Raw genomic sequence first — 72,089 nt, 5'->3', positions numbered from 1 at the left:
TAATAATAATACACACACACTTAAATAATTCATTTTATTTCCATAAAAGATAAAAAATGTGAAGTTCCTTAATGTGCCACATGAAGTCACTTCCTAGGTGGGAGTTGCATTTCTATTGGCTCAGCAAGACTCCATTCGTGATTGGGTGTAGCATTTTCCATAGTTCCGTTAACTCCAAACTGGGATAGAAAACTTCACCGAGCTGTTAATGTGACAAAATAGACAATTGATGCAGGACACAATGCTTTTTTTATCCCACAGGTCTGTGCTGTTAGCTGAGCCCTCGGACGTGGGGGTGTTTTGTGGCCATCAACTTGGAGCAGAAAAACACCACTTTACTACCAACAACAAGAACGGGTGCTGCCTGTATCTTCTCTTTCCAACCTGTTCACTATCCCTGCTCCCTGAAAATCTAATCTAACATTTTAGCATTTGTAACATTTTTACTCATGGTACGTAGACTGTGGAGGACCAATTTATAGCATGCTTTTCTGAGAAGCCTAATGCGCTTCATAGATGATATTCTCATCCAGCTTCTCATCAACCTGTGCGTTGCCAAAGGATTTTGAGCAGGTTCTCCAGGGCACAACAGTTGTTCCAAATCGACGTAGCAGCTCGTCCTGCATTGATCGCGAAAGAGGAAAGAAATAAAGGTTAGCACGAAAGGGAAGCCACATTCCAGTAAGATTTGAATAACCCCCAACCACCCTGAAGGTCTGACTCCAAATTATGAGGGGTGGATGGTTTCATTGGCTGAAGTTGGCAGAGTAACCCAAACCCCTTTGACAAAATCATGCAATTTTAATGCATGAACTGGCTATTACACCTGCTCTACGGAACACTTCATAAGACATTTTTAAGATTGTATAATTTTCGATTATAAAGAACTTTATAGAGAGAGAGTTGATACATACCAGGCCCATAAGTTCAAGTGGCTTGTCCCCACACCAGTGACGTTCTAGTAAATTAAAAAAGTTGCGCATGTCTCCACTGGCTTAAAGGCCAAAGGGAGAATAATAAATGGGGTGATCTCTACACTCTGGCATGGCAGCTGAGTAGCACTGTGTCACAGTGGAGTGGGGGGCTGCAAAGGTAAGCGAAAACGGCAGACTAGATGGGAGGAATGGTTCTTATGGAATCAAAGTTTTTAACAACAAGGGTGAGGGACCTGACAATTTTAAGATGCTAGTGCATTTAGCTGTAACATGGCCACTGAGATCAGACCGTTAAGGGAAGGAAGGAATAAAGAAAGGATAGAGGGGGGGGAATGTTACTAAATTGTCAATGCTATGTTAAATAAGGAGGGGAGAATGGGCAAGGGGCAGTCAGTATGGTTTGGTAAAAGTAATGATTGGTGAAACAAGTGGCAAAAGGGGGCGTCTTCCTTAAAACTTCTAGGCGGGGAGGTATTAGAGGACTGAAGCAGATGACGGAATTATTTGGGGGGGTCGCAACACTTACGGAATTAAGCAAAGAGAGAAGCATACAAAAGGGGAATGAAACAGGGAGGCAAAGAAGCAGTTGTATCAAGGGAACAAGAGGAAGAGGAGAGACTATGAGCAGCATGGAGAGAGTACTGTGCAGACAGTGTTGGTACTTAATCAATAAAAATAAACCTACATGTTCATACTCACTCGTTGAAAGGATCACTCAAAGGCTGGTTCCACACTCTGTGGCCACACATAATGGTGGTTTTGCACCCCCTCCAACAAAATAATTACATTTTCAGAAAGAAAAATCATATACAGGATCCATGTGACTGACCAGAACAGACATGGAGAGACTGAGGATGGACACAGACAGAAGGGAAAAAGGGATTGTGGAAATCTCCTGGTAAAGGCATGTGAGATGAAGACGGTGCACTCACACAGCCAGAAATGATCATGGCATGGCAGAAAATGGCACAGCTCCATGGAATCTGCTGGCGCTATATAAATAAATATACCAACAAGGGGGAAAGCAAAAAGATTAGGAGAAAGAACATTTGGCCAAGGAACTAAAAGCAGAGCGGAAACAAACTGTTGAGGGAGACTTCTCAATTTAATAGAAGCAAGCAGGGGAGAGCAGAATGGGTAATACAGTTCTGAGCAGGCCCGGACTGGGACAAAAAATAGGCCCGGGGATGCAGTCTCACTAATCATTCAAGCAATTCATCAACACATGAATTCATTATTTGTCATACGCATTCACACAATTCATCCACACATTTATTCATTCTCATACGCATTCACACTACCCCTTCTATGTTCCCCCTTTTCACTATGTACCCCCTCCTCCACTTCTTAATATGTATCCCCTCTCCCCATTTCTCACTATCTAACCCCCCTCTGCCCCTTCTCACTGCACCCCCCTCCCTCACCCTACTTACCTTGTTGCCGGAGCAAGCAGCAACTGCGACCGGGCCCGCGGCAGGGCCGGATTGACTTGGGGGCTGATGGAGCTGCAGCTCCAGGCCCCTACCTTAAAATAGGCCCAGCAGCATTAACGCAGGGCCCCTTAAGCCCGCCGCAACTGCGACCAGGTCCGCCACTCTAAGGGGCTGGGAAGCCCCCACCAGGGCCGGCCTTAGGGGTCTGCGGCCGCACAGGGCTTAAATTAAAACATCGGGGTTTTTTTTAACTTTATTTAACATCCTCCATGTTAAATAAAGTTAACAAAAACTTTATTTAACATGGAGGATGTTAAATAAAGTCCGGTCCTGACTGGGCCTATTTTAAGGTAGGAGCCGCTGCAGCTCCATCAGCCCCTAAGTCAATCCGGCCCTGCCGAGGCCCGGCCCACCGGGCAAATGCCCGGTTTGCCCAATGGCCAGTCCGGGCCTGGTTCTGAGAGAGGGGAAGTTAATAATAATAATAAAACATTAAAATGCTAAACGAGGCATAGACAAACTGGTAAATCTGTTCCATATGGGAATCTTTGACTAATTTCAAAAACTACAATAAAAGTCGAATAAAATGATATAAAAGTGTTATTCACAATTGCAACATTGTTAATTATTATATGTACCCATGCTCTTCTGGGTCAACACAATCTCCATATTCACATGCTTTCATTTGTTATAAAAAAAAATTATGTGTGTGTGTGTGTTTTAAAGATTTCTTGTCCCCCTAATTGTTTAGGTTCACCAGGAAGTGGGGTGTCAGAGCTTAACATGCAATATTCTCAAGAAATTTGGGGAAGAGTTTTATTCATTTAGCAAAAGTCTTTAGATGTGTCAATTATTCAGAGGTTAACAAGAAGGTTCTTCACCACAATTGCACATTTTGGTGGCCATCCCTCAGCATATAAAAATTAAATATCACAGGTTACTGGGGTTCCTACTTTTTATCTGTTAAAGTAATCATTGCAAGAAACTGAAACAGACTGATCCACCTACTATTGGGGAAGTGTTGGGGGCACTCACATATTTATCAGATGGAGAGGATGGCCAAGTGTATAAACCATACAATGGTTCAAATTTGATCTAACATGGCACTTACGTGCATTTTGGATTTTCTTATGCTTCAAATCTGTACTTTGATTACATTGCCTATGCTATACTGAACAAAACATTGTATAATTTATGTGACATGTTTCATTATCTGGAATATGTACAATGAATATTAACTCATGCTGATCCAACAAGATTCTAACAACAACAAAAAGTTTTAAGCCAAAAAAAAGGGTAAAAAGTGAATTGCAAACCAGAGAATATGGGTAATAGGAGGAAAACAATGAGAAAGGATAGGCTAGAAGAGTAAGAGATACCGGCCTTGGGAAAAAGGGATGAAGACAATGGCAAAAAGAAAAGTAAAGAAGAAAAAAAAGAGAGAGAGAAACGCTGAAACGGCAATTCAAAACCAATAAACTATATGTATCTCTACATGTAAAGAAGCAACACAATTCTCTGAGGAAACTGAGTACTAGATGAGTTACAGTGAAAGGAAATGTTCAACTTACCATTGTAGATAAGAATAATGGAGGCTCAGGATCAGGAAAGACTAGGGAATCTCAATATGTATAAGCTTGGAGAAAATACTTGAAATCCATTTAACAAATCACAGGAGGGATGTTTCTTTCAAAAGAGGAGAAATGGTTAAACAAGGTCATAATCTGAAACTAATGAGTTAGAGGCTTAGATGTAATGTAAAGAAGTTTTACTCCGAGAGTGGTAGAGAAATGGAACAGCCTCCCAGCAGAAGCGGTAGAGACTAATAAAGTGAGGGAATGTTAGCTTCCAAGACACAACATAACAGAAAAGGGATTGAACACGTTAAAGCTATGAAAAGAAGAAGAACTACTCATGATAAGTGAAGGAAAAGACATTAGTATTATTGGAGACAATAGGTTCTGAGACACCTTGTGCCTTCAGTAACAGCAAAGGTGGAGGCAGGAAATAAAACTAAAACACAAAAGAATAGGGCCAATGGCAATACAAAAACAGAGACAGAGGAAATACTGTACAAAGATAAGCCCTGGCCTGGACACATCCCACTGCAATCACAACACCTGGACTTCTCAAAGAAAATGAACATCAAAGGAACTAAGGGCTGCAAGCGAAGCTTAAATCCCCCCTGGGTCTCAATCCCAATGGCTGGTTGGCTGGTGGAGTCACTTGACCAGGTTCAGCCAATCAGACACGTCCAGCTGCAACCACAGCACCTGGATTTCTCAAAGAAAATGGATGAGGACAATACACAAGGGTGTGGGGGGCAATGTGGCATTCATTTACATGGAGGGCTGGCTGAGGGTCATCACATAAATCAATACACAATGTGGGGCTGTCCGGTGGGATAAATATACAATGCAGGGGTAATTTTTAAGTTGATGATTTTGTATGGCCTGTGAATGATGATATAAATATCCAAATGTGGGGAAAATGGCTAATGCTGACAGAGTGACCCAAATCCCTTTGACTAAATCATTCAATTTAACCCCTTCAATCCCCTAAAGACGTACCGGGACGTCCAAAAAACGCCCACTAAGAAACCCCTATGGACGTACCGGTACGTCTAGCCCTTCGTGCAGCATCAGGGACACATCCCTGATGCTGCTTTCTGCTGCCCAATCTCCTGTAACAGCTTCCGGCGCGAAGCCGGAAACCTGTTACAGATAGAAATGCCTGATCGCGCGACGTGACTACTGACGTGACCTGGTAGCTCACGGGAGGACAGGGTATCCCTGCAGGGTCTAATTTCTGTGGCCACCTTTGACAGTGATTGGTGGCCAAATACCTGCATGTAGAATGCCCAAATACCCCTGATAGGATAGCCTGGGTTGTCTGCTTTACAGAAATATATACCTTTGTGGGTGTTTTTGTTTTATTTGTTTAAAATTAGAGTTACAGTCCCATCATACCTAATGTAAAAATTTTATGGCTTTGTATAAAGTAATGTACACCTTATAGTATGTTGGCTTTATGTGCTGGAAAAGTATGAAAATTCTATATAAATTAGGTATTTCTGAAATCAGGACACCTGAATTGATAAATTTGGATGGAATTTTCTGTCACTTTACCTATCTCTATCTTTCCTTGAAAAAACAATATATAGTTTACATGGGTACAATATTCACAGGAAAAGTGAATAATCGCTGAACCGACATAGCGCAAAAATGGCAAAATTGCTCCGGGCTTTGAGGTACCAAAAACCCCTGGGATTGAGTGGGTAAAATCCATGAACTGGGTGGCTTGTGTTTTGGTCTACCTGGTTGCTAACCATAGCTTTTTTCTCCCTCACCAAACAACAAAAAAACACAATGTAAAAGAGAGCAGAGAGAAAGCTCCAGATGGAGCACAAGAGATTTGAACCCAGGACATTGAGGACTCTAGCTTAGCTCTTTAACCATTACTCTACATAGCCATATGGGAACAGCATTTAGCTTGTCTCCCACACAAACACAATTAATAAACGAAAGAAGGGTAGCATGTACACTACAGACACTAGCAAACCTGTCCCCTGCAAACAATCCATTGTTTTTTTACCTCATTGCAATCTTCTAGCTTGCCTTCCTCCCAAACAAACACACCAAATAAATCAATTGGAGTGAATTAAACCCAGAACCTCAAAAACAAAATCCAACATCTCAACCATTGAACCACAGAGAATAGGTATAAGGCCCTACAGAAACAATCCTTTAGTTAACCTGACTCCCAAACAAATGCACTAAATAAAGAAGGGTGGCTTGTAAGGGCAAAGACAAGATGGCTTATGTTTTGGTCTATCTGCTTACTTAAAAACAAAAAAATAAAATAAAAAATAGACACAGAGGAACCCAAGGGAATTGATCCCAGGACCTCAAGACACCAAGTCCAACACCAGCAATGGGAAAAATAATCCTTTAGTTTTTCACCCCAATACAGTCCTTCAGCTGGCCTGACTTCCAAACAAACACACTAAATAAACTAAAGAATGGTGGCTTGTAGGGGTAGAGACAAGATAGTTTAAATTTTTACGTGGTGAGCCATGTAAAAAATAATCCTTAGCGAATCTATGTGCTTACTTAAAAACAAAACAGACACAGTTAAAGCCTAGGGGAATTGAACTCAGGACCTCAAGACATCAAGCACAACACCTTAGCCATTAGGCTACAGACACTGGACATATGGGCAGAGAAAAACAATCCTTTAGTATTTCAACCCAATATGGTCCTTTAGCTGGCCTGACTTCCAAACAAAACACACTAAATAAACTAAAGAATGGTGGTTTGTAGGGGCAGAGGCAAGATGGCTTAAATTTTGGTCTACGTGGTGATCAATGTAAAAAATAAGCCTTAGGGAATCACCTAAACCAATACACTACAGAGAGAGATGCATCCAGTATATCTGATTTGGAGTTGTGGTTAAGGTACTGCACTTCCACCCCGTTGCCCGTTGCATCCTGCTACTGCTGGCTTGTTCCCACACCAGTGACGTCAGGCATAAACTCTCCATGGCAGAAAGGTTGGTAATTGTTAACCATGTTGTGATTACATTGTTGCCCATAAATTCAGCTCCTTATTAATGATTCCTTTAATAATTAATAAATAATAATAGTAAATCTCCCTGATTGGCTGAGCCTAGTCAGCTGACTCCAGCAACCAATCAGCAGCCAACCCAGGATCACCTCTCTCTCTGATTGGTCAGCCCTGGTCAGGTGACACCATCCGCCAATCAGGTGGCTAGGACTGAGGGACAGCCCCTGAATGGCTGAGTCTAGTCAGCTGACTCCAGCAACCAATCAGCAGCCGGCCCAGGTTCATCTCTCTCTCTGATTGGTCAGCTCTAGTCAGGTGACACCATCCACCAATCAGGAGGCTAGGGCTGAGGGCAGCTGCTGATCGGCTGAGTCTAGTCAGCTGACTCCAGCAACCAATCAGCAGCCAGCCCAGGTTCACCTCTATCTGATTGGTCAGCTCTAGTCAGGTGACACCATCCACCAATCAGGAGGCTAGGGCTTAGGGCAGCTGCTGATCGTCTGAGTCTAGTCAGCTGACTCCAGCAACCAATCAGCAGCCAGCCCAGGTTCACCTCTCCCTGATTGGCAGAGGCGTATATAGGGTATGGCAGCCATGGCACGTGCCATGGGCGCCATCTCAAGGGGGGCGCCGGTGAGCGGCTTTTAAATGCTGCTCACCGGCATTTTTTTTTATTTTTGATGCGGAGGAGAGAGAGGGGCGCCTAGCAACCGCTCGGCGCCCCTCATTCTCCTCAACGAGCCCTCTACCCCCATCCCGGTGCCGGCATTTCATGCAGAGCACCGCAATATGCCGGCATATTGCGGCGCTCTGCATGAAATGCCGGCACCAGCGAGTGGCTTTTAAACACTGATCTCCTCCGCATCAGTGTTTAAAAGCCGCTCGCTGGTGCCCGCTGCTTCACTGCTGGGTGCCGAAATATGACGTCATATTACGGCGCTCAGCAGTGAAGCAGCGGGCACCAGCGAGCGGTGCAGGAAGACAGCAACATCGTGCTCCCGTCGCTGGACTTCAAGGTGAGAGGGGGTTAAAAAGTGATAAGGCGGGAGGGAGGGAGGGGGTTAAAAAGTGATAAGGCAGGGAGGGAGGGGGTTAAAAAGTGATAAGGCAGGGAGGGGGTTAAAAAGTGATAAGGCAGGGAGGGAGGGGGTTAAAAAGTGATAAGGGAGGGAGGGGGTTAAAAAGTGATGAGGGAGGGGGTTAAAAAGTGATAAGGCAGGGATGGAGGGGGTTAAAAAGTGATAAGGCAGGGAGGGAGGGGGTTAAAAAGTGATAAGGGAGGGAGGGAGGCAGGGAGGGGGTTAAAAAGTGATAAGGGAGGGAGGGAGTTAAAAAGTGATAAGGAAGGGAGGGGGTTAAAAAGTGATAAGGAAGGAAGGGAGGGGGTGGGTTAAAAAGTGATGAGGGAGGGAGGGGGTTAAAAAGTGATAAGGGAGGGGGGTAGATATAAGTAAAGAGTGTGCATTAATGTGTGGATGCATTGAGTGAATGAGAGAGAGCATGAGTTAATGTGTGGATGAGTTGTCTGAATGAGGGAGAGCATGAGTTAATGTGTGGATGCATTGAGTGAATGAGGGAGAGCATGAGTTAATGTGTGGATGAGTTCTCTGAATTAAAGTGTGAATTAGTGAGTGACTGTAAAAGTGTTTGTGTATCATAGATGTATAATTGTGGAAGGGCAGAGATGGCACTAGCAGGAGGTTTGAGCCTTGGGGACCGAGATGGCACAGGCAGGGTGTATATGGGACAAAGATGGCACTGGCCGGACTGTTTGGGGACAAAGTTGACTTGTGGTGGGCTATTTGGGGACAAAGATGGCAAATCTTATGTGTGTAATCTGGGTGCTGGTCAGGTTCTATGTGGGCAGTGTGGACGCCAGGGCTGGCTTGGCGGTGTGCAACCTGTGATCTATGCCTGTAATTTAGGGGGTTTTAAATATACCTTTAATGCCGTGTTTTTATGTGAATTCCAATTGATCTTTACCTGCAAAGCTGGGTTTTTGTGTTATTCTGTAGATCCATATCTGCTATGCTATGTTTCCATACATTATTTATGTGTACCTGCAAATACAGGGTTAATATGTCTTATTCAGTTGATCTATACCTGCGATGCTACGTTTCATATATTATTATTGTATACCTGCAAATACAGGACTTGTATGTCTGATTCTGTTTATTTGATATATACCTTCAGTGCTGAGATCACAAGTGAATTTCAATTGATCTGGGTTTGCGTGTTGATCTATACCCGCTATCGGCAGCAGGGACTAATATATATATATATATATATATATATATATATATATATATATATATATATATATATAGGCAGCAGGGGCTAGTAAATTGGTTTTTATTTGGACAGGGGCGCAATTTCAGTGCTTGCCATAGGCGCTATTTTCAGTAGATACGCCTCTGCTGATTGGTCAGCCCTGGTCAGGTGATGCCACCCACCAATCAGGAGGCTAGGGCTGAGGGGCAGCAAATGATTGGCTGAGCCTAGTCAGCTGACTCCAGCAACCAATCAGCAGCCAGCCCTGGTTCACCTCTCTCTGATTGGGCAGCCCTTGTCAGGTGACCCTTCTGTCACAGACTTGCTTCTGATATTAAGGTTGTCTGTTATAGTAACAATTCACAAATATCCAGGATTATTTTGCCCAGAGCTGCAAATTCACTCGAATTAAACCTCTTTGTTTGCTTTTGTACAACAGTCCACAAATCCTCACACTGGAGGTGGGAAAGCAGAAGGCCTCACCAAGCTGGTGCACTAACCAAATGAGCATCTTCTATAGCCTCCTGTAAAGGTGCAGGTGCTAGAACTTCCTACAATCTGCAGTGACAACTACAAAACCAAAGGAATATAAAAAATAATAAAACACACACTTAAATAATTCATTTTATTTCCATAAAAGATTAAAAATGTGAGAAGTTCCTTAATGTACCACGTCAAGTCACTTCCTAGGTGGGGGTTGCGTCTCTATTGGCTCGGCAAGACTCCATTTGTGATTGGGTGTAGCATTTTCCATACTTCAATTACCTCCAAACTGGGATAGGAAACTCCACTGAGCTGTAAATGTGACAAAATAGACAAGGCAATTCATGCAGGACACACTGATTGTCATATCCCACATGTCTGTACTGTTAGCTGAGCCCTCGGACTGTAAATCACTTGGGGGTGTTTTGTGGCCATCAGCTTGGACTAGAAAAACACCACTTTCCTACCAACAACAAGAACGCGTACTGCCTGTATCTTCTCCTTCCAACCATTTCACTATCCCTGCGCCCTGGAAATCAAATCTAGCATTTTAGCATTTGTAGCATTTTTACTCATGGTACGTAGACTGTGGAGGACCAATTTATAACATGCTTTTCTGACAAGCATAATGCGCTTCATAGATGCTTTTCTCACCCAGCTCCTCGTCAATCTATGCGTTGCCAAACGATTTCGAGCAGGTTCTCCAGGGCACTACAGTCATTCCAAATAGACGTAGCAGCTCATCCTACATTGACCGCGAAACAGGAAAAAGAAATAAAGGTTAGCATGAAAGGGAAGCCACATTCCAGTAAGAATACCCCCAACCACCCTGAAGGCCTAATTCCAAGTTATGAGTGGTGCATGGTTTCATTGGCTGATGCTGGCAGAGTGACCCAAATCCCTTTGACGAAATCATGCATGAATTCATGAACTGGCTACTACATCTGCACGACTGAACACTTAATAAGACATTTTTAATATTGTATAATTACAGATTATAAAGAACATAATAGATAATAATAGATGGGGTGATCTCTACACTCTGGCATGGCAGCTAAGTAATACAGTGGGGTGGGGGGCTGCAAAGGTAAGAGAAAGTGAGGCAGGTGAAGTGGGTGGCACCTGGGATTGACTGACTTGGTGGGGAGTAGAGGGAGAAAAAAAGACACAAGGCTGGGATGACATAAAAGCAGGGTGGTTTGTAAGGGCAGCTCAATTAACAAAAATAAACCTACACGTATACCCTCAATCATTGGCTGGTTCCACACAACCCGTAACTATCCCCAATACAGTCCTGTATCTCTTACTTGGAGTTGTGGTTAAGGTGTTGGACTTCCACCCGGTTGTCCGTAAGTTCAAATTCTGGCCACTGCTGGCTTGTTGCCACACCAGTAAGGTCAAGCGTAAGCTCTCCTTCGCAAAAGTGGTGGTAATTGATAACCATGTTGCAATTACCTTGGTGCCCATAAATTCAAGCAAAAATAAAGTAAAAAAAATAGTTGCTTATAAAGAATAATAAAGTGGCATGCAATTTGATTGAATATGATGAAGGCCTCTTTCTGGTGCTAGGGCTCAGGGACAGCTGCTGACTCCAGCAACCAATTAGCAGCTGGCCCAGTTTCACCTCGCTCTCATTGGTCAGTCCTGGTCAGGCTCCCCATATATGCCACTGTGCCCCCTGATATGCCTTATACCCCCTGATATGCCACTCTGCACCCCCCCAGACGTGCTCCAGACTCCTTGGTGTTTAGTAGGGGCAACCTGTGAACGTCTGTGCGATGTGTGTAGACGAACATCTGTTGGTGGCCTGCACTTTTGCTGGAGCTTCTATGACTGAGAATCGGAAGGTCATGTCACGCCGGTGCTCCATCATAAAAGCCGCAGTGGAAGTAACGGAGGTTGTCTGCCAGCATCACAGATGCTGTGTGTGTTGTATGAGGACTTCTCAAGCAGAGTCTTGCTACAGTCTGAAGCAGGGGAGACCACACTTCTCCTCCTCTTCAGAGTCAAGTACACGTGACCCCTGCTTTGATTGCCCCCCAGCCAAATATACAGCGCCCCAGCCACATCATTTTATTATACTATTATAATAATTATACTATTATACTTACCACCAGAAGTGTGGTTGGGCAAGTGGCACAAACTTGGTTGTAGGGCTGCAACTAACGATTATTTTAATAATCGATTAGTTGGCCGATTATTTTTTCGATTAATCGATTAATCGGATAAAAAAAAAACAATATGCAAATTTTTTGTTTATTTAAAATTTAATGAACTGGATGTTAAAAAACAACTTAAAATTTACATTAACATTCTTATTTTGTTATGATGTAATAAAAAAACAATATGTTCAAAGTACAAAAACCCAAACACAATATTTATGAAACAAAATAACCCCAAACATTCTGAAAAGAGGTGGACTATTACTGTTCAAGAAACTTTGCCCCAGCCCTGGCACTTTGCACCCAGCACTTTGCACCCGGCACTTTGCACCCGGCACTTTGCACCCGGCACTTTGCACCCAGCACTTTGCACCCAGCCCTGGCACTTTGCACCCAGCACTTTGCCCCACCCCTGGCACTTTGCACCCAGCACTTTGCACCCGGCACTTTGCACCCAGCCCTGGCACTTTGCACCCAGCACTTTGCACCCAGCCCTGGCACTTTGCACCCAGCCCTGGCACTTTGCACCCAGCCCTGGCACTTTGCACCCAGCACCCGGCACTTTGCACCCAGCACCCGGCACTTTGCACCCAGCACCCGGCACTTTGCACCCAGAACTTTGCACCCTGGCACTTTGCACCCAGCCCTGGCACTTTGCACCCAGCCCTGGCACTTTGCACCCAGCCCTGGCACTTTGCACCCAGCACTTTGCACTGTGCCCCTGCACCCAGTCTCCAACTCTGCCCTGCACCCAGCCCTGCCCCCACATTCTGCCCTGCCCCCACACTCTGCCCTGCCCCCACACTCACACCCTGCACCCACTCTGCCCTGCCCCCACACTCACACCCTGCACCCACTCTGCCCTGCCCCCACACTCACACCCTGCACCCACTCTGCCCTGCACCCACACTCACACCCTGCACCCACTCTGCCCTGCACCCACACTCACACCCTGCACCCACTCTGCCCTGCACCCAGTCTCCAACTCTGCCCTGCACCCAGTCTCCTGCCCTGCCCCCACACTCACACCCTGCCCTGCATCCCCACCCCCACTCTGCCCTGCACTCAGTCTCCTACCCTGGCCTGCCCCCCCACCCCACCCCCACCCCCGCGAACCGCTCTGTGCGAACGGAGCCACTCGCACACAGCGAACCGCTCTGTGCGAACGGAGCCACTCGCACAGAGCGAACCGCTCTGTGCGAACGGAGCCACACACAACTAAAAGAAGGCGGAGAGTGCAGCGGAAGCGGGGAACGCTCGCGGAGGTAAGTAAAAGGAGCCGAGTGCTCCAACAACGAATCGATCACTCGATTAATCGATAACGGAAATCGTCGACAACGATTTCCGTTATCGATTATTATCGATTTTATCGATTCTTTGTTTCAGCCCTACTTGGTTGACCAGTCACCCCCAGCAAGCAAATAAGGCTGGTCCATCTGTCCATGCTGCTAAGGAGCACTTGGGGGGGGTGTCTAGCAAATTGTTGGCGCTATACAAATAAAAGATTATAAAAAGTATAATGGCTCTTTAATTAACTTACTTTATGTCTGCTTTCTCTATGCATATAAAAATGCACATACAAGGATTTGGGTGTTATCCCTTGTGTTCCAATATAGATAATATATGGTTTTATTCTCCCTTTGACGCCATGCTGGGTAATTTACTGTATTTCAACAAAAAAGCAAATTTATCCCGTAACGACCATCACAGAGGATGACCGGGTTTCAGAAAACACTTCCTTTTTGTTCACAGCAGGAAGGAAGGCAAAAGTAAGAAATAACTGTAAAATAAGTGATTTACAGCTCAAAGATGACTCAAAGAAAACAAACGGCAGGCAGGTGTTGTAGGATGTAGGCTATTTATTTTGAACAAATTGTTACAGCACAAGTACTTGTTGATATTGAACTTTTGTTTCAAAATCACAACATTTAACAGGGAAAACCTTGCATGTGCTATGTAATACATTTGGTGACAGATGAACTTGTGAACCATCACATTAATGGAATGTTATATGTCATAGGAATCATGCTTTTTAGTTTAAGGTAAATGCTTATTTTGTTAACAGAAATCTAATCATCTCTAAAAGTTTCAATTAGGGCTGCTAGTGAGTACAATTCTTTACAATGCAAATTCTGTCTGAGATTTGCCTCTTCGAAGAGCTACTAAGGTAAAAATTATACCTGGGCAGGTTCAGGAACCATATGGCATAAAAGGTTTGATGTTTTTTATACTTTTGTTTTCAGAAGAAGAAAGTTATATTACAAATATCGGGGCTCATTTTGTGACTTTGTTACAAACATAACTGCAAACTTTCCTGGTTTCATGCAGAGTCCTGCTTCTCTAGGTTTCTGGGTTAGTTTATTTTTGCCCAGGGCAGAGGAGCGGCCTATGGCCATGCTCATTCCATATGTTACCTATTTCTGGCCCACGCTCCCTGCCCATTCCCTCCCACTAAAGGCTATCTGGAGCTTGTCCAGCTCTTAGATTTGGCTAGTTCTCCCTTTGCATGTGGCTAGCCCCAACTGTATGAGAAGCCACACACTCCCATAAGAGGGAGAGCTCTGGGTAGCCTAAAGAAGTTTCTAGGTTCCATAGCGTATCTTAAGATGGTTGGTATAGGACTCAACTCAGCTCTGGCCTGTTCATGCCACTGGCGCACTACAGTGCTAAACAGGGTACCATGCCAGATACATTAAACTAAAAAGGCCACAGTATCCTACAAAGTATTTCCCCATACAAAATGTAGTAGGAATATATGTTTTAAAACGTGTAATGTTTATTACTGAAGGCTTTTTTAAAGCTTCAGACTAGTAACCATGTCATGCCTGATTCTTAAATTCATGTAAAGCAGCTTTTCTCTAGTGTGGCCACCAGGGGCGGGCTGGGCCAGGGGGCAGGGGGGCAATTGCCCCCCAGGCCGCCCGAAATCTAATCTAAACGGCCGCTGGGTGCTGATGCCGCCGGCCGGCACTACTTTAATACTTTTTTTTTAAATTGAATATAGCCGGATCGGCTATTAAATGAAAAAAAAATAGTATTAAAGCAGCACCGGCAGGCGGCATCAGCACCCAGCGGCCGTATGCGATGGCCGCCAAGTGATGGGAGCAACGTGAGGCTTGAAAGCTCCGCCCCCTCGCACTCACCTTTCACCCCTCACGCTGCTCCCATCACTATGCGGCCATCAGATTGTTGGAAATCGAATCTAAACGGCCGCTGGGTGCTGATACTGCCGGCCGGCGCTACTTTAATACTTTATTTATTTATTTTTAATATGGCAAGCTGATCCGGCATATTAAATAAATTAAAAAAGGATTAAAGTAGCTCCAGCCGGTGGCATCAGCACCCAGTGGCCGTTTAGATACGTTTTCCAGCAGTCTGATGGCCGCACAGTGATGGGAGCAGCGTGAGGGGTGAAAGGTGAGTGCGAGGGGGCGGAGCCACTTCACTTGACTTGCCCCCCAGGCCTTAGGCTGCCAGCCCTCCCCTGGTGGCCAATATGTCTGAACGTGACTACAATCCAGTCACCAGTAGCCACCATAACCATTTTTCACATCAGACAACAGCATTAGAATGTGGCTTATTTTTAATCCAAGGGAAATCCACCTACAGAGAGGTACAGGCTTACTGTACAGTAGCTGCATAGATATTCTCTTTAGTTCCCCTGACCTTTGTTGTTTAGGCCCGAGGCTCTCTGCTTACCAGAATGTACTGAGCTAACTTTACAGTGTTTGGGCAAGAATAATTTTGAATATGACCCAGATACCACAACCCGTGGTTTACTCATTTTCCAATTATATTTGTATTTCAAAAACCTCCTGCGTGCATGTTTTCATAATAATAGTCTAGTAGCAGTTAATAGTCTCATCTTAAACTGTCAGCATGAGGGCAGCAGTTTTACCTTTCATTGTTTCCTCCTATCTATCCTCCTTTCTTTCTATCTATCTATCTATCTATCATCTATCTATCTAAAAAGTATGTTTACTTTTCCAGGTCTAATTATTAATACAAGTTTGTGGCAAAATTCACTAAATTCACAGTGTCACCTGTTATACATTCATTGGTTATGCCAGAGAACAGGGTAGATTATAAAAAATAAAAAGTAACTTCGTGGTGGGCAGAAAGCACCCTTGAATAGTTTACGGGTAGCCTGTGTGTGTGGATTTTGTATTGTTGTATTATTGTGTATGCTACATTACTGTTTACTTTTTATCTCTTAAGTAAGTATGACAAGCTGTATTACCTTCCATAACCTGGGATTCCATATACAACATTGCACTGTTCCATATTGCCTGGATTTATCCAGAACAAATGGATGCAATGTTTCATAAAACTGTCATATTGTCGATGACATTCTGTTGAAGGCAAATTTCATACTTAAGTCCTAATACAATTATGATACTTTTGTTCCAATGGTAGCTGTTGAGCTAGTGTCAAACCACTGTCCTCAAAGAGCATTGGGTAGGCATAGCCTGGCTGAGAATTGTGGGAGTTGTTGTTCAACAATATTTATATTGATTGAGCTTTAAAGTCTGTGTATCTAATCAGTACCACGTCACAAAAGGAATGTAATGAATACTTAAAAACGACTAAGACTAATTGATGTGTGGGAAGTAACTAATTGAAATGTAAATCAAAAGTGAAGCAGATGATTTCTTAAGCTTGTTAGAAGTATTAAAATGCAAAAAAACCCAAGTAAGATTATAAGAAAAGCCATGCAGTAACATTTTCTTTTAATTGATAGGTGCTGCTGGCATAGACAGAATGTCTTTTTGCTGCCCCAAGGCATGTTATTTCTGGCACCCAAATGCATATGCAGCTTGCACTGTGATTAAGGACAGGTTGAGACTTCACAATGGGTATGATAGTGTAGCGACTGTGTATGTGTGTGTGTGTGTGTGTGGGGGGGGTATGTTAGTGTGTCTACTTAAGTTAGTTTGCATGTTTGTTAGTGTGTGTCTGTGTTTGGAGATGTTAGTGTGTGTCTGGGTATGTTAGTGTGTGTTACAGTGTGTGTGTGTCTGAGTATACTAGTGTTTGTGTCTGGGTATTTTAGTATGGGTGTCTGCTTATGTGTGTGTCTAGGTGTGTTAGTGTGTGTGTAGGTATGTGGGTGTGTTTGTGTGTATTAGTGTGGGTGCCTGTGTGTTAGTGTGTGCGCCCAGTTGCATTAGTGTCGTATGTTAATGTGTCTGGGTAAGTATGTGTTACTGTGATGTTCTATGTGTTAGTATGTGTCTGCTTATGTGTGTGTGGGGGTATGTTAGTGTGTGCAAATGTATGTGCCTGGGTATGTTAGTGTGTGTGGGAATGTTAGTGTGTGTAACTGTATGTGTTTGGGTATGTTAGTGTGAGTGTCTGGCTGTGTGTGTTAGTGTGTTTTAGTGTTGAGTGCCTTGTTGTGTTTGAGTGTCTAAGTGGGTGTATTAGTATGAGTCTCTGGATGAGTGTGTTAGTATTAGTTTCTGTGTGCGTGTTTGTTAGTATGTATGTGTCCTAGTATAGGTGTCACATAATGGATATGGTCGTGGTGTTGTTGGGTGAGGGGCATGATGCAACACAATGTCTTGGGCCAGCCCTGCATGTAGGTTAGTTCTTCCTTTTTTATAAGTTTGGTTTATTATATGTAAGTGTGTGTATATATATATATATATATATATATATATATTTATATTATGTTTATGTTTGATCTAACCCCAATCTTGGTCCTCTTTACGCTAGATTTGCTATAGATGACCAGAACGTGCAGAGTTGGTGCGTGCGTTGCTGCAATATCAAAGGAATATTTTTGGATTGAATTGAGATTCGTGTATTTAGTGTTATGACTCAAGACACTCACAGGGAAATAGTGCCACCCACAGAGTGTGTTTAAACAAAGAAACAGAATGTATAATGTAGCTCAGTGTTTTGGAAAAAACATTTTTCTTGCTTAATATGTACAGGTTTATTGATTTCATTGCAACATATTTCAAGTTACTATTGCTAGGAACGCCGTACCTTTAATACTGTGAAGGAATTTAATCAGACATGGCATAGGAATATGGCTATCCTGAATCTAAGATTAAGGTTTGAGTCTTTAAAGAAGGTAAAAGTGGGCAAAATAGATGGTTCTTATCTGCTTATTCTTTGTTTTTAAAAGTCAAGTGACCCAGGGTAGAATAAGAATAATGTATGGCATTACAATGATTATAATGCTGCCCAAGGCAAGACCCCTGCTTTATCAGCCCAGTGATCAGGGGAGGGCTGATAGCCTACGGCCTGGGGGCAAGTCTAGTCAAGTGGCCCATTGCGCCACCGAAACTGCCCACCATCCATGTACATCTTTTCCTGATCTTCTAACACATGTTGATGTAATGTGATGGGATTGGGAGTACTTCAGTACACAAAAAAAAAAGTCATCATACACGGGACGCCTGAAGCCACAATTTAACACGACTAATCCTTTTTAATAAAATATGCGGATTGAAATAGATTAAATAACACAAAATCTTCACTTTTCTGCTCACTGATTTCTGGGCCTATAAAGTTTTGTCCTTTAAAGTGACTATAGTTCAATTTATTCCTACGGAAAGTAAAGTGCCAGGAAACAGATGATCAAATACACACCAGGACAGGCTCTGCCGCACCGACACCCAAATACACACACCAGGACAGGCTCTGACTAGTTTGTTTCTTCCATGAGTCTATATGTGTCCTGGAAAACATGGCCAATGTAATCCCCAAAATGTGCCCATACCCTTGTGTATTGCCCGCAGCTAGCCCTACGTTGTATATTTATCCCACTGCCCATCCCATCCTTTATGTGATGCCCCCCCAACACCCTCTCATGAATTAATGCCCACTCCCTTAGCACCCAGATTTCACTCACAGGATCTGCCAGAATGGAAGCATAGGACTTCCCACCTTTGCCCCCAAACAACCTGCCTGTGGTATCCTCAAACAGCCTCCCTGTGCAATGCTTTCTATCACTTACACATCCATGCAATCACACATGTATTTATTCATTAATTTATTATTCACAAACATTAATTCACTCATTCATATATTAATTTCCTCATTTACAGATACTAATCATTTACAGATACGCATTCATTCACTCATTGACAGATACTCATTTATTCCCTCAATCATGCATACCTATTCATACAACCTCCCCCACTCCCTTACCTGAACTGCAGATCAATCTGTGCCACTCGCAGACTTCTGCATGAGCTGCTACATCCCTCTGCGTTCTTCTCTTGTACAACCCGGGAAAGCAGGAACAGAGTGCAGTCATGTGACGTGTCGTAAGGACCCCTTACGATCACGGTTAATGCAGGCTTTTGTCCCGCATTAAAGACAGCCATGGCGGTCGTGCTGCCGCATTGGCCACTCGGCCGGCCGTTTTATTACCATTTAGGGTGGCATGGGGGGCAATTGCCCCCCTGCCCCCGGCCCAGCCCGCCCCTGCCAGTGATGGTCTTCTACCTTAGAACTAGTATATATATTGTGATCCTGCACCCACACAGGGTACCAAACAGCACGGTCCTCTAGGGTATTAACGCCACATCTCAGTTAGGTAATCACCCACGATTTATTTGTAGTCCACGTATGAAGTTATTTACAGGATTACATAGAACACAAATTCCCTACAAACAAAAGCCTAGCTCGTCTGAGCGCTTACTAACATATAACTCCCTCACTACTAAGGGTCTAAACTAAAACAAAACGTAATCCCACCAACCTCTTTGATGGTCTCTTTTGTGCATAGCAAGCTCTGCTGCTTCCAAACAAACTCTCTCTCCCCCTCTGTCCAACAGGTCAGGTTATATTGCAGTCAGTGCAGCTAATTACTTGCAGCTGACCAGTGCATTGGAGTCAGCTTAAACTCCCGGCCTGGAACCCGTGTCAGTCCAGGTGCATGTAAACTGCGGGGTGGAGCACCAGCCTGCCCTATATGTCGTATAAAACCCTGCAAAATCGAGGGGGAATGTATACCCCTTCCACGACAACACCCCGCACCTTGTTACATATCCTCCCCCCCAGCTCAGACCCATCGGGGCGAGCGGCCTTGGACCACAAACAGTGAACTCGGGAGAGGCCATCCACATTACCCTGGGCAGTACCAGCCCTGTGCACCATAGTAAACTGGAATGGCTGGAGACTAAGGAACCACCTGGTAACCCTGGCATTCTTTTCCTTGTTCTGCCTCATCCAGGTTAAAGGTGCATGGTCAGTAATCAGTGTAAACCTTCGACCCAACAGATAATACCTTAAGGACTCTAGTGCCCATTTAATAGCCAGGCATTCTTTCTCAACCACCGAGTACCTCTGTTCATGAGGATTTAACTTCCGACTTAGATACATGACTGGATGTTCCTCTCCATCATGTGCTTGAGAAAGAACCGCGCCCAGGCCAACATCCGACGCATCGGTCTGTACAATGAATTGCTTAGAAAAATCCGGAGCTACCAATACGGGGTCAGAACACAAGGCCTCTTTCAAGACCTGAAAGGCATGTTCTGCTTCTGGGGTCCACTTAACCATAACCGGGCCTTTAGCTTTTGTGAGCTCAGTCAACGGGGCAGTAATGGTGGCAAAGTCAGGGTTTACAATGGTATCCTCCATTACTTGCACATTCTCTCTAGCCGCTGCCAGGGTTGTATCCTCCCATTGGGCAGCTCGGAAATTTCCAGGGTGGACTCCCAGATCCTGAAACTCTACTTGTGCTAAGGGGGCCTCATTATGGGGAGGTTCTACTTCGTTACCCAGGCACACTACTGGTGACTCTTGTTCATCGCCTGGCTCCCAATCAATACTGGAGAAAGGAAAAACATCCATTCCTTCTACCTCATGGGTTTCCTCAGAGCCCGTTACCTGAGGAACTGAGGGTTTTCCTGTTATGTTGCAGAAATGGGGGAAGTCCCTCCCTAATACTACATCGTAGGGCAATAGGGGTACCACCCCTACCTGCCATTTGACCTTTCCTACATCCGTGACAATATCAACCTCTGCCGTGGGGTATGAGTGGGTGTCACCATGTATACACACAATATCAAGAAGTTGCCTGGTATCTACTTTCTCTGGCTGAAGCAGAGCACTTTTTATCAAGGTAACTTCACTCCCAGAATCAAGCAATGCTTGTACACGCTTCCCTTCCACCCTCACTGGTCTTAAATGAGTTGTATCAATCGCAATAGTAACCACACACATTTTTGAACAAGTCAACACAGTCTTGTGTAGGGCCCTGGCTCCTACATCACACTGCATGGGCTCTTCACCCTCTGGACAATTACGCGCAAAATGTCCCAGCTCGTGACATTTGAAGCATCTTATGTGTTCCTCAGTCTGCTCCTGTGGCCGCAATGGGAATTTTGGGTGCCTGTTACCACCATAGTCATACTGTCCCATGCGGGGTACAGGGTTTTGTCCTTTGCTTCCGGTTTTCACGCTTGTCCGGTTGTTAAGGGATCTGGACTTTGGCTGTGCAGAAGTACTATGCAGCTCCTTAACGGTCAAATACCTCTCAACCAGACACATCATCTCCTCTGGATCCTTCGGGTCCCCTTGGCTGACCCATTGTCGCAGTTCTGTAGGCAAATTCCTGAGAAAGCGATCCATGACCACCATCTCCATTATTTTAGTAGCAGCGTTGATCTCGGGTTTCAGCCATTTCTGAGCAAGCCTCAGCAACTCATACATCTGGGCCCGTGTAGGTTTACCCATGTCATAAGCCCACTTATGAAACCTTTGGGCTCTAAGGGCAGGGGTTATGCCTATACGCGTTAGAATTTCTGTTCTGAGTTGTACATAGTCCTGGGCTTGGTCATCAGGTAAATCTTCATAGGCTTTCTGGGGTTCCCCACTTAGACAAGGAGCTAGTAACCCCGCCCACTGGCTTGCTGGCCAGTTTTCTCTGGTAGCAACCCTCTCAAAAGTAGTGAGATAAGCTTCCACATCATCTGCCTCTGACATCTTATGCAGGAAATCAGTTGCTCGAATACGGGGCCCCTTATCCACAGTGGGGCTCCCTGCAGAGGGCGATAGAACTTTCTGCAAAACATTAGCAAGGACAGCTCTGTCCTCATGCTGGGCTTCTCTCAGGTTTTCAACTTGTGCAGCCAGTAAACGATTTGTCTCCTGCTGTACAGCAGTCGCCTGTACCAAAGCCTTCACCAGCTCTTCCATCATAACACCAAGGCAGATGACTAGTATGAAGGTACTGTACTGATTGGGTATCCCACCAATTCACAAACAATCTTCAATATGCAGACTGGCAGAGACTTTGCATACCCACAGACCTTTTATGTGCTGTGCCTGCATTCTCCACCATATTGTGATCCTGCACCCACACAGGGTACCAAACAGCACGGTCCTCTAGGGTATTAACGCCACATCTCAGTTAGGTAATCACCCACGATTTATTTGTAGTCCACGTATGAAGTTATTTACAGGATTACATAGAACACAAATTCCCTACAAACAAAAGCCTAGCTCGTCTGAGCGCTTACTAACATACAACTCCCTCACTACTAAGGGTCTAAACTAAAACAAAACGTAATCCCACCAACCTCTTTGATGGTCTCTTTTGTGCATAGCAAGCTCTGCTGCTTCCAAACAAACTCTCTCTCCCCCTCTGTCCAACAGGTCAGGTTATATTGCAGTCAGTGCAGCTAATTACTTGCAGCTGACCAGTGCATTGGAGTCAGCTTAAACTCCCGGCCTGGAACCCGTGTCAGTCCAGGTGCATGTAAACTGCGGGGTGGAGCACCAGCCTGCCCTATATGTCGTATAAAACCCTGCAAAATCGAGGGGGAATGTATACCCCTTCCACGACAACACCCCGCACCTTGTTACAATATATATATATATATATATATATATATACTACTAGAATATATACCGCAATATATACTGAATGATCCTTCCCATATACCCTTGTGCTCCTGTCTCTTGGTGTGCTCGAGGTGTACATCTACCTCCAATACTTTGTTCTTGCATCTCATTCACCCAAATATTTGTTGCTTCAATATCTGATTCCCAGCTCATTTCCACTTTATAATATGGCTTTGATGTCAAAAGAATCTTAGCAACAGATGGCGTATGGCAGGTGGGACAAGCGATAATAAGAACATAAACAGCATGTATCAAACAGCTACAATACCTTCCACAAGATCATGCTTTCAATGCTTTACACAGTGCCACAACTGCTCTTATCAGGTCTAATAAAATTAAAGTGCATTGCTAACAACAAAGCTATTAATTAGCAAATGCAAATTAGAATGTTTGGTTTTTCCACATTGTGACATGAATGCCACGTTGTATCTCATAACTGTGGGTGTTGTAATTCATTCAGCTGAATAAGCATGAAATACTCAATATGTGGTAATTTACTTACATATGTCTATTTATTAATGAACATAAAACAGCAGAGTTTAAACCTAGCAATTAAAAATCGTCAGTGGGAATCAACGAGCACAATTAGTCACAGGAATGTTATTTTACATTCACATACATATTTTTTTTTTTTGTGGTATCCTTGCTTTTGAAGTTAAAATTCAGCAATCATTTTGCATTACATATTTACCTGAATGTAATAATGTTACATATTATATGATTTTTTTATACTATTTTGTTGATTAAGTTCTTAAAATCATACTTTGATTAAAGAAAAGGCAAGTAAAATTACAAACTAGGATTATTAGTATTCATTTGGTGATTCCTAATTAAGAGCTCATCTTGCTTGTAATGTAGGAGAATTCTAAGCAGCCAGCTCTGAAAAAGCTCTCAAGTTCAAACAGCAAGGGATTTCATTTTAGTCTATGTCTAAATAGGCTTACCAACAATGTACCTTATTTAACATAGATGCGTCATTGAAAGGAAATATGGAATTACATAAATTTCATATAGACAGATCTAAAAACGAGTCCTGGTAGTGAATTTTAATTTTTAACTTTATTTGTAGTTCAGTTTAGTGAGTAAATCTGTTAAAAAAAAATAAAAAAAAGTTGAAGTTTAATTTTGTTTACATTGGGTTCTCGTTCAACAGCCAATCTGGCTAATAGACTGACAAATTCTGGGCCTCTGAATTTCTAGCACAATACCCGCTGACTTGCTCAATTGAGAAGGCAGATTCAGTTTCTTAGCAAATAATTAGGCTATTATACACTGATCTTTTACTACCTAGTTTGACTCCTGTTAAGTTCCACTAGTATATACCTGCAATTAGGCTATTGAAAACTGTTCTGATTTTGATTGCCATACTATTACCATATAATATATATATTAATATATATATATATATATATATACACATATATATTTTAAGAGTCCTATAATATGTAAAGATTTTATTTTGTTAATGTTTCGCTTTAAGCATCCAACATTCATCCAATGGCTCTTCTTTATAAAGCAGTAGCCTATTCTATTCCAAAGTATTGACATTGTGCCGAGAATTTGGGACGAAGCTTGGAATTCTGGAGTAGTAAAATGATCTTTATCCTGTTCCACTGTGGTAAACATCCTCATTAAACATCCATTCATCATGCATACATACAAAGAATGGGAAACCATAATAACCGTTGTTACTTGAGTCTTTTATGGTTTATACATACTTTATTATACATGAAAGAAAAAAGTAAAATAAAGCTCAATAAAATTAAATGGGCAATAAATGTTGTATTTGTGCTTAAGATATATTTTTTGGCCAAAGCCCAAATTAAATTCATACATGCTTAGGTTAAAACAAGCAATTTTGGGCATCGTAAATAGTATTCCTTTTTTGAACATTAATATCAATAATAGAATTAATTAAATATCCACACATTTATTGAAAAACACTTAAATCAGTAAAACACAATTGAATAGTACAATTTTGGTGCATAGTTCATGCTTACTGACATTAATACCCCATAAACAGCTCACATTGTGTAACACTCAACATAGTAACATGGGGAACATACAAAAGTATCAAGAAGTATAAACTATGCTGAAATCACTGGAAAAACAATCAATACTACAATTGTAAAGCAGAACATTTGTAGACACTTAGGTGCTTTTTTTTCATTCCTTTTACTTTTTTTTTATAACCACAACATTCATAGCAGAACAGGTAACCCTACTGCTTGTTGTCCATACCAGTAAGGTGTTCTTATGGGGTGAGAAATCTGATGAAGCTTTTATCATTGGAGATGGAAGACTTCCATGAGCGTTTGAAGGAAAAAAAATTAAATAAAATAAAAAAATTGGGGATGATTGTTTTACACTGGAACAGAACATTTTCATGGGGAGGGCAGTCTTCTTTGATGATGTCATTTCATCAGAATGCTCATGCTTCTGGATCATAATCCTGGTATTCTTCCTACAAGTGCCCAACAGAAAGAGAGCATTTTTCATCGTTATGAAAGAAGCTTTGTCTACATTTCTAGAAACAACTCTGCTGTTATAGAAATGAACTTTATTTGGGGAAAGTCAGATAACTGCATTCAGCAATTTCATATATTGTACATGTATTTACACATTTAAACCCCTAACGTATTTACATATCTACATTATTTATTTGGCATAATTGTAGCAGCAAACAGCTGCGTATCAGTGGTTGTGGACATATTCAACAATTTGTTACATTCATGTTATCATATTATGCCAACAGAGAGGCAATGTCTTGATATAAACAGAGATCTATTTTTTAGATGTGGGTTTATTTTTACACTGCCTGCCTGTCCATCTGCCTTCCTGAAGTGTACAGTTGTAGGAATAAAAAAAGCAAATTTGGTAAAGATGATACCTAATTGAAATGCATCAAATCGAAGGCTTTCAAGACTACTTAGTATAATATGCCTAAGAAAGAGACCTAAGTAGTCTTGAAAGCTTACAATTAAATGCAATTCAGCTAGCCAATAAAGTATCATCTTTAGTGAATGCATGCATCTTTCTTCCAGTCTATCACTCTCTATAAGAAGAAGAACACATTTAAATTAAGTATAAACAAATTATAATACTGTATGTGGCATATCAAGTTGTCTTCGTTGGCTGCTAGAATACCTGGGGTTAGCCATGTTAAATTTAGGCTTAATGAGGATCTTATTGTTACTGTTTATACAGTTTCAAACCCCAATTAAGCTTAATTAAGTTTTTTCTAAATTGTTTAGGTACTATCTTTGGTGTTGGTGTAGCAACAGAAACTGAAAAATATCTCTTTGTGTTCTTGTCTCCCATGACTGTTGCTTTATACACTATTTTTTTTTTCATTATTTAATCATAACAAAATTTGATAGATTAGTGATATCTATTCCCAAGATTGCACCTTTAATAATTGACCAAGGAAACAGGCAAATAGTTCTTCAGAGATTCTGCTGCAAACTATTTATTGTAAAATAATTATTGCAATATACACCGAGTTGTGCCTTTGCATGCCATTACTTATATAAGAGTGACTGATGGTAAAAAAATACACAAACATCTTTATAGCTGACGCAATGAGGTCCTCATTTATAGTATCTGAAATTGCAGTTATATAAGATCATGTAATGGTGAGAGTGGACGTCTCTGGTCTGTCATTTACAGAAGCCAGGACGGTTTATTTTTCATTAGTGCAATGAAACTGGAAATTGATAGTACTTTAGTATTCTCCTTTTCACAGGTTCATGTAGAATAGCTGTTCAAGGCATATGTTCTGTTGAATGCTGAATCTGAATATAATAGATCCAAGATTCTCAAACATTACCTGTCAAGTTCTTGTCAAAATCGCTATTAGAAAAAAAAGGGAAGTTTTAAAAAAATTTAGTATTTGCTAAAATGTAGTATGCTTAAAGTTATAGATAAGAAACTGATCCTTCATGATTGCACTCCTCTATTGTGGATAATTTTCATCCTATCTACAGCAATGTATTTATCCTGGGTGATGTTCTATACCTGACCCAGGGCAGCACCCCAGCTCCTCACAGGGCTTGCCTCTGTTGTCTGTACTGGTGAGCGCTGGTTACAGTGGTTGAAAATATCCCTAGTAGATGGCATGACTAGTGCATCTCACCCTTCCTCCACACTGTGGTCTCTAGAATCCTTTCTTTCAGCCATGAGAGTACACCTCGCTTATCGCCTACTCTCTTGTTTTGAAATGTGTGGTAAAAATACTAGTCTTCCCATTCCCCAAATCCTGTCCCTATTACTTTCCAAACAATGCCTATGGAGCAAGAACCCTGTCCTATAAATGTGAAACTAACAAGGGATGACCAGTCCCCTTAGTTCTCCTTCCTCTACTTGTTTCCTACATTGTAATACACAATGCCTGTACATAGCTGTTGGTAGGGCATGGGTCTTTCGGTTTTAACTATTTGGTTATGAAGCAATGTACACATCCTGGCACCTAAAGGCAGAGGCATGCTAAGAAAGGTGCATGGCACCCTGGCGACCGGTAACCGAGAAGCCAAGCAGGGATGCATTACGTGGGCCAGCCATAGTAGAGTGGCAGCTTGCACAGATCTCTGGCTGAGTTAAGAGGAAGGGGAGTGAAATATAGGAAGGAAGAACTGTATGAGCTGCATGGATAGAGGGAGATAGTGATCCTGTATGTATGTATGTATGTGCAAGTATATAGTGTTATGGTGTGTGTTTATAGTGCTGCGAAAAAGTATTTTCCCCTTCCTGATTTCTTCTATTTTTTGCTTATTCATTACATTCAACTGGTTTTGGAGGGACACTTAATGCAATTTTTAAATGATCAGTTAATTGATTAAAACTAAAGCGTTAATCAAAACATATATCATCCATGTGAAAAAGTATTTGCCCCCCTAAACCTAATGACTGGTTGTGACTCCATTGCCACTGGAATCAAACATTTGCGATAACTGCCAATAAGTCTTTTACATTGCTGTGGAGGAGCTTAGGGCCACTCTCCTTGGCACACTTGCTCATGTGCTTATTTTAATTAGGTCACAAACTGATGGCTGGACATTCTTCTTCAGGATTTTCTGGTAGAGAGGAGTATTCATGGTTCCATCAATTATTGCAAGTAATCCAGAAGCAGCAAATCAGCCCCAGACATCACACTACCAACCTGATTTTTTATTGTTATGATGATGTTTCAAGTGTGGAATGCACCAGATGTAACAGGACACGTGTCTTCCAAAAAGTTCCCCTTTTGACTTATCAGTCCACAGAATATTATCCCAAAAGTCTTGGGGGTCATTAAGATGTTTTTGGCAACTGTGAAATGAGTCTGTGTTCTTTTTAGTCAGCAGTGGTTTTCACTTTGCAACTCTACCATGGATGACATTGTGCACAGTTCTTTCTTATTGTGGAATTGTGGACACTGTTGTTAACAAGTTATACCTTGTGAGCAAGTGAGGCTTGCAGTTATTTACATTTTAGTCTGGGGATTTTTTTGTGACCTCTTGCATGAGTTGCTCTGTTGGGGGAATTTTGGCAGGCCTGCCATTCCTGGAAAGGTTCACCACTGTTCCAAGTTTTCTCCATTTATCAGGGGATATGTAAGACTCTGTCTGTAACCCACTATGCATGACAAATAACTGGTAGGTACAGACAGGCTAGATGAAACACACAGGGCTGGATAGGAGAGTACTGGCAGGACTGGTAAGTGTGAAACAGTACTGCAAGTAAGCCAGGTGGGTAGAACAAACTGGAAGCTCACGGACAAGACTGAAGCTGCAAAGTCCACAGAAAAAGGTGCCGGGCACCCGACAGGATAGCCCTCGGACAGGGCACATGGCAGGATACAGACAGGATGCTGCTTAAAGCAACAGAAAAGAGCCCAATGACAGTCACAACCAAAGGCTGCAACTCAAACAATGCAAAGGCCCTGATTTGAGAAAACAGCAGGTATTTAAGGAATGGGGCTCCCACAGACAATGAAGCCCAGCTGACCAGAGCCGTAGTTAGCTCCTTTTGCACCCGATGCAAGAATGGAAAATTGTGCCCCCCAGCTATTTTTTCACAGAGGTTATTTTATTCACACTGCCCTTACACACTCCTGTCCATAAACACACATATACACATACATGCTGCCTCTACACAAACCTGCACATTAACACGCCTATACACATACACTGCCCTTACACACTGCCTTTACACACACCTGCCCATAAACACACACATACACGCTGCCTTTACACACACCTGTCCGTTAACACGCATATACGCATACACTGCCCTTACACATGAATGACCCTTACACACTGCCTTTACACACACACCTGCCCATTAACACACATATACACATACACGCTGCCTTTACACATACACACCTGCCCATTTACACACATATACACATACACTGCCCTTACACACACCTGCCCATACACACTGCCTTGTCACACACGTGCCCATAAACACACATATACATATGCACTGCCCTTACACGAGCCTGTCCATACACACATGTATACGCATACTGTGACCTCACACTCCTCTGCCTTTAGACACACATATATGCACACACCAGCTTACAAACACACAAACACCTGCACTGCTCTTACACAGACACTGTCCATACACATACTGTCGTACCTACCCGGCCGGCTGGGGTCCCTCGGCGTCCTTCGCGCCCGTCCTCCTCGTGTGTTGCCGTGCGTGCGGCGCGCACACGAGGGGGCGTGTGTATCGGGCAGGCACGCCTTCCTGCCACTGTCAGTCCTGATCGGGCTGCCGCTACATGTCAGCGGCGATCGAAGAGACGATCCGCCGCTACATGCTCGCGGCGCCCGACCAGTACCTCTTCTGCCTGTGCGGCGCCGCCGCGTCGCTCGCGGCGGCAGCACAGGCAGAGAGGAGATTGTGGTTAGCCGCCGCGGACATGTCGGCGGCGATCGAGTGTTCGATCGCCGCTGCCTGTCCACGGTTGCTGTCTCTTCCTCCCCTGCCTGTGTGGCGCTTCCGCGTCTTTCGCGGAGGTACCACAGGCAGTAGGGTTTGTTTTGGTTCGTTGTCATCGCGACGGCGCTTCTCTTGCGCCGGTCGCGATGACGTCATCGTACCTGCTTTCCCGCCATTGGTCCTATTTAAACTTCCTGGTCCTGTGTTTCCTTGCCCGTTCAACGAGTCCAAATCATTGTTCTCGGGGTGTTTGTTTCGCTTGTGCCTTTTGATTGCTATTCTTGTGTACCAGACCTTGGCTATTGTTCCTTGACTACGATCCTGCGCTGCCCGTCCCGACCTTGGCTATTGTTCTTTGACTACGATCCTGCGCTGCCCGTCCCGACCTTGGCTATTGTTGTTTGACTTCGCTCCTGTGCTGCCTGCCTCGATCCCGGCTTGTTTATTGGATTTGCTCGCCATTTCTGCATTGTGGGTCCATCACCTGCGGTGCCTGATTCCGTAACACATTGAACGGGCCATACCATGGACCCCGCGGATATGGCTAACGTCCTCTCCCGCCAGGACCTGCAGGAGCAGCTGCTTACGTCTCACTCCACGCAACTGCAGTCCTTATCCAGCAAAATGGACACTATGACTGACTTGCTACGGTCTCTGGCTGTCGCTCCCTCTGCTAGACCGCCTTTCGTACCCAGGGATCCCAGCCCTGAGGACGGAGGCGCTGCCGCTCGCTTGCCTCTTCCGGACAAGTATGCTGGGGATCCCAAAGAATGCAGGGGATTCCTGAATCAATGTTTGCTACATTTCCGCAACCATCCACGGGCGTTTCGCACCTCCTCCAAACGGGTGTCCTTCATCATTTCAATGTTGAAGGGTGAGGCACTGCTGTGGGCCTCTCCCCTTATCGAGCAGGGATCCGACCTGATGGACGACTGTCCTGCTTTCATGGAGGCCTTACGATCGGTCTTTGATGTGCCAGGCCGCAAAGAAACAGCCGAAAACTCCTTGTTGGAGCTACAGCAAGGACATAAGACTCTAGCCCAATATACTGTGGAATTCCGTACTCTGGCATGTGAACTCCAGTGGGATCAGGGTTCCCTCCGAGCAGCTTATCGGAAGGGTCTCAATGAGAAGATCAAGGACGTGCTGTTGTTCCACGATCCCCCATCTGATCTAGAGGACTTTATTACCCTCTGTTTGCGTGTGGACAAGCGCATTCAGGAGAGAAACGCAGAGAAAGACAAAGGCAGGCGACATCGGCCGCTTCCCTCCCATAGCGGTTCTCACACACCACCTACTGCACCCAGCCAACCTCCCGAGGAACCCATGGAGATTGGCACTATACGGCACCTCACGGAAGCAGAGAAAACGCGAAGGAGGACTCACGGTCTCTGTTTCTACTGCGGACAAGCGGATCACCTCCTACGTACATGTCCGTTACGTCCGGGAAACGAAAAAGCTTAGGGACCAAAGGAGGAGAACCCCTAAGCAGTAAGAACACATCTCCTCCCCATCGCATGTTGATCTCCGTCTCGCTTAGGTGGCTAGACCACTCTGTGGTCACCCAAGCTTTCATAGACTCCGGGGCGGCTGGAGTGTTTTTGGACGAACAATGGGCCGTACAACATGGGCTACCACTACGTCCCAAAGAGACTCCTTCTGTGGTGACCGCTGTTGACGGTAGCCTCTTAGGTCGGGGAGTGGTCACCCGAGAGACCTGTCCGCTCTCTATGTTCATTGGGGCAACCCACAGAGAAACAATCACTTTCGAACTAATACAATCACCTCATGCCCCCTTGATACTGGGGTTCACCTGGCTAAGGCTTCACAATCCACGCATCGATTGGGACAAAGGCGAGATACTTGCATGGAGTCCTTCTTGTCACCGCCTTTGTTCCTTACCTTGCACAAGGGTGAATCTCGTTTTGGAACTCAAGCCTACAGACCCCAAGCTGCTAGTGCCGCAACAGTATTGGGCCTTCCTGGACGTGTTCTCCAAACGACAGGCAGAACGCCTACCTCCTCACAGATCCTATGACTGTGCCATAGACTTGTTACCAGGTACCACGCCTCCTCGGGGAAGTACATATCCCCTATCTGAGCCAGAAAATGAAGCTCTGGAATTATACATCAAAGAGAGCCTGGAGAAGGGCTTCATCCGACCCTCCTCCTCACCAGCAGGGGCTGGATTCTTTTTTGTCTCCAAAAAGGAGGGCTCCCTTCGGCCATGCATAGATTATAGGGGACTAAATCGTATCACCGTAAAGAACCGGTATCCTCTTCCGTTAATCACGGAGATCTATGACAGGTTGAAGGGGGCTACGGTTTTCACCAAGCTCGACCTAAGAGGGGCTTACAACCTAGTACGCATTAAGGAAAACGATGAATGGAAGACCGCCTTCAATACGAGATTCGGTCATTATGAGTACCGGGTGATGCCCTTCGGACTATGTAACGCTCCTGCCGTGTTTCAAGCCTTCATCAATGACGTGTTCCGAGACATGTTGCTGTCACACGTGGTCGTCTACCTCGATGACATCCTTGTCTATTCACCGGACATCATAACACATCGACTGCATCTACGGTCAGTGCTGCAGAGACTGCGTGAGAACGGTCTCTATGCCAAAGCCGAAAAGTGCGACTTCGAAAAAAACAGCCTCCCGTTCCTCGGGTACATCATCTCCGCTAACGGTCTCGAAATGGACCCTAGCAAGTTGAAGGCCATCCTCGATTGGCCAATCCCCCATACCGTAAAGGCAGTACAACGCTTTTTGGGATTCGCCAATTATTATCGGCGCTTCATACGCAATTATGCCTCCATCTCGGCGCCTATCATCGCCTTTACTAAAAAAGGGGCTGATCCCAAGTACTGGTCTGTGGAAGCTGTGAAAGCCTTCGAACGCCTCAAACATGCCTTCTGTTCAGCTCCCGTTCTGCAACGTCCAGATCCTGCTTTGCAATACCTGCTTGAAGTAGACGCATCAGAGACAGGTGCGGGGGCTGTGCTTTCTCAGCGGAATCCGACAACCTCCAAGTACCACCCCTGTGCGTTCTTTTCCAAGGGTTTCTCGTCCGCCGAACGTAACTACGACGTAGGAAACAGAGAACTTCTCGCGGTCAAACTGGCCTTCGAGGAATGGCGTCACCTACTCGAAGGAACCAAACTGCCTGTTGTGGTCATGACAGACCACAAGAATCTACAATATGTAGAATCCGCTCGACGCCTGAACCCTCGACAGGCCAGATGGGCCTTGTTCTTCACCCGATTTAATTACGTCATGACATATCAGCCCGGAAGTAAAAACATCAAAGCAGATGCTCTCTCCCGTCAATTCGACAGCCATCGGGACGTCGCCCAAGAGGAACCCATCATTCCTCAGGCACGCATCATCTCTTCCTTATCGTCTTCCGTGATGCACCGGATTCGTATGCAACAGACGCACATCACAGCGTCCCAACGACCTCCTTCGGGAAGGCTCTATGTCTCCCAACAGTTTCGTGCTGCTGTTCTCCACTGGGGTCATAACCCACCACTAGCCGGTCATCCTGGAGCCCGCAAGACCGAGTACCACATCCGGAAAACCTTCTGGTGGCCGTCCTTAACGCGTGACGTCAGCGCCTTTATTGCCACCTGTCCTCAATGTTCCCGTCACAAATCCATACATACTCGGCCTTCTGGTTTCCTATTGCCTCTTCCAGTCCCAAGAATCCCATGGACTCACATCGTTATGGACTTCATTGTCGACCTTCCTGTCTCTCAAGGGTTCACTACCATCCTCGTTGTGGTTGACAGGTTCACGAAGCAGGCCCACTTCATTGCCCTACGCAAGCTACCCACGGCATCCCAGTTGGCGGATGTGTTCATCAGAGACGTGGTACGCCTGCATGGTCTGCCTCTCCACGTAGTATCAGATAGGAGTCCCCAGTTTATATCCAAATACTGGAGAGCCCTTTGCTGCAAGTTAGGGATCCGGACGCATCTGTCCTCGGCTTATCACCCGCAATCTAACGGCCAGACTGAACGCACCAACCAGACCTTGAAACAATACCTACGCCTCCACGTCAATGAACGCCACGACAACTGGTCTTCCCTGTTACCCTTGGCCGAATTATCCTACAACAACGCTGTCCATGAATCCTTGCGTTGTTCGCCGTTTTTTGCCGCGTTGGGATACCATCCCGTTGTCCTGCCGCCTCCTGCCACCTCTCGCGGTGCCACTATCCCTGCCGTCGAGGAACGGGTCGCTGACATGCGTGCCCATTGGAAGGCTCTCCATGACCAGCTGGTCAAGGCCCAAGCCCGCAGCAAGACGGCTGCTGACAAACATCGTGCTTCGCCTCCCCACTACAGGGTCGGCGACTACGTATGGCTATCCGCGCGGAATGTTGCACTCCGTCAACCCTGTAGGACCCTAGGTCCCCGGTTTCTCGGTCCCTTCCGCGTCGTCCGGCGTATCAACGAGGTCGCCGTGTCCCTTGCTCTTCCTCCTTCCATGCGTATCCCCAACACGTTCCACGTGTCTCTCCTCAAACCCTGTGTGCGTAACCGCTATTCTGTGGCCCTTCGTCCTCCTGCCCCTGTCCTTGTCCGCGGCCACGAGGAGCACGTCGTCCGCCGCGTGCTCGACTCCCGTTGGCACCGCGGCTCCCTGCAGTATCTGATCGACTGGCGAGGGTACGGTCCGGAGGAGCGGTCCTGGATACCTGCCCGTGCTGTGCACGCGCCTCTCTGTGTCTCCCGATTCCATGCCCGCTTCCCTCTCCGTCCCGGTCCTTCGCGCCCGGAGCGCGCTCCTGGGAGGGGGGGTTGTGTCGTACCTACCCGGCCGGCTGGGGTCCCTCGGCGTCCTTCGCGCCCGTCCTCCTCGTGTGTTGCCGTGCGTGCGGCGCGCACACGAGGGGGCGTGTGTATCGGGCAGGCACGCCTTCCTGCCACTGTCAGTCCTGATCGGGCTGCCGCTACATGTCAGCGGCGATCGAAGAGACGATCCGCCGCTACATGCTCGCGGCGCCCGACCAGTACCTCTTCTGCCTGTGCGGCGCCGCCGCGTCGCTCGCGGCGGCAGCACAGGCAGAGAGGAGATTGTGGTTAGCCGCCGCGGACATGTCGGCGGCGATCGAGTGTTCGATCGCCGCTGCCTGTCCACGGTTGCTGTCTCTTCCTCCCCTGCCTGTGTGGCGCTTCCGCGTCTTTCGCGGAGGTACCACAGGCAGTAGGGTTTGTTTTGGTTCGTTGTCATCGCGACGGCGCTTCTCTTGCGCCGGTCGCGATGACGTCATCGTACCTGCTTTCCCGCCATTGGTCCTATTTAAACTTCCTGGTCCTGTGTTTCCTTGCCCGTTCAACGAGTCCAAATCATTGTTCTCGGGGTGTTTGTTTCGCTTGTGCCTTTTGATTGCTATTCTTGTGTACCAGACCTTGGCTATTGTTCCTTGACTACGATCCTGCGCTGCCCGTCCCGACCTTGGCTATTGTTCTTTGACTACGATCCTGCGCTGCCCGTCCCGACCTTGGCTATTGTTGTTTGACTTCGCTCCTGTGCTGCCTGCCTCGATCCCGGCTTGTTTATTGGATTTGCTCGCCATTTCTGCATTGTGGGTCCATCACCTGCGGTGCCTGATTCCGTAACACATACACTGCCCATACACACACACACACCAGCTTATAAACACACAAATATACACATATACCCATCTTTTACTTTTCTCATCTTCCATCATCTTCTATCTTCCATCATCCATTCTGTCATGGGAGTGCAAGGTCTGTCACTCTAGGCCTCTGCTTTAGTGCTCCATCATCACTATGCGGCGGCTATTGATGCAGAACGTTGGGGCGATGTCATATCCCGGTGCTCTGCATCATTTGCCGGCGCATATTAGGGAGCACAGAAGCCAAGACCTGAAGTGGCAGACCTTACGCTCCCATGACAGGATAGAAGATGTTGGATGATGAGTGTTTTGAATCTCCCCAGCCAGGTCTGCTCATCGGACACCTCCATTCCAGACCAACACTGATGGTGCCTGAGTGCACACTGCCCAAGGGGGCGCCCAATGAGCACGGTGGGTTGGGGAGATCATAATCATGCAGCAGCCTCGGCACACGCCTGAAGACCGACCCAGGGAGGCAGCCTCTCTGCTCACCCCCTCCCCTATAGATACACTACTGTTTTTTTAGGGGCTTCGTGCTGAATCACATTGCTGGCAGCAATGTGATTCACCATGGGGCCCCTAAAACGCTGATCCGTGATCTCCCCAACCAGTCCCGAAGGCGAGTGCCTCTCTTGCCTCACCCTTTCTACTGCCCTGCTGCTGACAATATTAAAGTAGCCAGAGATCCCAAACCCATAAGAGTGGCCACTAGAGGTTGCCTGTGGAAATAGCACCACAACCAGAATAAAAAATCCTGGAAACCAAGATGGAACTGTGTCCCTTACGAAAAAATTACTGCAGTTTTTCTGAAGTAATACTGCTGTTTTTTGGACATGAAAAAACTGCAATACTGCACTTTTACTGCAGTATTACTGCACATTTACTGCAGTTGTACTGCATTTGTACTTCACTGTACTGCAGTTGTACTGCAGTTATTTTTGTACGGAAGTACAAATGCAATAAAGCTGCAGTACATTGAAGTACAACTGTAGGTTTGCAATATAAAAAAAAAAGTGCAGTAAATGTGCAGTAATACTGCACTAAAAGAGCAGTATTGCAGTTTTTTCATGTCCAAAAAACAGCAGTATTACTTCAGAAAAACTGAACTAATTTTTCGTAAGGGTAAATAAACTGTTGCTTGAACTAATAGATAAACAATTTTTATTCATAGAAACATCTTGACTGTAGAAAAATACAATTGGACAATTTAGTCTATTTATTTATTCCATAGACAGTGAGGGTTTATCCATTAGGTACACTAGGTATGTGTCTAAGGGCTCCTGAGCTCTAGGTGCACCAATGCTCTAATGTATAATCTGACCAAATCATTCTGCCACTGCGCAGAATGCTGGTGCTCAGAATTACAAGTGGGGAAGCTCTCACTACATGAAAGCAATAGAGGTGCCATGTGCTTGAGAGGTAAGGAGATTTTGTATTTATGCATGTATGTATGTTTATAAGTACGTGTGTGTATCATGTGTGTGTTCGATTGCATGTCTAGGAAGTGTGGAGGATCTTATTCAATCACTATCTTTGGTATACATGCCAGGATTTCTGAATTGTTTGTTCCTGGAAATAAGGAAAGCATAATTACCTCAGGTGGCATTTCATACGTCTCATTATCCTGATTATCATTTGATCTGTCTGTATTTCCCAATACGCCCTCCTGTCCACCTTCATTCTAAAATTGAAAACAAAAATGGGTAAATATACATTTTTTGTGTTACAGGACCATATTTCACATTTTAATTATAATGAACAGAACGAAAAAAACTTTATGTCCCTGTTACATTGTCTAAACATCAAGTTGCCAGTTGAGTTAATGGTTAGAAAGCTAGCGATGTACGTGGTTAGCAAAAAAGGGCTAAATTGCCAACCATGTACGGCTGCAAGCAATCTCAGAAATGTATTTTTTCTACTTTTGTGGAGGATGCTAATCAGCACCTGAGCAGATCAACAGCCATCTTACCCTCTCTCAAGTTAGAGATGAAAGCCTTGTATTTACCATTTAACACAGAGGCTTCTTTTTTACTCAAATAAAGCAGCAAATTGGTCAAAGACAGATCAACAGTTTCTATAGAGATGAAAAAATGATAAAATCTATTAAGTTTGTAGTCAGCTGGTGCCTGCTGCCTTGATGAAGGGTTGCAAGAAGAATAGAGGGCAATTGGTCTAGGATGAAGCTACTGCCAGAAGCCCTTTTTCGTGCATTATCCTTGCAATTTCACTTATAGCCTCAAGGAGTGTTCAATGCAAAAAGGCATTCGGGTAGCATCTACTCACTGACTGCATCCATTCTTTTTAATTCTATCCATTTTGGCACCGTTGAGCACTTATCGTTAGTGAAATGCTTCAACTATTCTTGTATTCAACTCATTGACACTAATTGGCTAGTCAAAGGCTTAAATGATACATCCAAACTAATTAAATGAAATAAGCTGAAAAATAAAATGATCATATTTTACTTGTGCGTTCTATACCAACATAAAGCCAAACTTTTCCCATGTATCATAAGCCTTAAACTCGGGTTTGTTTAACGGACCACGTAATTTAAATGTCTGTGAATTAAATTGTTCCTAGTGATGTTTTATTGATAGGTTGGAGATGTTAATGTTAGTTATTTGCGCCCACTGAGAATTTGATTATAGAGAAAAAGCACAATGGGAGATGCATTATTATACATCACCACTCTACATCTAATCTACCACCCTATAATTATGGCTAAAAAAAATGTATAAAAAGTGACCACTGTTTTATGAACCATTTCATTGATTGTTACAGTCATAAGAACACTTTTCAAACATTGCAACAAAAAAGTTTTTATACACAACCCTAATAGTATTTATTGTGTTCTTTAAAAAAACTGTATACTGTATATATGATAATAAACTGAAAATGGTGAAATTCCTACACCTTTTCTTTGTATAATTCAAGGGTTTGAGTGTATGTCTCAGAGGCACTACAAAAATTGCTTGGTGTGATGCCCATTATTCAAATAAAGGCGAGTAAGGGCAATTATAGTGTAAGCCTCAACCAATAAGTCAGTATCAAACCTCATGCTGATGATTTCCATTAAAGATGAAAAAGCTGTCTATGAGTGATGATATGGCTTTTGCACCTCCTTTTAAAGGCTGTCTAGTACAATGGATCCATGTATAAAGTGGATAAAGAGGCAAAACCTAATTTGCCTACCCAGAATCCCTTCTACAGAATGCCCCGGTGTGCAATTGCCCCTTTACACACCCCTCCAGCTATTTTCCATGCAAAAGATGTCTTCGGCTGATGTCAGTAGCACATGATATACTTACCACCAGGCAGCTCCAACACTGGTGGAAGTGTTTATCCAGATCCCTGTGCATATGGGAGGAAAGCAATCCTGCTGATATTAATGGGAGATCTTTCTTTCTACCGATTGGCTGCTTCAGTCTTCAGACCACAAAGGAAGAGGACAGATGCAATTTCTAACTCAGGTGAGTGCCAGGGGGCTGTGAAGATATAGACACTGCCTACAGTGCATTGTGGAGGAGGAAACTGCCCTTCACTTTTTCTGGCAGTGCCCGTTGGTGCAGGCTTTGTTCCGAGCCCTGGAGTTGGCACTGAAAGACTCTATCGAGAGAAAGTACCTGTCCTACCACTCTGTACTTTACGGACTTTTCCCAGGAACACACACTGAGAGCACCACTGATGATGATTGGCATCTCATGTGCTGTACAAAGGACGCTCTATGGTTTGCCAGGAACTGCCTGTTGTAGAGGAGGGACCTATATCCCTACTCTTGAGGAGTGGATCAGGGTCACTGATGTAGCTGAGGAATTCCCGTAATGTGGCAGGGATCTGCAGGGTCTGTAGAGACCCCGATCAGGACTCACTGACTAGTTTCACCATATATGGAGGTATGCTGCAGCCCTATGATGTCCCTGGCTGCTGCAGAGGGGAGCCACTGTACAGTGGAACCCCTGATTGCTATGGAGGGGAACCCTAACAGGTGATTTCACCAAAGACATCACATGGGTCTCCCTGTGCTCATAGAGATCCCTGGTGTCATACAAGACCCCAAAGTAGATTTCTATACATTGTGCACTGATCTCTGATAGAGAGTATTATAAAAACTTTTTTTTTTTTAAAAAGTAAACGTAAAAAATGTTCAAAAAATGAAATTTTTAGTGAAAATGAGACAAAAATGTGCTCAGCGCCCAGATGGACACATAGGATTTGGCATGTTTTTCCAAAAACAGCTTGTCAGTGCCCCCAAACAGCCTGCCTGTTCCCCTGCTTATACCACTCACCTGCAGGAGTTGCTTTTCTCTTTTCCTCTGTGCTGTGCACAGACTGATTCAGTATGCAGCAAGTCGATGTGATGCCACTTACTTCCATGAGACACATCATGCAGTGTGAGAGATCATTGGATGATCTCTCAGCTTTCAGTGCCACTAGCTGCGGGTATTACCCACACCTAGCAACAGGTGGTTGCATGATTGCGACCATGATTTTTACGCCCCTGGCTGGAGGTCTATGCGCCCCGATGAGTGCCACCCAGGGCGGACCCTCCCTACCCCCCCCAAGTATGCCCCTTTGAACATGGCTTCAAAAGAAAGCCCTACTTGTGCTAAAAAAAGAATAGAATTTGTGTGGGTACACTAACTGGTACATATGATCATTAGAATGTCCCTTTAACTTCACACTGTGGCTATTTTTGTTCTTTTACCTACTTGTATTAATCTATTTACTTTGACAAAAATAGTACAAATATTTACTAGACAAAAATATACCGTATTTGCTCGATTATAAGACGAGGTTTTTTCCAGAGCAAATGCTCTCAAAAATACCCCTCTTCTTATAATCATGGTCGTCTTATAATCAGACCTCAACTAGGTCTGACTATGAGACTAAGATCCAGATCCCCCGCAGCGATGCAGGGGACCTGGATCCTCCTGTCTCCTCCCCCCTTACCAGTACTTCTGAGTCCCCAGTGCTTAGTCCGGGCAGCTGTCAGAGATCAGAGTTCCCCGTGATCTCTGACAGCCGGGGAAGGTCTGCGCGATGGACGCAGACAACCCCCGCTCCTTACCGCACCTCCTCCCGGCTGCAGTGGAAGTGGTCTACGCGAATTGTGTAGAGCTCTACACACAGCCCGGACTACGCACCAGGGACTCAGAAGCTCCAGTAAGTTTGGAGGAGGGAGGGAGTGTTAAATGGGGGCATAAGGAATTTCTGGAGGCAGAGTGCTCTGTGAAATGCCGTATACCTCCCTATATGCCACTCTGCCCCATAATATGCCGAGTGGCATATAGGGGTATAAGGCAATTCTGGAGGCACAGTGGCACATAGGGGGTCAAAAGGCATATCATGGGGCACAGTGGCATTTAGAGGGTTAAAAGGCATATCATGGGGCACAGTGGCATATAGGGAGTATAAGGCATTTCTGGGGCAGAGTGGCAAGCCAGGGGGCAGATGTGCATAACTGGGGGGGAGGTTGAAAAAAAAAGGAAATAAAAACAAAATATTTTTCTCAATCATAGCTTTTATTAAAAAAAAAACTGTTCACATAGTTTACATGAATTAACATTTACTGGTAAAACTTTTTTCCTATAGGGTCGTCTTATATTCAGGCTTTTTCTTTTTTTTATAAATTAATATTCAGATTTGGTCGTCTTTTAATCAGGGTCGTCTTATAATCGAGCAAATGCGGTAGTTTAAAATGCGTATCACTGTTTTGCAACACATCTATGAAACAATAACTAACTAGTACAATCCTCAGGGATGATACACTCTTTTGACACTTTTGATAAGTCTTTAAATAATGTGCACTGACAGTTTTAGTCCCGATTTCAACACATCAAGAGAAAAGCAACAGTGTTTCTCAGACTTGACACAGATGTCACTGCGGGGATAGTCTGATCGATGTCAGTGCTGCTGAATGTTATTACAGCAGACTAAATAAAGGACAGAGAGTTTTGTGACAATTGTGTTATGCCTTGTAATTTTCCACGACAGATAAAACTGCTTTCCAAATGTCAATACTAATAAGCAGAAAAATGTCTGCATTCAGTAATAATGATAATAATAATATATAAATAATATATATTGTATATGATACATAACTACTGCAGGAAGAGGCTTAACGTGGATTCCTCTAATTTTGTCTCAAGGACCTCTGTGCATAAATGTCTGCATTGTCCATAGAAAAGCTTACTGAAGTCCTTGGTATCTGGTTTTTAAGTTATTTAGGAAAATGTCTGTAATGAATCCTTTTGCTGCCTACCCCTTGCCATGACCCCCTTTCAGAATACCAAATGTTTTTCTAGACAGTGATTCTCATACTTTTTGCTAAAAGCGGCAACCATTTCCTCTAGCGGTACCTCCAATATAAAAGAAACAAGAAGAAATAAATCACACTATAAAAAGTACCAATGAACGTTAACTGCAAATTTAAAAGTAAGGATCCACAAGAAAAATACAATATGCATAAAGGCCAGTGATTCCATTTACATATACTAGCATGCCATGGGATTTTAGGCATTATCATACCCTTCGTAAAACATATTTTGCCCACACATGTAAGAAATGTTGTACCATGAACAGACAAACATTAAGAAAGTGCCCTATGACATGGTCTGCATTTAAAGTTGCAGCTGAGCATTATTTATAAAAACATAGCCCACGGTAGGGCAATTTGTCACTCTAAAACATCTATGGCATTTAATTGCTGAAAATGCAGCTTCTCATAAAAGCTAATAGACGATAATGTGAATTTCTATACTCATATACGTCCACTTGGACATTTTTCTTAAGTCCACATTGCAAGGAATTCATTGGATTTTTTTTTTAAAAAAATCTTATAGCACAAAACAAAGTCATGTTTCCTCTGCTTATTCATTCATTATCCCGTTGGAACAATATTTTAGGATGTGTTAACTTATTGTTTCACAGCCTTGACAGGAGTAGTACTGCTCAGAGATTGTAACAAACAATAAGATGTTATTCCTGTGCTAGAAAGATCTATTATAGTGTTTTACAAAACAAGGCATAAATTACTTCTGCCTTTCCCTGTAGGAATATATTAACTATAACCATAGCACAAAACACATTCTTTCCCTAAATAACTTTTTATATCCAAAGAAAGATATTGGTATACTAATGCAAGATCACATGAACAGCATCTTTTTGATGGGGAAAAGAGGGCATTTGGTCCAGGGTTCCAGGGGCTACTGTATTTATATATTTGCCTGTACTACGCATCAGAGACACAGCACTTGTGTCTGAGTCTTTCTCCTACAGCAAAATTTGCAGCGATATTGACTACATTTTTGGAATGTGATCATTTATGCCAGAGGGAGCTTCTAACTTTCTGTTACATGACAGAATCAGACAGTGAGAAGCTCCTTTTGTAGTCAAATGTTGCAGTCACGATCCCCAGCCAGCAGCCACAGGTGCAGAGATATTCTGTGCAGTAGAGAAGTCACTGTGTATGAATATATATCTATAGGTATATATATATGTTTATGTGTGTAGTCTCTGATGGATTTTGTTGTATTATGTAAACTATTACAGAATACCTATTTTTAACAAGGACAGCCCAGGATTAGGAAAGGGAAGAGTCTGCAAAATAAAGGGCCCATTCAAGCTCAGAACCTGTTGGGAGTTAGGTAAGCAAATCATGTATTAAGAGTGCCCATTTTGCCACCTGTTTTTTTTTGTTTCCATGATGTGAGAACTAGATAGTCTACTTACTAATAGGCATGTTAACTATATTATTAAACATTAGGTAAATGTTTTGTGTCATGCAGAGATGATGTACTGTGTGCTTGTCCTTGGGAGCATTCTGTTTGTTTGCCGTTATAATCACTGACTCAAGATTTGCTGATAGGGCATTGACATTTTCACGAAACATTCTCAGTGCTCCGAAGTGCGATGTTCATGAATATTTGTGAATGCTTTACGCATTTCAATTTAGATAAATAAATAAAAATTATTCCTTGCCAAATGAAATCAAATAGATCAAATAGAAAATCCACAAATTACCAATGTCAAATTGTCAATTATGGTACCCAGTAAAGCACCTGTGTGGCAGGTGGGACTGCTCAACCCTAAGGTTTGGTCAGAGCCTACAAATATGCACAGCACAAATAAACATACACAGGTGCCTCATTAATGGTGTCTAGAGAAGGCTTTAAATTGCTTGAGAGTCTCATCTGTGTTAAAATGCAGTGCCGTCCCATTGCTTCAGCTACTTGGTAAGCAATATAGCCATAAAAAATTAGGTAGGGGTTGCCAAACTTTGGGGTACTTTGAGAATTCCCAATACCTATGCCTTAGGTAGCTGTTTTTTGGAATGGATTTCACTGGGTATGTGCTGAATCTTTGCTTTGTTTTGTGTATTTATTGGATGTTATTATTGCAGGAACCCTGGAATCTGGATGTGTATGCCATTTATGCTTTTTAGGCTGTGTACTCCCCTAGTTTGTATTTTTTAAACGGCCATTCTCGCTGAGAAGTCGAGTTGTCAATTGAGCTAAGGGTTTATTTGACTTACCGTACTTGATTTCACTTACATGTCCTTGCATGCGAACACTTGCAAAACAAAGCTCGTATATTCACTAGTTGTGAGACGCTTTCAAGCATGTGCAATAATGTTTATGTCCTCATCCGAAACTCATAACATTTCATTACAAACCTCACACACACAAAATATTAATTTTAAAAAGTTTCAGTTATCTGAAAAAAGGAAACAAAATAGAAGTTATCTGGACCCTAGTTTAGTTTTTATTTATTGAATAATTTGTGTGGTAGGAAGTGGAGTTTTTAGACTCGGGTCTAACATTACACTTCGTGATCACTTCATGGGTCAACTCAGCTCTCCTGCAGTTGAGTGTGTTAGGCAAGTTTGAGAAAGAGCAAATTGCTATTAGTGAATATGCATTTTGGCCTGCCAACTCACATTTTCTGCACTTGCTCTTTAATTAATAGTCCTGCCTGTGTCTACAGTAACTGTAGGTAAGTATCCGCTGATGAAATGGCTAAAACAACCCGAACAGCTCTTAAATAACATGTATATATTTTGAATAACACAATGCCAATGTTTCCATTCCAGTTGGTCATGAAAATCTTTCTCAGCATGATCTACTTTCCAGCCAGAAGCAATTGCATCAACTGCAACATCAACTGGAAATTATAATGTATCTAAGCATTACAAAGTACAGCAGCTCTCTTTGTGCACAGTCCTGGAGGCCAAAGAGCCATTTTAAAAAAAATGTCACCATGAAAAACTACTGTTAATGTTTCCTATTTAATCCATTTAATATACTTTTAACCAGCTGTTCTCCAACATTATGGCTTTAGGGACCATTGGACATAAATTACCACCTCCCTAGGCCTTGCTATGTGTAACCATAAAAAAAAATATTAGCAGAAAATATGACAAAACAATATTAAAAATATTCCCATTTTCTGGTTTGCATTACTGTTTCAGAGCCTGATGTTAACAAAATATACCAAAGAAAGGAATTAAAATTCACACGTGATCAATGTTCCCTCTAACTACCGACAATTGATGCTGAACGCCTGGATATGATGTCATATTCGTCACTCAGCATCAATTGCTGGAAGCATCGTGAGAGACCAGTGAAACATGAGGTATGCAGGAGAACAGACCTTGGGCTTCCACCAAAGGACCAAATGATAGTAAGAAAATTGAGAGAGAAAAACATTGGGCACAGATAATGAGGAGAAAAGGGAAGATAGTGAGAAAGGAGAGATGGTGAGATAATGAGAAAACAGAGAGAGAAAAAGGGGGTGGTAGGGAGAAAAGGGAGATGTAAAGATAAATGGGAGAGATATATAGAAAGAGGAGGAGGGATAAAGAGAAATGGGAGAGATAACAAGAAAGGGGAGAGGTAAGGAGAAAAGGGAGAGCTAAAGAGAAAGTTGGGTATAAAGTGAAATAGGAGGAGAAATAAAGAGAAATTGAGATAAAAGAAAAAGAGGAGATATAACGAAAAGGGAGGTTGAAAGAAAAGGGGGAGATGGGTAATATAGAATATATTGTAAGAAAATGGAAAGATAAAGAAAAAGGTATAGGGGAGAGATAAGAGGAGAAAGAAAGGGGAGAGATAGAGAAAGGGGATTGGTAGGGGGGGAGAGGTAAAGAGAAAGAAGAGAGATGAAGAGATATTGGAGAGATAGAGAAAAGGTAAGAGATAAAGTGAAAGAGGAGGAAAGATAATGAGAAGGGGGATCAAAGAGAAATAAAGAAAAAAAGGAGAGGTAAAGAGAATGGGAGAGATAGCAAAGCGGAGAGAGAAAGAGGGGGGATAAACAGAAAGGGTAGGGATAGGGAAAATGGTGAGAAACAGATGAAGAAAACAAATAATGATAAAAAAGAATAGTGATAAAGAGAAAGGGGATGAGAGATAATGAGAAGGGTGATTAACTAAAAGGGAAGAGATAAAGAGAAAGAAGAGACAAAAGGGGGTAACAAGAAAGTGAAGTGATAATGAGAAAGATGAGTAATATTGAGATAGGGCAGAAATTATAAGAACGGGGAAAGTGTATGCTTGTGTTTTGAAAGTGTTCGTGTATGCTTGTTTATGGGCAGGCATTTGTTAAGGTAGAGTATATGTGTGTAGGGTGTTCTGGGTGTAATCCTGTGTCCTGTAATAAAGGGTTTCCGTGCATTATTTATTTGATTTTCAATGCTGAGTTAACATGTGATTTTTCAGTTGATCTATACTTAGATTGCAATATTTCCATGGGTTATTTAATGTAGATAAAGTGCACATATACCTTTTTGAGCAAGAGAAAATTACACAACATAAGATTTCTTCTGCTAAAAATTTGAGGGAACATTGCTTGTGATCCCTTTTTAGTGGAAAAGCTGCATCTTAGTAAATATCTGAGCAGGTTTGGATGGGAGCATTTATGACATTCCCTATGTAGGAGTTAAGCGGAAACACTGATAAATGCTTGGAGTTTCCTTGTTAGTGTTCGGCACAATTTATTCTATCATGTGATGTTTTTTTCTGTTACAACTGAAATAAAAAGAATGTCTTTGTTCATGTGTTAATTTTTCCACAATATGCCTTCAATAGAAGAGCAGCATAGTAAACATGTTTTGATAGAGGCAATTGCTGCAAACCTCTTATTTCAAGGTACGCTAAAATGTGATAAAGTTTTTACATTTACTTGGCTGTTTTCATACTAACATTGTCTATATTTTGGAATTGCTCCAATCATTATTTATTTCAAGACAATTTCTATTAAAAATGCTGTATAATCAAGTCACAGAGGAGTTGTCACCAATGAGACCAATCACTTAAGCATACAATGGGTTTTTGTTAACTTTCTAAAAAATAAATAACCCTAAAAAGTACATAATTTAAAATAGCAAACCTATCATGAGGCTCTTTTTAAAATTTTACATTTAACCTTTAAAGTTTGTATTTATTTATTTTATTTAGCCCTGACAGATGTAAAGGCCTGACAAGGCTAGCACCGTAGGACTCATTTTGAAAAAACTTTTCTTCTTCAGCTGTATAATGCGCATACAACATTCATTGGAAAGGCAGATATTAAAATAATAAAATATGGCAACATCACTCAACATGCCAACATGTAGATGAACCACAGATGGACACAAACACAATGTGAAAATACTACAAAAAGGAGAAGCCCTGCACCGAATATCAACCAATGGAATCCTGATATTCAAATAATAATCAAATAATAAACAAGCAAGTAGCATTGTCAATGTCATGACAAAAGTGCATGACCCCATATAGCTGGCATAACTGAGCCCTGCATCACATACAGCAGATTAATAAATAACTCCACAGTGAAGAATCATCAATTCATAAGATAAATATAAATGATTTGTGGAAAATCATACATTCTCAGTAGTCAACAACCTCATGAGTGTAATGTAAAATGCATTATGTTTGTGGGAATTTCAAAATCAACTCTAAACAACCCAGCAGTATTCTCTCTTAATCTCCTTTTTTGAAGGTGTTCAGTACTGACTTTTGGTAAAACACCTCTTGTCATTAATAGCTTGGACAGAGGCATCTTTGGTATAATTATTTCTTCTTGGACAGATAGTTTTTAACAAGAGATTTTTTATGTTAAAAGCCAATTACAAAAGGCAAATATGATAAGTAGAGGTGTTACATCACAGATTCACATGACCTTATCATTGATATGTTTGATATATACGTGATACGTTCTAAATCATTAGTTATAAGGGCCAAATAATCCATCTGATGTATTTTCCTTCTTACGAGTTACCCTTTGCCCTTATGTTGCCATAGTAGTCTTTTCAGCTATAATGAAAGTGTGAATAAGTGGTAGAGAGAGATAGTAGAAGAATGAAGAAAAGGATAGAGAAACCATGGGAAAGCTTGCAAGTGAGAAGAGGTGGGTCTTTTCAGCACTGTTTCCCAGGACTTTTTTGCTGTTCCAGTATCCTCCAGGGATTCAACTTATCTAACTTTACTTGCAAGTGCAATCTTTTCAATCTAGCTATGTCAGAAGAACAGCCTTCCAACCTGCAGCATATTACCAGATCGGCTATAGAAAAGGCTTTCCATTATCAATATATTTTCTCTTTCCAATTACACACTAATAAGAGTTTTGCTGCTATTAGAATATGGCCAGCTAAAAGTCTCAAGTCTGTCAGAATTTTATCTGGCTTCATTTGCAATAATGCAATCTGCGGTAAGCGACAAAGGTCTACAGATGTTTTATCTAATATTAGCATAACACTCTTAGATTAGCACAGGACCTCCATATATTATAATTACAAGAGATGTCTTTATGTTTGGTGTTTGCATAGTTGTACAATTTTGTTCAGTTTTACTGGTGCAGTAAAAACTTTAGTGGGCCTAGATTGAAGAAAATGTTGTATTTGGAGATATTTCAAGAAATCCATGTTTGAGATATGGTATAGAGATTTCAAGTCTTCAAGTAATTTTAATAGATTGTTGAGGACAAGCTCTCCCAGCCTCGATCCATTTCCTCAGACTGGAGTCAGGAATAAGAAGAGCCAAGGTGCGCAAGAGGGGTGCAGGTGTCGCAAATCCTCTATTTTAGCAGAGAGTTGTCTCTAAACTTTCAGAGAATTGCGGAACTGTACATTACCATTTACATTCCCTGGCCTTTTTGTTGCCTGATTATTGTATCTATGAAAGGGTAAAACAACAGTAAAGTTTAAGAAAAAATAGATAATTATGTTATGTATAGGTACAAGAATGAAAATTGGAAATAATCAAGAAAGTAGTTGTTTCGCTTAAAAGCATAGGCAGAAAATATACATACTTACGGTAATCTTATACACTTATGGGATAGTGAAATTGTGAGCAAATATCCTTAGACTAATATAAAAGCTGATCCTGTATACTTATATAAGGAATGCTTCTGTGTTAATTCCCACACATTGTATGATTAGAAACCATAACCCAGCATGTCGATCCAAGCATCAGCTGGTGGAAACTACAATGACATGGGTGAGTAGGCCTATTGTACTTTTTTCCATGGAGACTAGCATTATCATACATTTACCTATGACAATTACACACAGTTGAGGCTAAAGTACACTTAATTACATATTAAACAGTTATTTTCCGCCATTTGAGAGTATCTGCCGCTTAAAGGCTATAAAAAAAGCCTGCTAATTGCTGAATTCTGTACACATGACTTAAAAATACATTTATGCACTGTGAGAAAGGAAAAACACGGGTAAGGACGCAATAAACATTTTACTTGATTCTATGAATGAGCCGATTAAATCTTATATTTATGACATCTGTTCGGTTCAATCCCACCATGACTGCTGTTAGCATCACCCAGTGACATGTTTCACAGCCAAGCCCCTGCCTTCTGTTGTTTCTGCCTTCTAATGATGAGGCCTGCTAATGCATCAGCACTGTTCATCTGTTCTGGTTTTAACAACAACATTTCTGGATATGAAAGGCTTGCTACTGTTGTAGCAGTATTCTTAACCTCCCATGTCTAACTCTACACCTTTTTTTTCATTTCAAGCTATAAATTCACCAATCTGCCAGCTCTTTCAAACCCCCTTTTATCATTTGTCAGGCGTTCAGTGGAAGTTGCAACCTTTGAAATGTCCTTCCATCAGGAAGTTCAGAAGAAAACATCTAAAATAGCATCGTTATTTATGTCTGTTAGACTGTATCCTTTAAATCCTCATTTTGCCGTCATGTTTCTTTTATTTCTACACCAAAAGACTGGAGACAACAGTATAATACTAGTAACGTAATCATTGCACGTTGTATTGATTTCATTGTGTCCGTACCCCATTCTTCCAGCTGCCTAGAGCATAGTTTAAATACTGTAGGTGTTGAAGGTACACTAAACATAGTGATTTTATTATAACAGAGACCACCACATTTTAAAAAAAATGTTTTACTATACTAATGCTGTCAAGATAGACAGTTGAGTCTAAATTAGGAATTGACATTGGACAGGCCTTTGAGTAAGTTGCACAAGTTACTATGAGGTTAAGGGTGCATACAAATTCCTAGTATATGGAGATACCAATAGGGAACTAGTGGGAACTAAATCCCTGATTATTAAAAAAATCCGTTCCAAAGAAGCTTCAACATCCGTAGAGACAGACACATATCTATCTATCTATCTATCTATCTATCTATCTATCTATCTATCTATATATATATATATATACTTTCAAAACCTCAAAGAGCATTACGTCTGAAAAGGGCACCTCCAAGGTTTTTAATTCTTATGTGAAGCTGCATTTTACTCTAGCAATTGGCTTCTGACTCATATTATTAGAACCAAATAGTCATTATAAAGAACTTTATACCTTTTTATATAGCCATAAAGTGGAGCCTGCGTCTGTGGTAGGAACTCATGGTCACTGCACTTCAATGTCAACATCTTGTAATTCTCAATGCTTAAAAGGGTGTAAAAATAGTGAAAATTGTAATGCCCATTATTTTTACATTACTGCCAGGCATCCAGACTTACTCATATGCTGTTAGGTTACGTATATGCCAATACCGTAATATTAATTGGTTTTCCCTTTAACTTTTCAATTTTATATACTGACTTTGTGAGACTGTTACACTTTGCACTCTAGAGGTAACACACAAAGAAGTAATAGCTGGAAAATAATGAGACTACAGAGTGAATAAGAGTAACCTTGCAGCACTCAGTTGCAGACTGTTTTGTGAGGTGGCCACATGGGAGCGGTAATAAAGCCTACACCTCCATCGATTTTACAGCTCTCTGGTCCAGTAAAGCGAGATCAGAGGATCTCCCGAACTGTCCCATTATCCCAGCTGCCCGCAAAAGAGGATTGAATTGGAAACATAAGACATTTAAACTGGATTTAAAAGACTCTTATTTTTTTAATAATGATTGAATTGAGGAATGGACACTTTTAAGAAGAACATAGGAAGAGTAACACGAAAGATGACAAGCAGTAAGGGGATATGATGATTTACCATGAACTTTTCTCAGTAAAAGCATAATAGGTATGGTCATATAATAGTAAGAGAGATTGATTGACAATAGTCCAGAGGTATAAAAAAAAAAAAAAAAAGGAATGGTAGTGACATTATAAAATACAGTGTACCACAAAATAAAAAGTTATGTTAATGTGCGATTTAAGCAGTGGGTATGAATGGGGTATGGTATAGGAAAATAAGTCCTATGAAATGCATGTGGAGTTGATCAGGTTTTATTGCATCAAGTTACAAAGCACCAAAGCTGAAAAAAGCCGACTGCTCATTTCATCTGATGAAATCTAGAAGAAGCATTGTCTATAGTCACTACAACAGTCACTAGCTTATCAGGTTCTGCCAACCCTGTTCAACACAAGGCGCCCTTTTTCTAAATGCAAACAAAAGACCATTTACACTTGAAAACAATGGGCACATAGGTACCAAAGCATAAAAACACATGTCATGATTAAACTAAGACATTTTGCTGTAACTTAATTGTTTACTTATTCTTTTTAGAACAAAGGTCTATTTGTATAGTTTAATTCCGGCTCTCTTCATGGAGATATCAAAACACAGTGCTGTAAAAATACTCAGATTAGGAAGAAGATACTTTAACTTAATTCAATGACATACTTTGTCAATCTCTAAACACATGCACATGGAAAACTATTCTTAGGTGATACATCTCACATTGATTGATACCCATTTGATGGTGGCTTCTGTTTAAATGCAATCATCAACTGCAGATGTGTAACTAACAAATTCCTATTATTAAGTTTATGAATTTATTTTACTTCAAATAAACATATTGTGAATCTTCTCTGGGGAGTAGCCTCAGAAGGGCGGAATTGCCAGTGGTCAAGAGGATGGCCAACTAGAACCATGTTTGCCTCTAGCTATTGAGTGTAACTACCAAAAATGCCATCCACAATCCTAGAATTAGCTGTAGGTATTTCCAAATTTAAATTGTGGTCATTTGCTGTGGTCTCTGAAAGTATGTTTTACTTGCATTTAGGGTATTTCTATAAGAGTGAACTGTAGATCAGATTGGGGACTTTTGTTGATTGGGTGTTATAGCTCTATGGCACAAGTCCAAAATATTTCTCTTGACTTGTTGGTTGTTTAATGTTACAAGATTTACATTTTATTCTGAATATGGAATCCTCTTTTGGGATATAGTATGTTCACAGGTTTTCCCGTTGCTGGGGCTTCATGACATAGATCCACACGTGCAACAAGAGGATTTTTATAGTGACTATACAGTTACAGTTATGATTTCTTAATAGATTTACCAATCCTTTTATAAAGTTAATCGACCTACAGTCAAAATTGTATAATGACTAATTGATCTGTGTGATCTTCATCTGCTTTCCCATTGCTGTTTGGCAGTGATGGATTGGTGGGTATTTATAGGCATAGCAATAATCCACTTCAGCAGGCATTTTGGGCCAATGTCCAAATAAATTGAAATTATTCACCAGAATACTAATTTTAAGAAGAAAGTTGATAGTCTGTCAGATGCTTTGTGAAAATGTTCCTTCTGACAGCTTAATTAAAGCAAAGAACATCTGAATGTGAATCAACCTAGAACAGAGTTTGAGTAGTTGTGTATATTTTTATCTCAATATATTTACTGTTGACATTATTAGAAAATTAAAATATGTTTCCTTTCCTGAAATAACTTTCTTTCCATTTAAAAAAAATGTCATGCAAATCAACTCCCAATATCCACAAACACAGCCAAACATAATTATTTATGCAATTCAGCATTTAATTCAATACAAAGCAGAATTAACCTATTATATTTTGCTGTATTGAGTTCAGTAAATTATGCTTTGATAACAGGTTATTCTTTATTTTAAAATAACTATTTAAAATGTATAGTCATTTCTGTTTTTGTTTACTTAGGTTTTTAGGTGAATTGTTTGTTTGTGGGTCTGCATTTAGGCTGTAGTGAGGAAAATCTCTAGACAGGAGCCTTGGTTGGTAGCACTTCCAGATAAATGAACCTGAAAGACAATCATTGCTTAGGGACATGCTTCATAGAGATTAATCCTTATAAATTACTTTTCTGCCCCATTAAGGCCAAAATTATGGGTTTTAATGATTAAACTGTCATTTTTAAAAGTGTTAAACCATTCATCTTGCTGACTGAACTATGTATCATGAAGGCTGTATGTCAACAAGTGTTTCCTGTAGTTAAATGATTTAGCTATGTATTACTCAGTCTGTTTTGCCAAGGTGGCCTTGGCAAGGTCATCAAATGTATGGTTTCCCGTGTCATCTGATGGGTTTGTGAAATCAGGTACCGTATTATATACTGTAAATAGAACAGATGTTGAACAAATGTGGCATCCTAGTTTGGTAAACTCTCAACATGAAAGTTGTAATAAACATCTTATGATATGTGTCCTATATTGGTCAAAAGCATTGTGCCCATTGTATCCATACATGGGATGTCCACAATCAGAATATCTAGTTGGACATATTTTGGTTATCAGAATAAGTACATTGACGTACCTGAATAAGAAGGCCTTTTCATTTAAAACAAACATATATAGGTTTTTGGGTGTTCATTATAGTTTAATGTTTTCACCAACAGAATCATTGTGATGCTGAAGTAGAGGACAAAAAGGCTGGCAAATACAAAAAGGTTAAGTGGCTAGTTACTCAAAACTAAGTAAAATTTGTACTGCTGTCACTTAGCTGATGGGATCAGAATTCGTTGCTCTGAATATATGTATTTCATATTCTTTGTATTTGTTTTAATAGAAAAACAGGTGGGTATTTGTTAGAAGTGATCTTTCACATGATAAAAAAATGTCCTTATGTAACAGTAATGGGAACATAACCTTGATTATGATTGCCAGAGTAACAGCATACACTTCTAGAATTTGTATTCAATGAGTACACTGAGTTTACTGTTAGAGCATTCCAACTGCAGCAAAACCAAAGGAATAGCTAATACTGGTAGAGATACATCTTTTTTTTCTTCATATGTAAATTATATGAAACAAACATACAAACCGAGTGTTTGTAAAATTAAAGGGTAATTATTTATGCTATACATATGATTTATCGATCTATCTACAGTAAAGTTTTCCCCTGCTGATCAAATATCTATCTATCTATCTATCTATCTATCTATCTATGTTTCTAACAGACCTCATAAGAGGCACCTTTTCTGAAACTGTAATCACATAATGACATGCAGCCTTTTATCTTTGTTCGATGTTGGGTGTATTTTTGACTTGTTAAATTCTTCACGTATGACTAGCAGGAGTGGGTCAAGATCAAGGGGAGCCATTAGGAGACATTGTTTAGAACCCCTTCCCTAAGAAAACTAAGAACTCCGGAACTCCGGAACTGGATTCCTCTGCCATGATTGGCTCTATCTCAAATTTGTGTCCCCATCTTCCATCACCCAGCAGAACAAGCACTGTGTTCCTGCTGTGTTGTCAGAGCCGGCCCTTACATGAGTCACAGTGGGTCCATGGGATCCAGACGGCACTTTGACAGGGGCAAAACCCAAGGCATGTTCTTTCTGGATGGATTAATGGAGAAAAAGAAGCGTTTCTGCACCTCTTTCTCCACAAATCTATCTGCACTATTTTTGCCTCCGGTTTCTTTCTTCCGTCTTCTTGCTTCTGCCTTCTTCCGCTTCTCTGCGAACCTGGTCTCTTGGTGCACTTCTGTCAAAGTGCAGAGCCATGGGGGACAGCCTCTCCCCCGTTCTGCCAATGGATCTGGACATGGTTTGATGAATGTGGTTTTGGATGAGGGGGCAGCATTTCATCCTTGGACCTAGGCAGTATAATGTCTTGGGCCGGCCTTGTGTGCAGTACACGAAACTACATAAATGTCTCAACAGCATGTGGGGGCGCTTGCCATCAGGGGCTGTAAGCTAAATGCCCCCTTTGCCCTATTGCTAATCGGGCCCTTTACAACTGTAGAAAAATGTATTTTAGTTAAATAAATATGGAGTGCAGCAGATCTGTAATAAATATGTTATGTTTACAGTTATTTTTTGTGACAAATGAATGGAAAAATTTAGAACTAACAAAACTTCAGCTGAGCAGTGGATTATAAATATTATTTTCAGTCACATGAAAGATTTAATTTAGTAGATGATTCAAAACTGGACCTGTGTCTTTAATGGATCAGATGGGATACAGTGAGGTTATTGTTGGAGTTTATTATTTCATATTTATATCGTCTTATACATATTTTTTTCGTTTTTGCTGATATAGCCATAGGGTTCCTCAGAGCAAGACTGCAACAGCTTCAGCTATTGGAATTCTTCAAACATCCTTTGAACAGAAAAACCTATACTGCTGTCAGAAATCTCCACATAAAATAAGTTTGATACATTCAGCAGATATTGAACATTTGAACATAGATATTCACTTTATGAAAATAAGGTTGCTTGAAACTTATGTAAAAATAGCTGAAATGCTGTAAAATGCCTACAACGTATGTATGGGATGCACAATGCCTCCAATCTGTGATAATGACATTTAGCTTTGCCTGCTCCCTGCCTAGTTTCACCCACCATCTGCCCAGTTCTGCCCATTTTACCATCTCATTATATGTCCCTGTGCCACCCATCATGTATATATATATATATACAAAATATACTGTATATAACAGGAGGGTAATATAACTGAAAAACTCACAGGTAGACAAAGATATGTGCAGTCATACACTTGACTTGAACTTTAAGGGGAATATCACAGTTCAAAATATTTATTAATGTAAAGAACCACGCAAGTTAAATGTAAAGAACCAAGTGAGTGACTGTCTCCCAGCATGCAGGTTTAATCCGACTGATTTTGATGGAAACCCAGCTCTTAAGTACACAAAGTTAGCTGTCGTGTATTTTGGTACAGTGTTTTCTTCAGAAAAAAGCAGGCGGAGATAAAACTGGTCTCAATTTCCAATTCCAATTAAAAAGCAATGCGTACCTGTATTTGAATGCAGTAAAATGCATGGAGCAAAATGGACTCCCAATGTGCGCTAAACACATGCTTATTTAAGGACTGAAAAAATGTCCCTTTCCCTTACAGAAAATTAACAACTTGCAGTAAATCCATCACTTACTAGGTCACTGTGATGCAGTAATAAAATCAGGCTTTATTTGTATGGATCATGCAGTAAACCCTGAGTTACTCAATGTAATGGGTAACTCACCTCTACCTGCTCCTTTAAGCAGGGGAGGGCTAGCAGCTTCTGGCACAGGGGGCAGGTAAAACCAGGTGGCCCCATGAACTCCCCCCCCATACATAACACTCTCACTGGCACACATAGTTACAGTTACACAAACTTACTAACGCTAACACACACATACTTAATACATATACACACATACATTGATGCTAACAAATCCACTTACACGTGCACACTCACTCTAACATATATACATTACTTACCCCCTAACTGCCCTACCTTCACTCTCTTACTCCCTTCCTATTTAACCTGCCTTGTGCCTTCTTTCTAGCTCCTCAAACACACTGTATGAGTAACCTCACTTTTACCATTGATCATGTAACGTGGTCTTTTTCAAATAATTTTGGACCACCCTACCCCTGCCTTTAAGTGTAACTTTAACAATTTAGAAAGGGAGATTGTAATACTGATTGTAAGAAATGAATTCTAAAAAGTCTGGGCCTCCGACAATCTTCAGCTTAACCCTTAACTCATCACACAGATTTATTATTTTGTTACATTCGTTCTAAAAAGGAAAATAGATCATTTAGTGTATTATTTTGATCACCAACCTGTTTAGCCATATGGTCCTTCTTAACCAACCCTGTGGCTGCAGCAATGTTTCCTGCCCCCTCTACTGTCTTCTGCGCTACTGCAGTCACTCCTGTGACTACTGCTCCTCCAACGTGAGACACCTGTTCTTTGGTCTTTTCAGCCACTGGAAATAAAAGAAATGAAGAAGCTAAATAATAAAAGGAACATTCACTAACTATGAAAGTTTTCTTGGACTTTATGATTACAAGAGGGGACTTAATGTATTATGTAATGTATTAACCCTTTGTATGTCACAGGTAGTTTATCACCCTAAGTATGTGGGTAGAAAAGTATTTCTGGTTTTATTAGTTGAATGAATTTAATAAAAAAGTGTTTACCAGGGGTAGTTTCCGCTAGTGGCCAGGGGATTAGAGAGAATGGATATTGAGTTGAACAACACCTCACTTAGTGTATAATCCCCTACCTATGGACAAGAAAAGCTGGAGTCTGCAGTACAATTCCTGTTTTTATTGGGCTGATTGTTACTTGTTGTTTAAAAGATAGCTGAGTCAATATATATTTGAGATGGACTTGAGTTCAATGCCTGACAGCCCAGCTTGTCATTAGGGTAGAAATGCAAGCCAGCTCCAAGCCAGCTAAAACACCTACTTTCCGTCTGTCTTTGAAACCTTGTGCACATTTGTAAAGGGCATATTCAAGAACCAGTTTATAATATATATGGGATACTGCAGTCAGATGATGTGTGGTGTCTCATTTAAGAGCTCACAAATATTGAGTCTATTGATGTTAGTTATATCCTTGACCAAAATATAAACACGCAAAGAATATATGACAATGAAGTGTAAATCTTTGTCAGTTATTCTCAAAACCCAAATTTTACGCACCTGTTGTTACTCCGTGAACAACACCTTCCTTCGTTTTAGAACCTTTGGATAGAACAAAAGAGACTTTGGTAAAAAATTAATGCTTACATGAGATATCACCTCCATCCATTGCAAGTTTTTTTAAAGAACATATTATGCAAGAGACACCTATGTAATGCCTGGGTTGCCACAGGTTGCCTCTCAGCGCTGTTGTTTGTTTTTTTTCTCTGAATATTTGCCCCCTTACAGTGTTTTCTTACAATTGACCCCAAAAATGAGCTATCACTTTTTATGTGGTAGACTATATTAATGGGCATTTGAGATGGGATGGGGTTGTTCAATGTAGGAGCATTTTCCTAGCAAAGTTTTTTTTCTCCCATCTCCCTTTGCCTTTATGTAAAGGATGAGGATCTCCTAAATTAGTAAAGCCTTGGGGTGTTTGGGTGACTCTTTTACTTGCCTGAAAAAAGAATGCGAGTGAAATCGTACATTAATGCAAAAAGGCACCATTCGTCATTGTAATCTGCCAAGCACAAGTGTATGTGTTTTGAATGTGTTGATATTAATGGAAAAGGCCAACTTTTGATAATTACATCATTACCACCAGTTTCTCAGTTCTCGTTTTGAAGTCTGAAATTCTACACGAACACTGACAATTGAACTTTAATTCTCATTTCATGATTCTTTTGTCATCCTTAGTTTTTTTTATTGAATCTACTGTTATAATACCACTGGCTATCTATGATCCCACCTGTGCTCTGGAATGAATTCCTTCCCTACAGTAGACTAACAGGTCTTTTTAAAATAACAGTCAAGATAGTAACGTAATGAGATTTTTTTTTCTCATGTAGGGTAAAATGACAATCCTAATAAGCAGCTGTAGTGACCTATCTGAACTTTCCAGTTGCCAATATGAGAAAGAGTTATTGAATATCAATTTTTCATTTCGTAGCAAAAGGAAAAAGAGAGTATGAACTGCAGCTAAAACAAAATGATTAGATTTCCTATTTATATACCTACACAATACTATGCCATAGTCTTCCTAACACTATTTTTCAAAGACATTCAGATTTCCAATGTGCTCTCACACATTTTAAGTAACAGGGTTGTTGTTTTGTAAATGCTTAAATGCTTTGGGCAACCCCCCAAAATCTTCAGTTATTCCCTTTCTGACTTTCAATGTTTATGCACAAAAGTTGAGTTGTAAGTTGAATAAATTAACACAATATGACTCATGTCAACCTGAACAGCAACTAGCTTTTAAGTTGCACCAAGTTGGACATTGTAATTCTCTTCTTGATTTCTCTTGAGTTGCTGTCAAGTTCATCTCAACTACTGTCTATCAAATTAGCTGGCCAAGCCGGTCATCAACCTAGTCTGTCAGTCAGTGATTCAGTTGTCAAGTCTGCCAGTCCTATGACACAGCTTGAGCCTTTATGAATATTACCATATGTGAGTAAGCTACAATAACTGGTTGTAACTAAACACTTTGTAGGAATTCCAAGGGATGAAAGTTCAACATCTCAACTGTTATGCAGCAGGCAGTTATGCAGCAGGTCCACCAATCCTACATTCAGTTTTATTAACAAACACACATTAGAGCTACCGCCATTTAATACAATGCAGGAGAAGCTGGTTCTAGAGATTTTCATTACAAATTGTTCCAAGGCCATGGTTAATACTGAGGATTGTAGCATTAGTAATTATGAATAAAATCCCTTTTGTGAGCTATGTCACTAGGCTGGCATGTAGGCGGTGACTTGACCTTATCATACATTAAACACTTGTACGCCACAAGGCATGCTTAAGTGCTTTAATGGACAGCTTGTCTCTGTTGACTAACACAAAGGTTTTATAGTAGACAATGGTTTACCATTTGTTACACAAATCACAAATGTGTTATACATGACAAGTGTTGTGGTGATGCTGGGTTGTTTTCTATGTAACCATATAACAGATACTTCCCTATCCATAGAAGGTTTCCCTATTCATAGAAGGCTTCTTATTGAATGGAGCTTCCTGTGTTTCATATTGTTTCATCCAGAAGCCTTATTACCGCTTAAACATGACAATACCAAACTAGCCACTGTACCCAATCTAGTAATTTAATTATATATAACTCTTTGAATTGTTTTATCCAATTCCTTATAGGCCACAAACAGGGTCACTCTTTAAATGGATATAGCAGTAGTCTATTGTGCATGGATTCCAGTGCATTGTTACCTGGTAAAATATGCATGTTAACTCGTTTTACTAATTTTATCAACTCGTTTTCCATCCTCCAATGGCTTTTGTCACAGTATCATTAAGAATGCACTCATGCACACACATAACATGAATTTTTATTAAGAACAAAGAGTTGCTACAATTTATGGAATTTGCATAGTTAAGTTCCTCAATGTTGAGCTAGTGCACGTTAAAAAAAAATATGGATGCCTGTAAACAGAAGGTAACACAAACAATGTGCCAGACAGTAGACAGTCTTTACAAATAACCAATGATGCTATAAAAAATACACTAAATATTGAAGACTTAAGGAGTCAAGGTAAGGACTCTACTGTCCAGACCTGACTGAACTTACATGACTTTGCATGCCAACCTTCAAACTGCAACTTTTATATTTCCTTATATACCAGCGGCTTGCAATGTCATGTGTGTTGAGTCACAACTTGCATATCCATGCCTGAAAACTCGCAAAAATATGTAAAAAAATAAATAAATTGTTGGGTAAAAAACAAAACCGAAAATATAAACAAAAGATAAAACAAAGTCATCCAGATTGAAGTGGATCCCCACATGATCTGCTTATTAAAAAGTAACCTTAGGAGAGAGAGCCCACCTATGCATCCTCTTTTCCCCCATTTCATGCACAATGAGGAGGTAAAATATAACTGTAACGCCACTAACTTGCTCCCTCATCTCACACCCTGTAGGATGTAGGATTTACAGTCACCTTAACCCCTTGGATATCCTTCTCCCTAGATCCTCTATGACGCATGATGAAGGGGATAATATGAGCAAAAATGTACATCAAAATAAATATGCAAAACTTACAGAATCATTAGCTACCCATCACATGTAAACCACCCAGGTGAAGTTTATAAAATAGGGGTTTAAATAGGTTTAGAGATCAGCACATTCCTTGTTTTTACAACCTGCACAAATTTTGCTCTGTCTCAGTCAAGTGGCTGCAAGTCACGTGTTTCATGCGAGTACAAATGTGAGTTGGCAGTAATGCATATGGGAGTTGGCTGCTTCAATCTCACATTTTATTGACAACTTGCTAGCACTGTCATTTTAGTGAATAGACCTTATTGGGGGGATTTCCGATATTTTTTTCTTATAGGGAATTCTAAATCCGGAGAAAAATATTTTGAAATAATATTACAATGTCTATTACATATCTCAATCTGCAATGTTCTAGCATACATGTTTGTACCAAACCATATTATACATACTGAAAAAGCCTATATATAAGAAAAAAAATACAGATTTTATTTTATAAAAGTATAATGGATTTTTTCCTCCAATAAAATATGTATTATCTGTTAAAATGATTTGTTCCTTTGATATGTAATCAATGTATAATTTGAATTTCCACCAGAAGTGCAAGACATGCCTCTCCAGATACAGATCTTCTCCCCCCACAAGACAAAGCACTGCCCCTAATTTAACAGTTGACAAATTATTGATTATTTTTTACCTACCCACATACATAACGCCTTCTTTTGTCTTCCCTGCTGCCTCTGCCACACCCTGTTTAGTTTTTTCAGCTGCTGCCACAACCCCTTCTTTAGCCTTGGAAAGCCCTTTCATGAAAACATCCATAGCTGATAATCGTATGGTAGCAGTTCTGTAAAATCAAAGCAAAAACAAAACAAAAAACAGACATACATAACCAAACAATCATAGGTCAGTTTTTAATGAAAGAGTCAGCACGTTACAAATTTCCTTGGAAATTGTTAATTCACGCGCACACATTCATGTACAGTATTCCTTAACAATCTTAGTTTGCCAGGGTGGTCCCTCTACATCATTTAATTATCCAGTGTTTTATATCCCTAGATCTCTAGGGATGTGACATAAACTAACTAGTGTTCAGATAATGATTGATTGTCTAAAGATTTGCTCTCCTCTTATGATTTATTATATGAAAATGGAGATGTTAGCGGTCGTTAATGACTTTAGAACGGTAATGAAACTTGGGGGTAACTGTTGGGGAATTTAAAATATACAGTATATCGATTACAAGTGTTACTTTATTTTTAAAAAAGTATTTTTTTTTTTGTAATTTTTTCAAGTAATATATATTAAAGCATTCTAGAAATGTATAGATGAGACAGGATAACAGGTGTAAGCATCAAGCTATGGCAATATCTCATCTATGAATGCTCAGAAAACAAGGTTATTGCTTTCAATCTGCTCCACTTTATCTTTCCCTATTACACCAACAGCTCAGGTGATCTGTGGTCCCAGGTGAGATCATTAATATCAATGATCAGATTTACTTCCAGCAGTATTATACAAGAGGCAAGTGTTTCTAGAGAGAGCTTAGTATCAATTAAAATTTTATTTCCCTTGCCTCAATTCAACAGTGTTTCATTAAAACCTATAGCAAATATGTACAGCTTTTTAGATTTTAGATTTGTAAAGGAAAAGTATAGGAGTCATGTATATATATATATATATATATATATATATATATATATATATATATCTCACATCAGCATCACTGCTATCTTTTACCATTCAAAGATAACCTAAAACACACATGAATATGTATATGTTAAGTAGTAGTTTGCATTATAAATATATATATATATATATATATATAGATATATATATAATAAAAAATACTACAATATATAAAAAAAAATCTATCTATATATTTATATATATATATATATATATATATATATATTTACACAATTATATATAATACATGCACACATCACATACTTACATAAACCTTTGGTTCACAGGGAGGGTAGTCCACGAGGGATAATATCAGCAGGTGAGTAAGAACAGGTAAATGAAATCAGTACATGTCTGCTAAATGAAGCCCTAGAGACTTATACGACTATTAACAACCTGATGGAATGTTAAATCAGGTAAGACAGCAATATTAAATATATGTACATAAAAAACAGGGAAAAAAGACAAAATATAGTAAGGGCACAACACTCTGAAAGCAATCTTCTCCGTTTGTCTATTTCTCCTTCTTTGCCCAACACCCTCTACATTTCCCTCCTCCTCTTTCTTCTTTTTTCCTCATGCCTGATTTGTCAGTGTGAAAACGGAATAATCGTAGTCATACTCCCCAATCTGGACCACTTCTAAGCTGACTGCTTCTCCAGCAAACAATGAGAGCCATTATCAGCAGGATTCCTCTAGATTAAGAATTGGAGGTCATATCAGAAAATGAATGTTTGGATCTCGTTAATTTGACACGCTAATGGTGAAAGGCAGCAATCACATCTGTTTTTAAACACAAGCAACATAAATAAATTAAAGTCAACATTAAAAAAAAAAAATGTCATCTCTAGAAATTCACATTATCAACTACCTCTCGCCAACAGCTGGGGAATACATGCTGTGCTGAATTATTCATTGCCAAATGACTATGATTATGCAATAAATATTTTTCTAAGAAGGTTATTGCAATTGCTTATGTGTTAGCATATATACCGTATATACCCTATATATATATATATATATATATATATATATATATATATATATATAACCAAAATGTTATTTAAAAAATAGTTCGTATATGAACAGTGTATTTGCTTTAAATCTTAAAACCATGGTTCTTATTGTCTTGTGTCCATATTGTACAACAAAATTAAAGAAAAAATATATAATATATTAAAGCATGTACATTTATGAAGAGCAGACCAATCTCATTTTTGGTTATTTGAAGTATTTTGCGAGCGTTATTGTAACAAAGGTCATATCACTCTATGAAACATGTTATTTTTCAAAATATGGCAAAACATTAATATATATATCAATAGCAGTGAGCTGGGATGTACTATTAAACACGACATATGCTGCATACATGCGATCACAGAGCAGATGGTTCCGCAGATGAATTGTTAGCAAGACTTATTGGGATCCACTTCATACACAATGTTTGTAGGCATGAACGTCCTTCATTATTGTGGTATACAAGGTACTACTAGTATCAAAAGATGGTGAGCCCTCCTCCTCCTAGACTATGACACAGGCAGTATTTTGAATAGGCAGCCATGACACATTGGCTTCTGAGGAGGTAGCCACGATATTGGTTATTCTTTCCTATACATATACACACTTTAGGCCTGAATGCATCTTGAGTGCTAGGGAACATGTGTTCTCAATCACGTGACGTAGCTGTTAGAGGGTCTTCTGTGGAATTCCAGTGTATCCCATGACTGGTCCAATAGGATTCCTAAAACTAACATATTGCCCTATATCTATAGCAAGAACTTATACCCTAACTGTTAATGTAAAGGGGTATAAAAACTCATGCTTAGTAGGGCAAGGTCTCCTTTATCTTGTCAAGAATACAGAGCCTTCAGTACCTACAACCACCACCAGTACTACTTTTTTACAAAAAAACCTATTTAAGAAGACTTAGAAGCTGTGGTCTTGAGTGCTCTTTAGTCACGAAAAAGTTTAGATATTTAAGAAAAACCAATATCTTACAGCTTCCCTTATAATTATATCCCAACAAAAAAATTTCGTGCTTCACTTAGTATATAATGAGCATTTTACATGTGATTCTTTATGTATGCAACCCATGATATGCTTTAAATACAGTGTATTGCTAGGTACATCCGAGACACATGTGTCATGTGGACATGTAATACGTTATATTTTAGAAGATCGCACAGAAGGAGATATTTTACCATATAGTATACTGTTTTATCTTTTAATAAATGGCCAAGTAAAGGAAGACTAAATTGACTAATGTGGCCATCTGCATTATATTATCACATATGACAACAGCAGTTCCCTTCTCAGATGAAAACAAGAATCTTCAAAACAGGGTGGCCCTTACACAAGGAACACTTATAGAATATGTAAACATTCTATAATAAAACATTTGTAAAACAGTATGCAAATATAAAATAATTTCTTAAGTAAAACGCAACAAAATGTACGAAGAAGTCACAATAAAGCAGATTATTACTTTCATTATGACTTGTATTTTAAAAAGGGATACAATATCATCTTTATATATCCTTTTGTAAAGAGTCTCAATACTCTGCCAGCACTAAATCATGTTTTTTGGAATTTTTCATTACCATCACATGCCAAGCAAGCACACAAATAATGGTATGTTGCTTCACATATCACATATCATATTATACTGCATACTATCAAAAAGAGTCGAGATAATTTTAAATATGCTATGCACTAGAATTAACAGATTGATGAGTTGCCTTATTGCTCAATAAATGTACATAAAATATATAACATTTATGAGAATTCATACTTATCATTTCCATGTACTAATGTTTACTTAGAGTCATTTATAGGCTGCAAAATACCAAATGAATACACTTGCTCCTGCTGTTAGGACCTTATTTAGTCCTTAGTCTTGACTAATATTCATCTACTAGATGGCTGTTCCACCTATCTACCTCCCTTTCATCAACGTAAAACTTCTTACATTATTTCTAAGACTTTAACCTTCTAGAAGAACAATGTTTCTTCAAAGTAAAATTTTTTTATTTTCAAAAATAGAGTATTATCAAGATTGTCTCCTCTGCATGATACTTCTTTAAGGCAAAATGTAGAAACTTTAAAAGAAGAACATCAACGTTTTCAGGCTGTAAGGTGCCAGGAAAGGAATCAACACCAAATCAACACAATTCTAATATGGGGCAGTCTGATAGGTTGTTATATGGTCCGGCAGGGCAGTGGATGATACGAAGAATCATCCAATATTCCAAGCGTTGCCCGGAGACGCCCTTAAATTCAGTTTGTAAATCCAGTTTAGTTCACTATAATTTCCCTAGAGAAAATGGTATACGAAAATATGTCCACTTTTTATTTTATTGTGTTGTTTCATACAGTTTACTATCCTGATGTAATGAGGGCATGTGATATCCTACGTATTGTTCACAAGGATGCCATTTTAATAAAGCCTGATGTATAGTCTCAGAGCTTAACCAGTCCATGGTTTCATCTAAGTTTCAGGAGAGCTTTATGGTTATCCCATGTTTACATGTCCACACTGTATTAACCTATACGATTTAAACTAGGATTATGTTCTACCACCCTCCTAGTAAAGTATAACTAAAAAGAAAGTGATCATGTATATATCACGTATAAAAGCAATTTATGAAATACACAAGAAAAAAAATAGCATTTACACAAATGTATATTATGCATATTGTTTTTATGTATCACAAATGTATATTACGCATATTAAGTTTTTGCAGGACAAATGCTTGGGGGTTTATCTGTAGACTACAGACCTGAATGAAAGGCTAAAGTAACAGCAAATTAAATTGAACGTATTGAGAAACAAGTGTGTCCTCAGATGTCCTGGGGAGCTTCCTACTTCAAACTAATAGGTCCTTGCAAATGAATTGTTGAACGTTATAGCTCAGATATTACAGTATAGTAGCCTGATCAACAGGTTAAGCAGAGGCCTTGCAGGAACTGTACTGACCAGAATCCCAAGCATTCTGGTAAATAGGCATCTGTAACATAGCACCGTGGCACTTTGCCGCCCCAAGCCCTTTTTTTTTTTTTTTTTTTTTTAAAGCGAAAGAGAGAAAGGTTTTCGCTTACCAAGCTGTCAGTACCCGCTCGGCGCCCCTCGCTCTCTCCTCTGCGGCGAGTCTTCCTGTTCGGTCTCGGTGCCGGCTTGTAATGCTGAGTGCCGGAAGATTTCCGGGGCGCAGCATTACAAGCCGGCACCGAGACCGAACAGGGAGACTCGCCGCAGGACTGCTGAAAGGTAAGTACAAGGGGGGGGGCGGCAGGGGGGGGAGAGGAAGGGTAGATAATGTGGGGGGGCGGCAGGGACGGAGGGAGAGGAAGGGTAGATAAGGGGGGGCGGCATTTTAAAATTCGCCCCAGGCGGCATTTTGCCTTGGGCCGGCCCTGACAATAGCGACAACTCGTCCCAGAGCCATGTAGGGTTGCTAGCGAGCCTTTGTGCTTGGTGACTATTGGTAATCCTATGCGTTCAATAAGATGTTTTTTTTTTTATAAGAATAGGTGACTAGGTGGTTGTTTAATAAGACGTATGATGGAAATATTGCCTACACAAATCATACTTGTCCCTCATGGTCTTCTGTTTGTCCCTTTATAATAGTGGATTAATGAGCTCCAGCTTCTCAGGTTCTGTGATTCTTGATGCTCCACAGCCAGCTAAGTCTCACAGAAAAACATTAAGGCACTTTGCGTGCCGTGAGCTGCTTGATGAAAGGTAAATTTACCAACAATCTAGCCCTTGACACTTCCTCAGGCTATTAAACAACATCCTTAATGCTCATGCTGTTGTGGTTGTGTTTGCCTTCCCCCAATATTGTGCTCCTCAAAGCTGTAAAAAGAATGTTGCTACTACATATATTGTCATGTGTTTTTGTTCGCCAACATTCTGTGAATTATGTAGCATTTTTAACTTCAATCGAAAATTTGATACATTTTGTGGTATACCAGCAATTCCCTGATGAATCATTTGCCTTTTCTATTTTACCCTGCAGAAAAGCTGATAAATATTAATGTTAATATCTGCATTGTATTGCGATAAACATGGGCCTGTTTGTCACGCTGGGAGACAATTAGAATGCTAGGCACGACTATGCCATGGTTGGTAATGTTCATTATTTTTATTGGCATTGTTTATTGATTTCAAAATGTAAAATTGTTATGATATCAGGTATTTAACCCCTTAATGACAAATTGTTTTCAATGGGTTTAGGGACCGCCCATTGTCTTTAAGGGGTTAATGATTTAGAGTAGCTGGCACCCCTCAGAATTGCTTGACATATTTTTTGGCAACAGGAGTGAAGTCGGGTGCAAACAAGGTCAGTTGACTTACTTGTGTGTGTCTGTTCTTTTAGGCCAATCCACTAGATAAACAATACAATGGCTCACTATACCCTTTTAAAACTTACCTCTACTATTTTGCCTCTCACCTCTTTAAAAAAAAAAGAAAGATCAGAAAGGTTTTTGTGCAGAGAAGCATTTGCTGAAAAAGTATTTTCATTGTTCAACATAGTTTTCATTAATAATTGTCTAGGCTCTGATACTGAAAATCTACACATTTTCTCCAATTCCGGTTTCAAAAACCAATGTACATTAAAGAGCATGCTCCACGCTGTTAAATATCAAACCACATTTATTTTTGGTTCCATTCTATTCTATGTAGCAAGGACTTCAAACAAAAAAAAGGTGTAGTGTCTCCTTATATCCCAGATCACATTCAGGCCTGCTTGACATTTATCACAAAATATACATGAAGAGGAGGCTAGCATCTTTGGGTGAGAGTCTTTGTAATAGTACATGTAAGATATAAGAGGAAATGCTTTATTGGTACTGGGCATAAGCTATATTGCTACTTTACCAGGGTGGGGGAATTGACAAACACAGGGAACAGGAAAGTGGGGGTCCAGCATCCATTACAGGGATAAATGTTTTTAAAGGTAGCTTAAATGTATGCCTTTCATTGTTCCTATCTGCCCATCTCATTACTCTACTGAGTAAAAACAATGCATTAGGACAGTAAAACTGTGTAGATGTGGTTTTGTTAGGTTGGAAAGAAGCAGGGGGTTCACAGGCAAGCTACATGATATATAATAACACCTTCTTCTTCTTGTCTTAATGTGACACACTTTGGGGGGGGGGCTGCAGCCAATAGAACATAGAGAGAGATGGTTTCTGAAAAAATGTATGTTTTTTTGATCAGTTTATATCAAATAACGGCAATCTATAAGAGAACTATGCAGGAATTTCTGGTGCCTGAAGGCAACTTTTTGGGAGTACTCTGGGGTTTTTTTTATTATGAATTGAAATGTATTAAACTTTTTTTAGTTCACTAGCAATTGTTATTTTTTGTCTCATTATTATGTTGATATTATTCTAAGTTACACGAGCAATACTGATTTTCATTTGTAAGTATAATACATAGTGCCTTAGTATTAGGGACATAGCTGCGCGCCTTTGAAACACGGCGCACTTGGATATGACGTCACATTCCAGCACGCTGTGTCTTAACAGTGTGCATCGCCTCTTGATGTATTCAGGATGCTGACTGCAGAGGGGACGGCTGGGGGCACTGCCCACCATCAGACCTACACTCAAGGTAAACGCACCACTATATATATAAAAACATGTCTGTCCAGATAATTTCAAAGACATCTATTTGACATCAGAACATTTAAATCAGATCTGATAACGTGTGATTAAACTCCATCCAGTCAACTCTGTCAACACATGGATAACCAGGATCTTAGATAAAAACATTTTGGATACAATCTGTTGGCTTCCAGCACTGGAAGCAGAGAATTCAGCTGCCATATGCTATGTATTTATGAGCTGAACAAAACATTTCTAGTAATATAATTTTACCTAATCATTGATTTATGTAGGGTTTATGCATTGCACATACTTTAATTTACAGCTTATTAGGAATTAATAAAACAATATTGGTGCTGTTCTATTTTCTTGTAGATTGTAGTGTTTATTTTACTAAAATATTTCCCCCTAACTCTCCATTATCAGTCATATTTTAATAATGTGATTATTTTTTCTTTTTGGATTTCAGCATGTAATGTATGTATGTTTGTTTATACATTATATATATATATATATATATATATATATATATATATATACACCGTATTTGCTCGATTATAAGACGAGGTTTTTTTCAGAGCAAATGCTCTGAAAAATACCCCTCGTCTTATAATCGAGGTCGTCTTCTAATCAGACCTCCGCTGGGGCCAGGCTGCTTACCGGTGCTTTGGTCGCGAGCAGCTTCTCTTCTACCAGCGGCAGGAGAACAGGAAGCTAGAAGAGTGTCACATAACTCTGCCTCCCCCCTCCTTCCTCTGGGGGCGGGGCCAGAGAAGTTGCTCGCACAGCCGGGCCTCTGCAGAAGTCTTGGAGCGAGAGATCTGCAGTTCAGGTAAGGGGGTGGGGGAGGGTTTTTGTGATTAATGTGTGAAGTATGTGTGATAAATGGAATGAATGAGTATTTAAATGTTTGTGAATGAGTGTGTGATAGCATGGATGTGTAAGGGGGGTGGTGGTGGTAGCATGGCATAGGGAGGCTGTACTCACACTCCTTTCATCCCCAGGTTCCAGCATGTACTGGCTGCCTTGGCTTGATAGTGTGATTGCGGTTAGAAGTTATATATATATATATCTCCAGAAATGCCTTTTAACCCCCTATATGCCACTCTGCCCCATGATATGCCTTTTAACCCCCTATATGCCACTATACATATACATAGGGGGTATAAGGCATTTCTGGGGGCAGAGTGGCAACCCTGGGGGCAGATGTGCATAACTAGGGGGGGCAGGTTGGCAAATAAAAGGAAATAAAAAAATATATATTTTTCTCAATCATAGCTTTTATTAAATATCAAAAAATTGTTTACATGAATTAATATTTACTAGTAAAACTTTTTTTCCTATAGGGTAGTCTTATATTCAGGCTTTTTGTTTTTTTCCTAAATTAATATTTATATTTTGGGGGTTCGTCTTATAATCAGGGTCGTCTTATAATCGAGCAAATACAGTATATTATATATATATATATATATATATATATATATATATATATATATATAATGTGTGTGAGCATGAATGTGCATGTATTAGTTTAATTATGTGTGCGTGAGCATGGTTGTGTAAGTGTGTGTGAGCATGGATGTGTAAGTGTGTGTGAGAGCATGTGTGTGAGCATGAATGTGTAAATGGTGTGAGCGGAAATGTGTGTTAGAATGTGTTAGTGAGTATGAGCAAGTGTGTGTAATTTGTGTAAGTGTGTTTACATATGTGTGCCAGAGTGTATGTTGGAAGGGGGAGCAAGGGGCAAAGAAGGTACAAACAAGTTGTTTGGGGGCAATTATTTCACAGACAAGCTGTTTGAGGTCAATGATGGCACAGACAAACTGATGGTAATGATGGCACAGAGCAGCTGTTTGGGGCAAATATGACACTCACAAGCTGTTTGAAGCAAAAGTGGCACTGTGGGACATGTTGCTTGGTGAAGTTGAGGGGCCCTGGGGCAATTTTCGCACCAGATCCCTGTGGTTTCTAGTTATGCCCCTGTTTGGGGGCAAAGATGCCACAGGCAGGCTGTTTAGGGGTAAAGATGGCAGAGGATGAAATAAACAGGCTGTTTGAGGGCACAGACAAGTTTGGAGGCAAAGATGGTGCAGACAAGCTGCTTTGGGCAAATAAAGCACAGACGAGCTGCTTGGGGAAACAGATGGCACATACATGCTGTTTGGGAACAAAGGTAGCATAGACAAGCTGGGGCAAAGGTGGGACTCGGTTATGTGATTTTCTTTTAGCATTCACTAAATATAATTTTTAAAATAATTATTTATAGCTTCTTGGCTGACAAAAAGTGTGGCACAAGAGCTCGACCACGCAATAAAACGTATGGGGCTGGTGTCCAAATATTTTCAGGGCTACTTTTCATTCCCAGTCCGGCCCTTATAATGATCTTTTTTTTTAAGATGTAAATTAAAATGAAGTGTGGGTGAAATTCATGCTGAAACAATGCTGGTTATTTAGTGAATGAATACCTGACAATGACAATGTGGGACACTAGTTCCAGTGCTATTTATATTATTTACATAACAGACAGTGCTTTTGTCATTTTCTATGGTGTGAGGTTTATCATTTTCACTACTAAATCAATCAACATTTTTCATTATATTTTGACAGAGCAAAACAACCACAACTGACTGTGTTAATTGCGTCTGGAATTAAGTTATTTGCAATCTCCATTTCATGCCTACACAATAAACCCAAAGGCAAAACTAATTGGATAGTGTTGAAATCGTTATTAAAGTGAATGCTACTGAGACATCCCTGTGTGATGAACTGATTTCTCAATATACCCAGGGTCGTCTTCAGACATAAAGGGGCACTGAATACGCCAGGGTGTCCTTTATTCAGTTTTGATACAATGATGGCCAGATTACAGTTCTTATAACTTGAACTATGAGGTTTATGGATCGGCCAAAGTGGACAGGACTAAATTGAGAAATAATTACTATTTTAAAACATAGAAAATGATTTGTAGGAGGACCAAGGTAGGAAGTACAAATGGACAGATCATAGCTTAAATATGGTCCCACTGAACCACTTGATTATTTCATTAGTGGTGGCCAGTTAAAGTAGATATTTCCATGGTTCCACTTTTTTCTTAAAGCCCAACTGAACTTCTTTTTGGCATCTTTATAGTGACCAGTAAACATATATGTTTTCATGTTTCCTCTTTGTATTCTATTCATATTATGCAGTAACCAGCAAGCATAAATCTAGCAGCATGATGTAGGAAGTAAATCAAATGCACAATGTACTAGGAATTATGTGAAGAATTGTAACAACAGTTTTTGTAACACTCAAGAAGTACTTGATTGTGCTCCACTGCCCAGGCAGATCTCAGTTTAACATCATTGCTGGAAGTCAGCAACCATATAGAGAAGCTT

The 72,089-nt window shown here is 41.0% G+C and overlaps 1 protein-coding gene across 1 annotated transcript; it reads right to left on the bottom strand.

The window, feature by feature from the left end:
• Window positions 1-36,819: 36,819 nt before the first annotated feature.
• Window positions 36,820-61,233, bottom strand: LOC149284104 (alpha-synuclein-like). Its single transcript, XM_089497152.1, has 4 exons — window positions 61,113-61,233; window positions 57,427-57,468; window positions 56,560-56,705; window positions 36,820-36,984 (listed from the first exon to the last, which is right to left on the bottom strand). The coding sequence occupies exons 1-4, from the start codon at window positions 61,231-61,233 to the stop codon at window positions 36,820-36,822; spliced, it is 474 nt and encodes a 157-aa protein (XP_089353278.1).
• Between the last annotated feature and the right edge of the window lie 10,856 nt (window positions 61,234-72,089).

Source organism: Sceloporus occidentalis, unplaced genomic scaffold (genome assembly GCF_023333645.1).
Source record: "Sceloporus occidentalis isolate IW3139 unplaced genomic scaffold, rSceOcc1.0.p SCAF_99, whole genome shotgun sequence".
NCBI lineage: Eukaryota > Metazoa > Chordata > Lepidosauria > Squamata > Phrynosomatidae > Sceloporus > Sceloporus occidentalis.
Note: the sequence above shows the minus strand (reverse complement) of the source record. Positions and strands in the feature narration are given on the sequence as shown.

Bases quoted from the DNA above. Each gene is read 5' to 3' on its own strand.
- LOC149284104 (XM_089497152.1), bottom strand. From the start codon at position 61,233: ATGGATGTTTTCATGAAAGGGCTTTCCAAGGCTAAAGAAGGGGTTGTG. The intron at 57,469-61,112 runs GTAGGTAAAAAA...TTCTATCCAAAG, and splicing joins AGAAGGCGTTATGTATGTGG to GTTCTAAAACGAAGGAAGGT. The intron at 56,706-57,426 runs GTGCGTAAAATT...TTTTATTTCCAG, and splicing joins TGTTCACGGAGTAACAACAG to TGGCTGAAAAGACCAAAGAA.